Raw genomic sequence first — 72,089 nt, 5'->3', positions numbered from 1 at the left:
CCCACCCTTTAATTTTACTGATCAATCATGCAACAACAAAAAATCCCCCACATACATTGCCCTCTGAATCATTCAATTCTTCCGTACTACTTACCCCCTTTTTAATTTTTTCTTCTTGTGTTTGGGGGTCCATTATTTTCATTGTTACCGTACCTTGTTAATTAATATCATTTACTTTACCTTTCTCTACCATTCTATCTGTTTCATATCATATATTTATATATGAATAAATAAAAATAGAGAAAGTCTAGAAAACCAGTAAATTTTGTGGTTTTTAATCATCAATTAGTTATCAATGATGTTTTTAATGGTGTGAAATTGCATCTAATAGTATAGAATTATTCAATTTCCTTTTAATAATTAAGTGTTGACCAAAATTTAACGAAAGTGCTAGTCCCTAACACTCCTCAAATAAATATATAGAATAGAGCTAGTAGCTAATATATAAGAGTCTCCATCACGCATGCTACCTGGCTTGGCTGCTACTTATCAGTGATCTCTTCTGCGTTATAGTATAGAGACAGTGCTATGTATATGTATTATTCATGCATCCACATATTTATCTATAAAATTGTGTTCCCGTGAGGTTATTTTGGTTAAATTCAAATAAGCTCCAATTACATAATGTGATGTGGTTTTACATCTTTAATCTCTAATCATTATATTGTTTTACAATAAATTGCATTTTGACATTAAACATATTAACGTAATACATCTTAATACTAATATATTTATTTCTCTCTTTTGTTTCTTATTTCTAAAAAGTATAAATTTTAAATAATTATATTTATTAATTTTTAATAATTAATTGTGATAAGATTTATCAACAATCATAATATACTTTATATCATACATTTTTAATAATTATAATAATTCTTTTTTTATATCTCAATGAGTATTATATATAGAATATTTTATTTATTGATAAGAATAGAAGTCTTAGTGTCAAAATTTTTTATTTTGTTTTTGAATTTTTGTTTCTTCTTTAACTATTTTAATAATAATACATTTTTTGTTTAATTGATCATTTTTAAGGTGTAAAATAAAATTTTGTCATTTTTTGTTATAAATATAACCTTACTTTTATTCTTCTAATTATATAATGAGTGTTTTTATTCAATTTTTTTCTTTTGTCATTATAGTAAAATTATCTTTTATTGCAATCATTTACAATGCATCACATTCATCATGTTCCATCCCAAGTTGTTTTTGTCGATTTGGATATTAATTATATGGATGTAAGAATTCAACACAATAAAGACAGTGAACTCCATTTTACTAAAGGATGGTTGGATCTCCTTAATTATATACTATGACCAACTTAATAAAATGTGGATGAAGTTATCTTTGGTAGGGAGCTAAATTTATCACTGAGATAAATGTAGTTATTCTTGCCTTCCTGCCTTACATGAATGATGAGGCTTATTTAACAAGAGAATAATCTAAATTCGTAAGAATTCTACGTATTCAATCTGATCAAACTATTTTCATTAGTTGTCGTTACGAAAATAATTTTAATGTATATGCATCTAAAATCTAGAATTGAACATCTTAAATATTAATTAAATAATTTAATTCTAATATTAGAATTTGATTAATTGAATTTCAAAGAAATTTAGAAGTCGATCTGACTTTATTAGTAAAATCTATTGAATTTAAATATGTAATATTTAATTTTTTTTAATTTTGTTTATTAGTTATAAAATTATTTTATGAGTAATATATCTAAATAATTGAGTAAAAAAATATTGCTAATGTAATAGTATGTCATATAATTTTAATATACTTTCGATCTATCAATAATTAAAAATTAAATTATTTAAAATAATAATATTTCTTTATCAATAATACTAAACGTGTATAAGAAAAAAATGCTTTAAATAAATGTCTTATATAATACTTTATGTATATTTATATATTATATAATATTTAATAAATGTGAATATTAAAATATTATTATGAAAAAGATAATATTTATATATTCATTAAAATTAAAATATGTATATTAATATTTTAAATTTAATATATATGATTATATTATTAGAAGAAAGATAATATTTAATTTAATACTCATTATACTAAATACAAATTATACTACGATTATAAATTGTATTATTTTACAACAGATTGCATTCTAACTTAAAGTATGCTGATGTAATATATTCTGGTATCAATATGTTTGTCTCTCTCTCTTCTATTTTTTATTTATGAAAAGTATTAATTTTAAATAATTATATTTGTTAATATTTAATAATTAATTATGATAAAATTTGTCAATGATTATAATATTTTATATCATATATTTTTAATAATTACAATGATTATTTCTTATATCTCCATAAGTATATAAAGAATATTTCTAAAGTTAAAGTTTTTTGTTTTGTTTTTGAATTTTCTTTTGTTCCTTAATAATTTCATATAATAATAATATATTATTCATTTTTTAATCAAAATTAACCTTTTTAAGGTATAAATTAGAATCTTGTTTTTTTAACTAAATTTAACCTTATTTTTATTCTTTTAATTATATAATATGTGTTTTTACTCGTTTTTTTCATTTGTTCTTGCAGTAGAATTATTTTTTACCATAATTATTTATAATGTATTACATTTCTCATGTGTTTATGAGTTTATTTCGAATTGTTTTCGTTGATTTGGATGCTAATTATATAGATATAATAAGAGTTCAACATAACAAAAATAGTGAATTTCATTTTATCGAAGAATGGTTGAATTTTCTTATATACTATGACCAACTTAATAATAGTTTCATAACATGGTATTATAATTCTATGTCCGAAAGGTCAAGAGTTCGATTCTTGGTGAACTCCAAAGTTAAAAAAAATCGCATAAGGTAAATAAAAGAGAAAAGAAGGCCTATGCAAAATCAAACAAACTCAAAAAGAGGCTCTTGTTTGAGAAGGAGTGTTAAAGATATAACTATTAATGTTGTCTTCTCCCATCAACTTAACCTTTTGGGATGAGTGGTTTCATAACAAATAGAATGTGAGTGAAAATATTTTTTATAAGAATAAACACATTAGTCTATCAAACATAACTAAATATTTATTATAATTACATGGTAAATACATTAGTCTATCAAACATAATTTTTAAAGTGGGAACTTTGAGAATAAAATAATGATTTAATTTTTTTATTGTTAAAAATTTTGTAATTAATTTGTTTTAGGTAGTTATTATTTTGAAATTTTTTTCTGATGTATTAAATATAATTTTATTTTGATATTTATTTTTTTCTAATCTTAAAAACACTATCTTATGCATATTAATATATGATTATAAAAAAAGATAATATTTATATACTAAAGTCAAAATCTGTATATTCATATTTTTAATTCATTAATAGTGGTAATCTATATGGTTATATTATTAGAAAAAAATAGAATATTCTAATTTATTGTTAATTATACTAAATATAAATTATACAAATTATATTATAATTATATAAAAATATTTATTCTTAAATTAGATAATTAAATTATTATATCATTAATTAATAATTTATTTTTAAATTTTAAAATATTATAATTAAATACATAAATTCTAATTAAGAAGTAAATATATTAGTCTATTAAACGTAAATTTTAAATTAAAATTTGAGAATAAAATAATATTTTAAATTTTTTTATGGTTGAAAATTTCATAATTAGTTTGTTTAAGGTAATTATTTAGAAATTTTATTTTAATATTTTTTATTATATCAATAATTAATATTTTTTCTTTAATATTAAAAGCATTATACTAATGAAAAAAACGTGTATATTAATATAAGACTATAAGAAGGAAAATATTTATACATTATTAAAGTTAGATTACGTATAATAATAATCTAAATCAATTAATGATAAAAATGTATATGATTATATTATTAGGAAAAATATAATAGTCTAATTTATTATTAATTACAATAAATGTAAATTATATAAATTATACTACAAATACATAATTATTTGTTATTAAATTAGAGAATTAAATTATTATATTATTAATACTTTTTTTAAACTTAAAAATATTATAATTAATTTTTTATTATAAAACATTCTTTTTAATTATAATTTCTTTTTATAAAATTTAGTATTTAAAATTATGATTTAAAAATTAGAGATCAAGCTTTAAAATTGAAGATAAAACACAATTTTTAAAAATTGCCTGTTAATGACCGAAAAAACTTAATCACTTAACTATATTATTTGCCTGCTTTAACTTATTAGCTTAGTTATATGTTGAAATTATATTACTCCTCCTAAAAATTTAAACAATTTAAACTAATAAAAGAATACAGATATCTCAAATATGTCTTTTCACGCAAAAAATTTTTTTAGAATTTACGTAAATATTTTAATTTGCACAAAATCTTTTCTTTTATTTGTCGTATATTATTATTTTTTTTAGGATAACGAAGATCAAATTTTAAATTTTTTCGTAATAAAAGTTTTAATATTATCTTTTCTAAAAAATTTAACCTAACAATAAAAGACACGTAAATAATTATATCTCTAACAATTAATGTGGGCTCCTTGCACTATGATATAAATGATATGATGATGATGATTACAGGATATGGACTTCATCATAAATTACAGTACCTGCAAAAAACAAAGAAGTTCAACGAAATACGAATTAATTTTTAATATGAAAACTCTTAGGTAACAAACAATGCAATAAGCCAAAAAGTACAGCAAAGTATCCATGTGTATGTTAAAAGAGATAAAGAAGAAAAGTTGTCCTTGTGCTATATATAGCTCTTTTAATTTATTTCAGTTCATCACACTGACAATAATTAATTAGTCAAGGGAATGTGATCATCGACCAACTTTTGGTGATTCAAGATTATGTAGTTTACGCATTTCATTCTGATTTAGGAGGCCCATCCATATATTCATTAGTTCTTTCAAATCACCCAAATATTATTGAAGTTGGATTTTCATTCCCTTAATTATTGCTTTAATTTTGACCTATATATGAACAGCCAAATTAGGAAAGAAAATATCATCATGAATTATGGTAGCCATGAGTGCATGAAGGGGAAGATAAAGTCATAGATATACCAGAACATTAAGGAAGTGAGCACAGCCATTAAGAAAAATAATTAGTTAGTACTAAGAAATTTTATAGAAATTATATGTATTGTATCTCTAGCCCAGGATACTAAGGATTAATCGAAACTCCAATTAAAAATTTGTCATTGATAAATGAGTTGTTACATATAAAATGCAGAATTCGTAGAAATTATATTTATTTAAATCGCTCTTTGATATAATATATATAAGATAATTCTTTTATTTTTATTATTTTATCCGTCACTACTTAGCTTTAATAACGAAAATGAAAAATATAAGTGATGATGTTTATAACAATCTCAAACTTCTAACTTCTGAGCATAGTTTGGATTTGGTCATGAATTCATAATTAAGTTCGCATTCCTATACATTGCATGCATTACCGTAATATATTAAAAAACAAAAAAAATTAAAGAAAGTAAGCGGGGCACATATATATACTTGGACTAATCACAAACAAATAAAAGAGTTTGTTTGTTACAATTTAATGATTTGAAAGACTTTAAGAAAAGAAAAATCTAATTATAAGTACTAGTTTTTTAATCAAATATTTTTTGTCTAGATTTTATATTTTCAATAAATCATCTAAAGATTTTATTTTTGAGAAATGTATAGTTTATAATATATTCACTTGTTCAGTAGCTTAAATAGTCTAATAATATTGGATTGGATATATGCTGATATGATATTATAATTGAAATTAAGTGGACTTATCTCAACTAAAAATTAATTTATAATATAAAAGATGTTTTATATTTATAAATTATTTAAAAATTTTATATTCAAGAGAGGTAAGATTTATAATATAATAATTGAGTAATTTTTTAAAATACATATTTAAAAAAATAAGGAATTGAAAATTAAATAGCATAATATATATTAATTTTTTATTAAAAATATTATGAAATAAACTAATTATTAATATGATATAACATGATGATCCAAGTGAGTTGGATATTAGAATGCGGAGCAAAGAAAATGAGAGAGGGAGGTTGTGAAGAAGGTGCATAGAGTAGCATCTATCAATAATTTATAATATGAAAAGGAGGGTGACGAAGCAAATTAAAGTGAGTTATGTAGAATTTATTACACCAGAGACATGGAAAGGGACTGAAGCTAAGTGGGCAATGAAACAGTATTATTATTGCAGTATTAAAAAATTTTGAAGGCCTAAAACGACAAACAACATATCCTAATTAATATTATGGAAAATCACTCTCTTTTCATCGTGAACATCTTATTTGTCATATGTCTTATAAACTCTTTTGCAATAATAGAATAATTATTTCTGCAATGTAACTGTTTTACTTTATGAAGAATAATGTTAGAGAGTTAATATTTTTGGTTTGTAATAAAAGAATGAAAATTGATTAGTATTAATTTAAATTTAAATGTAAGATAAAATCAAGAGAAAAGTACTTATCACTTAGCATTTCTTCTAAAAAGATTAGTAAAACATTTTTGATACACCAAATTTAAACCCATTTTTTGTTCAATATGCGAAAATGAGTTTAATTTTGACGTACTAAATTATTATTATTTATATAGTTAATATAAAATATAGTTATTTTTTTATAATATCACATTTTATATTTAAATGTATGTATAAAATTATTTTATTATTTTATATTGATAGTATATTAAAATTAAATTTTATAAAAACAGCCAAAAATAATATTTTTATAAAATGAGATGAATAAATTAACAATTTATTAAGAAATTAATTTTTTTCTAATTAATAATCAACCAACTAAATAATAGACAAATAAAATTAAGAGGACGAAAAAGAGAAATTCGTAAAACAAATTAACTTATTCAAAATTGTCATATCAAAGGGGTTTAAAACTTAAATCTAGATCATTATTTTAGCAACCTTCATCAAATATATAACATTATTCAACAACAAAAGACGACTAAAGACGCTTCTAGCTAGCTAGGTCCCGGGTCTATAACAAGAGTTCAAAACTTTTGTTAAAAAAAATATGAAAAAAAAAAAGCAGCAACAGAAGCAAAAAGCAAGATGTATAAATGAAGCATTTTTTATGGTGGTCCTTAGGGTTTTGAGTGTCATATTTATATATATTTGATGTAACTGTTCCAAAGTTTTATGATTGATTTGCTTAGCCCTTGGAAACAAATAAAGCTGCTAGAAAAAAAGTCGTTAAAGGAAACGAAAGACATCCCTCACTTTTTACCACCCAAATTGACAGCAACATTATAGTACAATTATCTAATATGGGATATGAAATTCAAACACCACATACGGTATGCACACACAAACTCTATTATTACGGATAATTTAAGGTTTTAGTAGAACAAAAATGCCTTTTTATTTTTTCTACTTTAATTTCTTTTCATAATTTTAGAAACATGAAGTAACAAAATTATATTATTTTCTTAATAAGTAAGAGAAAATTGTCATTCTTTTATTTTGCTTTATTTACTAATCTATCACATATAGTGTTGTACCTTGTACGTGTAATAAAAATCTATCCTATATAACTACTTCAGAATGGATAATTTGGACATTTTGTGTGATATGATCAAATTAATTGTTAAGAAGCTGAATTTGAAATTCTTGAATTCAAGTCTATCTATTTAGCTTTTTTTTTTTTAAGAAATAAAAGAAAAAAAATAGAAGGTATATAATTAGAGTATAGAAGAAGTGAGACTGTAGTAATAAAATTTCGCCCCCCTCGTCCGCTGTGGACTTTGCAGGTGTGTCTTCTGATCGAGTAGTGCAAGTGGTCACTCTCATATTCCAATCCTCAATCATAATAAATTCCTACTTCATAATATTATTATATATTTAAAAAAACCCCTTTAAATTTATTCATATTTTTACATATTTAATTAAATATTTTAACGTAACACTACACGTATTTAAATCTTCATGTAAAAATATTTTCAAGTGAATAATCATCATCTCAATCTTCACTTTTATTTTAAATATAAGTTTATGTATTATTATTCACGCAAAACTTTTCCTTTTTTTAATAATTTTTTACCGGGCTAATTTTAAAGTGTTTAGAATGGGTCTGATTTTATTTGTCATAAAAAGATTTTTGTTTTAAATTTAAAGGTGGTGTTGTCATTAGACAGACTATGATATATAGAACAATATTTTAGATAATAAAAAATGGACATAAACATAAGTTAAATGTACGAAAAATAAAATGTTAAAAGGGATGAATTGTCAAACTCATATGAACAAAATAATAAACGAAGATATAAGAGAAAAAATTGAAATAGAATTATTGCTAAAAAAATGATAGAATCTTATTTTAGGTGATTTAGATATGTAAAAAGAAGATTGATAGAAAATCTAATAAAAAAAGTAGAATAGATGAAAGATAGATATGTGACGAAAGATAAAAGATAGAAGAAGATAAAAAAATAGCTATACATATACAAGATAGTCATAAAAAAAATCTATTATAAACATGACAAATAATATGGTTTAATAACGTATTAGTTTTATTCGTGTCTTCCATAATTGGATAAAATTTTAAAAAATAATAAAAAATTAAACTTAGTGTATAATAGACATAGATATGTTAAAAAATATTGTTTATATTTTTATTTTTAAATTATTAAACCATATTAGTCTTTTTATTCCAGAAAACAGAAGTTGATTTTTAGAAATATTTCTTAAAATCTCTCTACAGAAATCAGTTAATAATCAATCAACAAAAATTTTTCACATTTCAAAGAAAGTACACATTCTAAAACTAAAAATGACACATCTAAACTCATGTTGACTAAGTTTTATTAGTTTCTTATAGTAGTTAATTATCCTTAATTATAAATACTAAAAAGCATATTACATAAGCACCCCGTTGAATCCAATTCCTAGAATATATATTCTATTAAATATCTTAATTGTTAAGCTGTAATAGTTATAGTTTAGCTTGCAGATGATGTCTTTGTAACTTTAGATTTGGATACACCCTCCAGCTTAATTCAAGGGAAGTTTGAAGAAATAATACTAAGCAAACCCTAAATACACAACTAAGTTTCTCTTTCTATATATTAATTCCTTTTCTTTCTTTTATTTTTCTCTTTGTAACTCTCCCCTAATCTCGAATTTGGATAATTTTACTACTTAATGATGCTAGTTCACCCCCCTTAATGAATACTTATTGGCATAATCAAACCTCTTATCACTCTTGCTGAATTATATATTCCTATTTTTATTTTTTGATAACATTTTTTACAGTATATGATCAAACACATTAAACTAATTACAATTGAATCATATCTAGCTAGTAGTTTTGATTCTTTTTCGAAAAGACTAACTGTACCCTAAAAAAAAAAATAAAATCATAACCACAAAGTTAAAAGCCCAAACAAATCTTTAACCCTTACCTTTATGCAAGTTACACCGCATATATATAGTGACTGAAAAAATAATATTTATATATTAAATATTTTTTATATTTATATAAAAATATAGTTATTATTAATTAATTATGTATTTAAATTATTTTTTAATTAATAATATAAAGATATTTATTTAATTATTTAAAAAGTATTCATATTAAAATAGTATTTATTATAAAAGATGTAGCCTTAACAAAATTAGAGTGAGGATGAATACAATTTATCATTTCATCACAATAGAAGAGTTACTGTTACCAAAGATAGGACCGGAAATTAAACTATTCTAACATATAAATCTTCGACTAGAAATTGAGAATTAATTTTTTAATCAATCACTAATTAATAAAAATATATAAAATTGATTGAATATCAATTAATTTTTTCCTTTTTCTAATAAAAAAAAAAGAAGAAAAGAAAATTATGGCGTGGAGTAGCGTGTATATATATTATCTTTGATTCTGTGTATATATATTTTTTATTTTTTATATTAGAAATAATTAATAAAATATAAGTACAAAAAAAGGTTTTATCTTTTATATTATAAAAAGAAAATATACAAGATAAGTATTTACAAAAAATATTACAAATAATTTTTTTGATATAAATAATTTGGAAGCCCAAAAAAAAAATAGTACATATGTAAATGGAAGAATTATATATTGAGGTATATTTTAAATAAAAATATTATTTACACATTAAATTAATGATCAAAATTAATTACTATATATTTGTATATAAATATATAAATAATTTAATTAATTTTTAATATGTATTTTATATTTTAATATATATATATTTTAGTTAATAATTAATTTTAATATGTATTTAATATTGTTATATATATTTAAAATAATAAAAATATTATTTATATATTAAAATTAACTATTAATATATTTGTATATAAATATATATATAATTTAATTTATTTTTAATTTATATTTATATTTTAATATATATTTTATATTAGTAGTTAATTTTGGGCAAATAATTTTAAAGCGTAGAAATGTAAACTTAAAAGCAGTTTTGTTTTGGTTTAGCGGTCGGCCCCAGCATTCCCTCTCTGCCTTGTGCCCTCTTCCTCTCCATCCAAATTCTTCTCAGAACATCACTTAGTTCTTCTTTCTTTCTTTCTTTCTTTCTAGTATTAATTAATAATATTATTATTCATGTATATATATATCCCCGGTATCTAAGCAAAGAAGGAGAATAAAAAGCCCCTTGCCCTCTTCAACTTTAATTTCCTGTGTGTGAGAGAAAGAGCTTAGCTTGCTTCATCTTCTTCTTATTCTCTTCTTGTTCTTTCCATAGAGAAGCGTAGATCAGAGACACATCATCATCAACATCATCATCATCATCATCATGATGATGTCGAGCTGCAGCATGGATGCTGGACCTGAGCAACTGTGCTACATACCCTGCAACTTTTGCAACATTGTTCTTGCGGTATGTATATATTACTTTTATTTCATCCTCACTCTTTTACTTCATCTTATAGATCTAATTATTTATTTGATCCTCCGATTAATTTGCTTACCTTCTTCATTCATATACATACATACATATTTTCATTCATTATTTCCCTATTTAATTAATTTATTTTTTTCTTGTTCATTTATATACACATACAAGGACTAAAAGGAAATTAAGATCCTTAGCTTTGTAAACCACAAGCTATATATATATATATATATTTCTTTTTTTTTTTTGTGAACCAGTAGTTATTATTATTATTATTGTTTCTGCGCGGGGGGGTTGTTTATGATAGATAGAGTGAGGTCTCCATTTATTGTTATGGACTTTTCCTTTTTTGCAGTCAAAGAAAAGTCATAACCCTCATGAAGAAAATTAAAACCTCCGAATCTTCTTAATCATCATCTTCTTCATTGAATTCAGGTGAGCGTTCCATGCAGCAGCTTGTTCGACATGGTAACGGTTCGATGCGGTCACTGCACCAACCTCTGGTCCGTAAACATGGCTGCGGCCTTTCAATCACTGTCATGGCAAGATCTTCAGGTCTCTATCTATCTCTCTTCATTCAATGAAACCTGCTTTTAATTCAATTTCTCTTGATTTGATTTCAATTCAGGATCCTAATTCCTAGCTACCTAACTTTCTAGGGTTTCTGCGATGTTGTTATTTATTCCTTTTGAGAAAATCGAAGCCCTCTCTCTTTCTCTTTCTCTCAGGTAGATAAGTTTGTCTTTGTGTGTAACAAAATCGAATTGAATTGGTCCTAGCTAGCTTCACTAGTGGTGGAAGCTATTACTATACCTGCAGCCGCCATAACCAAGGAACCTATATACTATGCACACTTTTTCTCTTTTTCTTTTTCACACTTTTTACTATCTACACTCCTCTCCTAAACCCTAACCCTCCATATACTATCACGTATATACAAAAAAGGATCCAAATTTATTATAATAATCTCGTTTCATTTGATTCCAAATTTCGAATCCCTAGCTAGGTTTTTCAATTTTTAATAATATGGTGTAGATCCCTAAATGAGGGGTTTTTGTTTGATGAGTTGTATTTTTTGTCCAACAATGCTCAGTGATTTTAAAGCTGCTTTGTTTTTTTTTTTTTTTTTTCTTTCTGACTATAATCTGTTTTCATTTCTTCACCAATCTCAGCCACAGATACCTATCTACCTATTCTCTACCACACCCTATTTGCAAATTAAAATTGAAGAGGGGGTGATTGCAATAAATAAAAAAATAAAAATAATTTTGTGATGCAGGGCCCTGGGCAGTGCAATCAGGAGTATAGGATTGACACAAATATTAATATGAATAATGGTGGCTCCTCTTCCAAATGCAACAATAGTAGTAGGCTTGCATCAATGCGTGCACCTACCAATCATGTTACTCAGGAAAGGGCTGTCAACCGCCGTGAGTGTATTTACTATTTACCCATTTACTATTTTTGTAAATTTTCGTATTATTATGTATATAATGTCATCTCAGAAAAAATAATTATTTTTTTATATTAATTATATAAATAAATATATAATTATATAAAATATTTTATACTATCAGTATATTAAAATTAAATAATTAATTTGATATTAATTTTTTATGTTATACGGTATATTAAAAATTAATTATCAAATTTTTTATTTATATTAAATATATAATAATTAATTTAATAACGAATTTTTTTGTGTATATGTATTTTTTTTAATAAATTGGGGTCATGATTATGATGAATTGTTATTTTCTTTTTCCAGCACCCGAGAAAAGGCAGCGCGTACCTTCTGCTTATAATCAGTTCATAAAGTAAGTAATGCTTTATTCATTTACAAATAATAATAATAATTTACCGTGATAATATTTCTATTGAATAATAATAATAATATATTTGCAACGTTAACTAAAGCATCTTTGAAATGTCTTTGTTGAAATTCAGGGAAGAGATCCAGAGGATTAAGGCTAATAATCCTGATATCAGTCACAGAGAAGCATTCAGTACTGCAGCAAAGAACGTATGAATAACAAGATTAAATTATTATATAATTATCATCACATATACAATTATTTGTCTAATTATTACATTCATCATACAAAAATGATTACTATTTTAAAAGTTATACGTGTAATTTGATAATTAGATTATTAGATTTTATATAATATAGAACTATATTGGCAATGTATATATAAAAGAATTGCATTAAGATTAATTCTTATATATATGCATAATAATTAACCTGAAAATTATTTCTTTTTACATACAGTGGGCACATTTTCCTCGTATTCATTTTGGGCTAATGTTGGAGAGCAACAATCAAGCTAATAAGATGGATAATGTAAGTACTAAACCAAACTATACATATTATTATTATTATTATTATTATTATTATTATTATTATTATTATTATTATTATTATTATTATTATTATTATTATTATTTCAGGCCTCTGAGAAGCATTTGATGTCAAGGGCTGCACCTGCACTGTTGAATAAATGAATCTACATATATAATATAAGGCTATGATCTTCAATATATATTTATGATGGAGGGTGATGAAGGATTTCAGTTTCATGTGAGTCTGTATGTCAAGTAAGGAAAATATGGTCCTGACTTATTATGATACTTAAGGACAATATTATATTTAATTAACTCGTTGTTGTTTTCTTCTTCTTGTATTAGTAGTGTATGTACTATTTACTCCACTTGTTCAAGATGATTTTACTTAATTTCAAGTATGAATGCTATTTAATTTCCCCTTGTCATCATATATATACTTGACTATATATTACAACTTCAACCTTCTTGCCTTATTTAGCATTAATTAATTATCGCAACAATTAATGAATGCTAAATAAGACAAGTTATGACTGTTTTTGTCTAATTTTCTTTGGTTACCAAACATTTCCGTTCAAATAATTCATTATTTCTTAGAATTTATCTCTATTTCAATAAAAAAAAAAAAAGAGTTTCGATTATAATTATAAGAGTAAACAGATTTCAAACAATATCATTATTATCACGTAAACTTTATAATTATAAAGGAAAATGAGCAATCTTACTGTATATATTATTATCACACTAGCTCATTATTTTTGTCAGAAAATAAATATAACAAACTCTATTTCTCAATTTACTAGAAAATAAAAATTTGCTTGATTATTTGTTAAATCTTTCAATTATAAATGTGCTTCTATGTCAGGAGATGGGAGGATATGAAGAAAAGAGGCTCTTATATTTGTTTGTTAAAACTAAAGCATTATACAATATATACATAAAGATAAAGCAATATTATCAAAAATTATATTCAAAACAATGGTTGCATGATCATAGAAGATTTAGGCAGGTTTATGTTTTTATTTATGTTTTCTTTTTGAATGTTTTTAGGATTTTGTAAAAAAATATAATAATAAAAAAATAAAATTTTGTCTTTTTTTTTATTTATTATTTTCTATTTTCTACAAAATTATATAAAAATATTAAAAGTAAAAACAGAAAATAATGAAATCACAGTCCAAAAGCATCTTAGAGTTTGTTTATTTATTTTCTTATTTTTAAGAGAAAAGCTTTTACAGTTTGATTTTTCATTTAGTTGAAAAATACTGAAATTTGATTTTAATAAAAAACTATCTTTTTTTTTTAATAAAAGAAACTGAAAATATTTTTTGTTATTTATAAATATGCAAAGAAAAGGTTAAATAAAATACCTGGATATGCAAACACACTGTTAATAACTACAATTCGGGAAGGCGTATATATAACTTCAAAATAAAATGGAAGTCCTAAACTTTCATAAGGGTAATCTAATTAATTAATGGAATTTCTTAATGATGGATAAATGAAATGCTTATACGGTTTACTATTAATTTACACAAGCTTGAGATATAATAAATTAAGAATAATATATGTGGAAGCTAAAAGACATGAAACGTTGTTCCATTTTTGGTGAGACAAACATTCTTCGTTTGAATGGATGATAGCTTTAATTTCTAACCAATCGATGTACTATACATACTGTTTTATTGAGTTTGAACATTTTGTCATAAAAGTGTGATTGTTGATCAATTTATTGGAGCAGTTCTCAGTGCATGCGAGGGAGAGGGAATTCTTTATTTTAATTTCTTTGGTATATTCTCTTTATTAATTTATACATATAATTATTATATTTTTCATGAAATCAACTTTTGAAATTAAAGTAAAATATCCAAAGAAAAGATTGGATCCTACTGAGTACAAGTAGATAGACTCCAACTCATAAACTAACGAATGCCTTTTAGAAAAGGAATTCATGGACCACCATTTTGGCATTATGGCATCTTCCATTATATATATTACAACATATGCACAGGAATCTTTGATGAAATAAAGCACTAAAAATGAAGCAGCCACTTTTGCAGATCATTATTATATATATTGTTTGAAAAAATAAATATGCTACATATATATAAAAAATTAGTTATCAAATTAGCTATTTGTATAAAATATATATTAAAATATAAAATATATATTAAAAATAAATTAAACAATATATATTTATATATAAATATATAATAATTAATTTTAAAAAAAATATATATAAATATATATATAATATTTTTATTAAAAAATATTACTATAATAATGGCTTACTATATATACTATTGATTATTGGCCACCATCCTAAATGTGCTGTTGTCCCTTAATCACAGACAACAGATAAAACATATCATCACATAATAAAATTGAATCATAATTAGTATGTGAAAGTTATATTATTGTTCTCACATAAATATATTTTGGGTATGTTTATTTATGACATTAGTTTTTATGGGATATTTTATTTTATTTTTTAAAATATAAAGTCGTCCATTTTACTTTCACATCTTTGATAAACTTTAAAATGACCTAGAATCTCAAGAGAATTGTTTACAACAATTAACAGAAGTTGAGGGGAAAAAGCTTTAGTTCGTTTTCTTTTGTAAAAAGTGCCTAGTTTTTAACTATTTAAAGAATTGTTTAATGTTACCGTAGTGTCTATTGTTTAATCAAATTCACTTTTTTTTAATGGCTATTTAGATATAACATGTTAAAAGCTAGTTGTTATTATTATTATTATTATTATTATTATTATTATTATTATTATTATTATTATTATTATTAAAATGATTAAATTTTCTACAATTTTAAAAATGTAATTAATTAATTTTCAAAACCTTATTTTTTTACTTGATCACATATAATTAAATGATGGTTTTTTAAATAAATAAAATAAATATTAAAATTATACTAATAGACATACTAGAATTTATTTATATTTATACATTTTATTACATATTCTGTCTTGGCATGGATGAATTAGTTATAAAAGTAACTCATTTTTGGCATGAACAGGATAAATAATAAATGATTAATTAGCATTATATCTATTCTGCAGATGACACTGCAATCTTTATGAATGTTTTTCGTTTGTATCAGGAACGAAATATGTTCATAACTAACTCGTTTATGATGAGGATGAGATACATCTTTTATATATGGGATGATAATTTTTAACTATATAAACATACTTAATATAAGCACAATAAAGTCCATTAATACAAATAAGTATGATCTCAAATTATACATTTAATATAAACATAGTCTCAAACTATACATTCAATATAAAGATGTTGTCGATACAGAAATTCCTGAGCTTCGCTGCATGCTCAAATCCGACCTCCTTAAAATACGACGACAACAGAATATCTGGAGGAGTCATGATGTGAGAAATTCACCTAGAATAAAACACCCTCGAGTACAAACATATAAAATAACTAATGATTTTGGTTTCTTTAAAAAATAAAACAAATATGAAAAGAAATACTAAAAACAATAATATAAATCCTAAACTAAACAACAATCAATATTATCTAATCTAAAGTAGTGTAATTAATAAAATCAGTCAAATAACAATAATATTAAAATAATCGACTAATTCGATTACCAACTTTATAGTCGAGTCCTGCAGCAATGTGTGTAGTCGCATTTAACTGATTGATGTCTACGATTTGTGTTTGCTGCGTCATCATTAATAGGCTGAAACTAATAATGAGATATTCTATAGGGGAAAGCATGTAGAGATTTGGTGAAATATGAAAAATGAACTTGTCTACCAATGAGTTCATATATATAGTAGATTTTAAATATGTATCTCGTCCTCAACATAGATGAATTAGTTATGAATGTATTTTATTTTTGACATCGACGAAATACACTGCTAATTTTTTTGTTACTTATCTTGTTTATACTAAAGACGAGATACGTAATTAAATATAAAAATATAAATAAATCATAATAATATATTTATTAGTGTAATTTTAATATTTATTTTATTTATAAAAAAATTTATTAAATGATTAGATTGTAAAATTAAAAAAAAAGTTTAGGATAAAAAGAGAAAGAATAATTTTATTTTATTTTTTAAAAGATGAAGAGAAAAAAAAAGAAGGTATATATTATGGTGAGGAAAAAAAATAATGATGAGAGAATTTTTTTTATAAGTAATTAGATATTTATTTAAGAATATATATATAATATTCATATAATGTTTTAATTTTATGATTTGTAAATTGAAGTTATTAATTAATAATTATTAAATATTTCTGACAATGAGAATCTGAAACGTCAAAATCATGTCTGTTAAGAGCATTGATTTCTTTGTTTGTGAATGTGAATGTGAATGTCATTTCATCTCTCTGACTTTCTACTCAGCTCCCTCACTGTACACACTCAGAACCCACCCCTCTCCCTCTCTCTTAAACAATAATAATAATCCATTTAATTTATTGATAAACATAATCTAATACTTGATTCTTATTATAAATACGTTGAATATGCCAATAATTGAGATCTTAAAATAGATGACATGATTTTTCTTTTACGGTATTTTTTAATTTGATAAATTAAAGATTAATATGTTACGGAACTAAAATTTTTTATTAAAAAGATTTATTATATATACAAAATAAAATTTAAATTTCTATACTTATTTAAATAGATTAGTAATTAGATTAACCTAACTTAATTGGATGATATGATTACCTTGTAACTTGTAATGGTTATGGTTGGATCCATGTGCACGTGATTCCAATGGTTATGGTTATGGTTTTGGTATGTCACTATTCCCTTCCATTCAAACCGCAACTTTGCTTTAATTCCATCCAGGCTTACAATAATTCCTCTCATTTTGTGATTCCCATTTTAAACACGTGGCACTACATTCTTACTCCTCTTTCCACCGCCAAAATATAAATTAGTTTTCAATGAAAATTCAGATGAAATGAATTTTAAGTGAAATTAATAGTTAAAATTTGTTAAATTGATTTGGCTATATTTTTATTTAATAATTTTTAATTATTAATTTTACGTAAAATTGATTGTACCTAAATTTTTATCTTCTAAAAATAATTTTGTCAGATTGGTATATTTTTTTATATGTATTTTTTATATTTCTCTTTTATTATATAAAAAACAAATATTTTATCTTCCTTCTTATCCATTATTTTTACAAAAATATTATGTTACGTAACAAATAATCATCAAATTGATTATCATAATTTGCGTATAAATATATTTATTATTTTTTATATTTTAAAATATATTTTATATTTTAATAACTGATTTATTTACATATAATAATAATAATACTTTTTTAATTTTAATACTAAAAATTAAAAATATACACAAAAATAATGTATATAATATTTTCCATTAATTTTAAATTAAACTTGATATCTCCATATTGAATTTGGTCTTTTTAAATTTATTATTTTCAGATTCTTTGATCTTTAATTAACCAATAAATTATAATTATTTTTATTATATTATATAAAAAATCAATAAAAATACAGTTTAATTGACGCTAATATATATTACAGAATCACCTATTAAATGATTTATTATAAAACTCGAATGTTTATTATAAAATTTAAATTTGTTTAAACTTAATTAAGTTCATTATTTTTAGCTAAACGTAAAATATATCATTTTTTTCTTTTTAACTTATAATATAATTGCATATTTAATTAGGACATATATTCAATCGAAACCAGCTAATAATTACTAAGTGCTAATCATCAATATTAATGTATTATTTTTTTTTTTTTGGTGAACTAGGGGGTCAAGGACCCAAAAGAAAAGGAAACAAACAAGCAAAGCAGATCTAAAGCTCAAGACCCCCTTAACCGGAGGGTCTCGAAACAGTCACAGAGAAGAGCAAAACTAATAAAAGGGGGGCTTGATCAATCATGTGCAAACCCACAGGGAGTTCCTGACCCTTCTTAGCAAAGAGATCAGCCACAGAGTTAGCTTCACGAAGAGAATGTAGCCAGGCAATTTTCTGGATTCTAGCCGTCAAGACACGGATATCTTGAATCAGTGGGGCACAAGGGGGGGTTGGGCGGCATCCGCGGTTGATGAAGTTAATGGCCTCAGCCGAGTCAGATTCCACAATGAGATTCTGGTAGCCATTAGTAGTAGCAATGTTAAGACCATGTATTACTGCCCATAATTCTGCATGCATAATTGAGCAGTTTCCCAGATTACAGGAGAACCCTTTTAAGAATCTCCCATTCGAATCTCTGAATACACCACCACAAGCAGTATTATTAGTATGTCCAAACCATGAACCGTCGACATTGACTTTAACACAGCCTTCCTCAGGCCGAGACCAACTTATAAGAGAGACACCGGCAGCTTTGATATTATGTGGTTTCAGGTTGCTTCCAACAATTCTGAAAAACTCCTCCGATCGCGCTCTAATCTGGTTAACGGCCGTTGTAACATGGACCGATTCTCCATTGAAAACAAGCTTATTTCTGAGGTACCATATAGACGACATCGCAACACCAAAGAGGCAATTCCAACTATTATTGGCCATCAGGTTTTGGAATAACCACTCATTGAGGTCTGTACTGAGAAAAGAATCCATCCCAATAGGGGGGATAAGCCTTTGCCAGATGCTTTTAGCATAGGGGCAGTCCCGAAGCACATGTATAGCTGATTCTTCTTGGCACCGGCACCTTGGGCAAGAATCATCATTGGTCAAGTGTCTTCGTCTTCTCTCTGAGTTTGTAAGAATAGCATTGTGAGTTACCAGCCATAAAAAAGTTCTGACACGTTCAGGGCCCTACCAATTCCACACCAACCGGAAGTTCTTATTTGGAACCTGTTGGTCCTCCATGGTTAGCTGGTATGCTGACTTTGTAATGAAGGATCCGTCAGAAGAAGGCCCCCAGGCTAGGTGGTTAGCTTCCTTCCAAGGGGACGGGGGAGAAATAGCTACGATCTTCTTAGTGATCTCCTCTGGCAGCATCCTTTGTAGTTTGTCCATATCCCACTGCCCTGAGATATCAAAAAAGTCCATCAGCATCTCAGAAAAATTAAGACTATTGCTTACCTGGTTTGTGGATTCACTTAGGCGGCCTACTCCCGGAACCCAGTAGTGATCCCAGAATCGAATTTGGGATCCATCGCCAACTCTCCAAATGCAGTTGCGTTCCACGTTGTCCCAAGAGGCACATATACCCTTCCAGAGGTTGGAATTACTTCGCCTTCTAGCCACTTTGGGCATAGTGTCGTCGCCGCAGCAATATTTTGATCGGAGGACCCTGGCCCAGAGATCATCCTTCCTTGCTACAAGCCCCCATCCAGCCTTCATCATAAAAACTTGGTTCATGTGACCTGCATGTCTAATGCCCAACCCACCAGATTGTTTCGGCTCACATAACTTTTTCCAATTAAGGAGGTGAACCTTTTTATTTTGATCTGTGTCGCCCCAAATAAAATTTCTGCAAATACGATCAATAGAATTACAAGTAGCAGGAGGTAATAAGGCAGATTGTATTATATAAAGGCATAGAAGAAAGGACTGATTTCACCAGAGTTGTTCTTCCGGCCAAAGAGAGAGTGGAGGCTTTCCAAGAGTTCAATCTGGCATGGAGTTTGTTGATAATACCCTTAAAAGTGTGCTTTGTTACTTTAGTGTGAAGAATGGGAACTCCTAAATACTTTCCCAAATCGTCTGTTCTGGCAAATTGCAAGACATTACTAATCTCTGTTCTCACAGTGTGACCCACATTCCCGGAGAAAAAGATTCTAGTTTTATCTTTGCTAACATTTTGGCCGGAGCTTTGACAGAAAGCTTCAAGACATTTATTTATGATGTTGGCCTGGTTGACACTGGCTTCTGCAAAGAGAATAATATCGTCCGCAAAGCACAAGTGAGAGATAGGCGGCCCATCCTTCTTTAGACGAATAGGCTTCCAGACATCTTGCTCCACAGCTGTACTAATGAGTTGGGAAAGTTTTTCAATGCAAAGAACAAAAATATACGGAGAGATGGGATCTCCTTGTCTGATTCCTCTGGTTGGTGAGAATTCCTCCAGTTCCTCCCCATTCCACAACACCCTCATTCTGGCAGTTGAGATACATGAGAGGGTTAGATTAATAAAATTCTGGGGGAACCCAATATCCATAAGGGTCTCCTTAATAAAGCTCCATTTGAGCCTGTCATATGCTTTTTCAAGGTCAATCTTAATGGCCATCCAGCCTTTTCTCCCTTTTTTTTGTCTCATGGAGTGAATGACTTTTTGTGTGATGATGATGTTATCTGAGCTCTGTCTTCCGGGAACAAAGCTGCACTGGTTAGGCATAACCAACTTGTTCATGACACTTCTCAACCTGTTAGCCAGGATTTTTGTAATCACCTTATAAGAAACATTACAGAGGCTGATGGGTCTCAGCTGCTTTAGATGTGTCACAGGTTCTATTTTTGGGATAAGATTAATAAGCGTCTCATTTACCTCTTCAACCTTATCCGGGTGCTGAAAAATGTTTTTAGTCAGATTGCGTACATCACTGCCAATTTTGTTCCACTGACTTTGGTAGAAGATAGCTTGAAGTCCGTCTCTGCCGGGGGCCTTCCAATTACCAATGTTGAACATCGCATCCTTAATCTCCTCATCTGTCACGTTACGGCCTAAGGTGTTGTTGTCGGAGCTATTCATAGTAGGAAACATGTTCGTCAGAATAAAGGGAGTATGGTTTGTGTTGTCTGTGTAGAGATTATAGAAAAAGGAAGTGGCCATGTGTTCAAGCGTAACCTTCTCAGTTATCCAGTCACCGGTGTCATTCTGGAGGGAAACTATTTTGTTTCTGCGTCTTCTAATCATAGTGGAGCCATGGAAGAATTTAGTGTTACGATCCCCAAAATTGATCCACTTGCTTCTAGCTTTTTGGAACCAGAGTAATTCTTATTGAAGGAGAATCTGTTCATACTCCACCCACAGCTCTTTTTGAAGATTATCAAGATAGGAGTTATGAGAGTGCCCCAAACTAGAGTTAATTCCTTGGAGTCTTCTGAGAATTCTATGCTTTCGTCTGAAGATGTCACCAAATACCGACTTGTTCCACTCCTTGATCCTATTCTTAAAGTTTGCTATGCCCTCAGCCCAAGAGCCCTGAATATTCCAAGACGCACCAACAGCATTCCCAAAGTCAGGGTGTGTGATCCATGCCGCAAGGAAGCGGAACGGCCTTCTTCCTCTATTCTGCTCGCTAACGGGAGAAAGTTGCAGGCAAATAGGAGAGTAGTCTGATTTTAACAGGGGCATATGTTTAACAATAGCCTCTGGGAATGCAAGTTGCCATTCCAGATTGCTCAAACCCCGGTCTAACCTCTCAGCAAGATTGCCCCTCTTCCAAGTGTAGGGCCAGCCCGCAAACCCCAAATCAATCAGGCCACACGCTGCAACACACTCCTGAAACTCTTTACAAGCACAATGGTTGTTACTCAGCGCTCCACCTTTTTTACTTTTTTCATGGTTGTGTAGCATAGCATTAAAGTCACCCACCAGACACTAGGGGAGGTTAACGTTAGCAGCATATGATTTAAGAGATTGCCATAGCGTTCTTCTTGTTGCCCGCTGGGGGCTACCATAAACAGCAGTAATAAGCCAAGGATTGGAGTTATTACTAGAGACTTTTAGGTGTACGAATTGTTTATCATGCTCTAGCACATCCACACTCCAAGCAGAAGAATCCCAGAGACACCATATTCCGCCAGCATGACCCACTGCATCCACTACAAAGGACTTGTCAAAGCCAATCTTGCCCCTAATTTGGTTGCCTCGAGCGCCACTCACATGAGTTTCCAAGAGAAAGAACATATTGGCTCCATATTCATATCTCAGATCACGTATAAGATAAGGAAAGGCTTTACTGCCTACTCCCCTGCAGTTCCAGCTAATGATGTTCATCATCAGAATTTAATTAGGAGGAGAAGCCAAAAGGCTAGATTCATTTACGGGTACGGGCCCCCGACATCGGACCCCCCTGTTCCTGAGAGGACGAGGCGTCCAAATTTCCACCCCCACCGGCATCAAACATGGTTACGTCAAGTTGCTTCGCTTGATTTCTCCTGTGTTCTTTATCCCCCATAAGTGCATTTTGAGGTTACTGCTGCTTGTCTGGGTTAAATAGCAAATTTTCTCTTACCCAGTGCCCTTCCAGAGTTGTTCGATTCCCCTTCAAAGCCTCGAAAGCTTCCCATTTGTCAGTCTCCATCCTTTTCATATACTCATTCACAACCATTTCCATACCTTCAAGATCTGGATTTTTCTCCTTCCTTTTCGCTGCTTTCATAGCGATTTCTGATCCCTTAGGGTTAGATGTAGAGAGCCCTGGAGTTCTGGGTTTGATCTTCCCGTTATTCTCTTTCCTACTGGGTTCGATTAATGATTTTGGGGAGGGAGTAGGTTTCTTTTGGGTTTGTGGGTTTTTGCTGGCACCCGGTCTGATGATCTTTTTTGGCATTTGGGTTTTACCCGCAACACCTTGGGAAAAGGTTAGCTGTGGCCCATTCTTACTTATTGTTTCCTGGCCCACTTCCACTTCATTCACATTTCCCTGGGCACTTCCCGGATTCTCTTCCTGCAAAATAGCAAATCTGGATCCCGAATTGGAATTTTGTCCTCTTGGAGAGATTCCTTCGTCAGTATTATAGAAAGTAGTCGCGTCTTGGTTGGCATGGGGATATTTTTGTCCTATTTGGGATTTCTTTCTATTATTGTATTTTTTTACCAACATCCAAGGCCCAAAATCAGGGTTGGATTTCTCGTTGCTGAGATTGCGGTGATGATGTGGGTCAGCGATCCTTCCATTTTCGTCAGCAGCACTGTCAGCTGGCATCTCACCTTGTGGATTGTCGCCGGCACAGTTCGCTTCCCTATGGGCACCGCTATCAGTACCGCTTTCCATGCATTGCTCCGATCTATGCCCATACTTGCCACATGAAAAGCAAATTTGGTACAAACCTTCATATTCAAGGTTCAGCTCACATCCAAGCACAGCTATACGTGGTACTAGTTGTTTAGCCAGATCAATCTCAACACATATCCGGGCAAATTTCTCCCTCGAGTGGATTGAGGTAGTGCGGTCAACCTTGAGCATATGTCCAATGGCTGAGCCAACCCTCCAGAGAAAATTGTGGTTATAAAGTTCAATCGGAAGGTTTGGGATGCGAATCCAGGCGGCGATCTTTTTAACCTCTGTGGATCCAGAGAGGAAGAAAGGCCTCCATCTTTGCACGATGAGGTCATGACCAGCAATCATCCAGGGACCTTCCATAAGGGCATGTGCGTAGTCCTTCTCGTCTGCAAAATGAACCAAAAAATAATCACGATTCATATCGATAACATGAATCTTACCTTTCTTTTCCCAGTCTCTGTGGAGTCGTTGTTCCATAAACGCAAACGTGACACGTTTCCCCAGCACTTTGACCATGAGGGCATTCTTCCATGGCTTGCACCACTCTTCAAATTCCTCTTTAGATACAGGAATTGTGGGACAAGGGTTGAAGGGTTTCTCGTCATTTTCTCGGTCATCATCGTTTCTATACCACTTATCCTCAGGGTTGGGATCATCATCATCCATGTCCAGCGAGGTGGTCTGGTCTTCTTCAAGTCCAAGGCTAGTCAACAAAGTATCCTTGTATGATCCCTTCGCGGGACTGGCCGTATTATCCTCATGTTGGATAATTTCCATGTTCTCTGATGGTTGATTCAGATCCACCTCTCCCCGAGTTTTGACCTTCTTAGTGCTTCTTTGCACTAGGTCGTCCTCCTGTGTGGAAACCCTAGCAGAGCTTTTTTCTGACATTTTTATTAAGTGTCGAAGAATTTGAATATCGTCTTGTGCATAGTATTAATGTATTATGATTAGTGCATGGCGAACAAATTCTTTTTCACGGTTTTTCTTCAACCAATCTACATCGATTAATTAGTAATCGAATTAAAATAGAAAACTTGTAGAACAAAGTATCATATATATTTTAATTTATAAGTCAACAATTTTCTTCTTAAAAAAGCCACTCATACTTAGGGGTATTCGCGGTGCGGTTTAGTTCGGTTTTTTAGAGAAAAATCATCCGATCCGATCGTTTAATTAAATTGCGGTTCGATTTGGTTCAGTTTTTTTACTAAAATCATCTGAATCAAACCAAACTAATTAAAATCGGTTTGGTTCGGTTCGGTTTGTTCGGTTTTTTCAATCATTTGAAAATTGTAAAATTCTATCCCTCCTTACCTAACAAAATTAAGCCATAATACGAACATATGAATTATAGTATGAAAAACTTAAACTGTAAAAAAATTGACTAAATCATAGCAAAATAAGGGTGGTGGAAAGCAACAACTATTATCAATCAATCACTACTTCTATACGATGTATATATATCAGGTGATTTAAAACTCTAGTCTTCCAAAAATTAAAACAACATAAATTAGAACACCAAACCACAAATTCAAATTAGATAATGAACCTGACTCAGAAAAATCAAGAAGCAAAAGGAAAAGCAAAAAGGGACTGAATCAGAAATAGAACCAAAATGAATAAAAAATACAACCAAACTAATTTCAAAAATTTTCATGTGGTGCACCAATTCCACAAATTCTTCCTCTTTCACTTTCTCCTTTCCTGTATTATCATTGAGTAAACAAAAAGTTTAGAATCAATAAGAATGAACCAAAACTAAATAAAATAGAATCAGAACAAAAAAAAAAAAAAAACCTAAGGCTTAGGGAAGAGCTTTCTATGTTAGGGACATCCTTTGAGCTTGAACACTGAACAATACATTGAATAATGAATAGTTAACAACAAAACAACAATCAGAGCAATTTCAGTAAATCAACAACAAATAAATGAACCATAATCAGAAGTAATTTCAGTAAATCAACAAAAATTAAATTAAACAATGAAGAACAATCAGCAACAAATATACACTGAAATTATACATTGATGATTGAACAACAAAACAAAATTAATAGCAATTATAAATACTTTGAAGTTAGAACAGAAATTATTCAAACAAAAGCGTAAATTCAAACAAAATAAAATTATTAACCATTACCAGAAATTCAAACAAAAATACACTGAACATAGAAGTTAGAATAGAAATTATTCAAACAAAACCAGAAATTCAAACAAAATAAAATTATTAACAATTACCAGAAATTCGAACAAAAATACACTGATTATAGAACAGAAATCATTAAAATTAATACCTGAATGTCGCTACTGGGTGCCTGGGAGGGGCTGGGTTCGCAGGTTTGCGCTACTGGGAGGGGTTGAACGTCGCTTCTGGCTGGCTGGTCCGGCGCTGCTGGGAGGCGTTGGGTTTGCTGGTTCGCGCTGCTAGGAGAAGCTGAATGTCGCTGCTGGGTGGCTGGTCCGGCGCCACTGGGAGGTGCTGATGGGAGGAGCTGGGAGGCGCTGATGGGAGGAGATGGGAGGCGCTGGTTCGACGGGATTAGGAGGGGCTGCGAGGCGTTGGGAGGCGGGGTTGGGAGGGGCTGGGGTAATGGGGCTTCTGTGAGAGTGTGGCTGCACTAGGTTAGGAGTTAGGAATGTTAGGGGATTAGGTTATCCGATGAGTGATAGGGGTGGGGTGGAGTAATGGTCTAATAGTTTTTTTGGGTTTTTTATTTGACCAGTTCGGTTCGGTTCGGTTCAGATTTTTAGGTATAAAACCGAAAACCGAATCGAACCGCAACAAAATATAATTTTTTCGGTTTTTTCGATTTTCGATTTATTCAGTTTTCAATTTTTTCGGTTCAGTTAATCGGTTTTGTTCGGTCTGTATCGGTTTTGAACACCCCTACTCATACTCATACATGTCTTATCCCATTCGGATGAAAAACAAAAAATTAGCCATGATCTCTGATTTTTTTTTTTTTTTGGTTCGGATAAAAACAGTAGAGGAAATCACATGCTGAGAATCATAGAATGTACTAATGTGTGTTGGGCCTAAGCCACAAACCAAAAAGGAGGCTTCTAAAACGTTGGACATGGTTGCCGACAGTAACAATATAGGCCCCCCGGGTTGATGGCCTAATATAGCATCCTAATTAATATGAATAACAATAACATGTTAGTAATCAACTTGTATTGGTTGTGTTCAACTTATTTGTTTATTTAACTAGATGTTAGGATTTAAATTTCGCTTTGTCTATAATGCAATTTATTAATCAGTAATAAACTTTATCTAGAACTCAGATTTGTAATATCGTTTAAGTTGAATTAAAAGCTATTTATTTTGTCTTATACATAATATCTTAAATTTTTTTTATGTTATTATTTTCTTATAATTTTACCTAATTGTGAATATCTGAATTTTTTTTAATTTTTTTATCCTGAATTTTGAATATTGTATTTGTTTTTATATTAAATAAAATACTACTATTATCTTTAAAAAAAAATCTCTCAAATTTATAACAAATTAGTCATTAAAATTTGAAAACAGAAACAAAAAAAAAAAAACCAATAACATGTCAATTTAGGTTCTATTGTATTTTTTTGCCATACTAATTAGGTTCCATTGTTATATGAAAATGACAGCAAGATTTTTTTAATTAAAAAATTGACATGAGGAGAGCAAGAGTTAATAAAAGTAAAAAATAATTAGATGATCTACATAATTTTATTTATTTGACTCTCAAATTTAATAATAATTAGATTAAAGGGATATATAAATAAGCTTAGGAACACACAAATTGATAATGTTTGAGGGGATTAACTCCTTGTGATGATTTGAATCAAAGTTGATGACTTTATGTCAACACTCAGCAGCAGCATCATGATTCATGAATTGTGACTAGACCCACCCTTAGCTTGTTTTTTATTTTTCTATCATAAATCATGATATAAAATAGTTTAGCATATCCATGTATGTATGTATGTAGGATTGATAATTTGATATTCATGTTGGTCCCAAAGTGGATTGATGATGTTGTTGGCTTGCACATCACATAAAAAAGTATTTTAAAACAGTGAATAATTGAAGGGTGAATCACAATCACAGTAATATGACTATAGGAAATAGGAAATTTATAAGGTTAATTATTATGTATCTTTTTCTTTATTCGACAATTTTTTGAAGCCCACATGTGTTTGTGTGTGAATATTAGCTGTGTCTTCTGTATTATTATTCTTTTCATTGTGCATCAATAGCAAGGACCATTGCATCCTTTTCCTTTACATGAATTTAGAATCAATCAGCTCATCCAAATTAAGGAATTTTTTAAAATTCAATGAACACTTGTAAGAAACTTTTACAGATTACTTATTAAAAAAGTTGTCATAATAGCAAATGAGATATTGTCTCTTAAAGCAATTTTTTTTTTTTACATGATTTATCCATAATTCTATATATACATTCAGCAGAGGCATTATTTGGTGCATACGCACAAAAGTTATTATTGTATGTAATTCAAAAAATAAAAAAATCAGTGAACTTGTCAATGACTTCAAAAACTCAACAACATTCACACAGGTTTCAATTTTCCAAGCACAAATGCTCTTTATAACTACCATAACGGAAAAACAGAACCAAAAACTAACCCTGGATACTTCAATCAGCAGAACTGAATCAACTCATAACTAACCCTCCCTGTAACTAACTCTGCAACAACTCTAACAAAACTGTTATTCACTGTTCTAAGTTCTAACTAACTACCTGTGCCGATTAATCTAATTTTATTTTAATTTTTTTTATTTATGTTATTGTTAACGTGTGATTAGTAACTAATTACTATTGAAAGAGTTCAGTGCACAAAATCTACAGAGGGAAGTGGAGAATACAACAATATCTTAAGGGTTGATTAAAGCAGTTAACAAATGCCAAAGTTTTCATGCCATGACATCATTATTTCCACTTAAGCACAGAAACATCAAAGGTGGTGTATATATTCATAAAACCCTAAAATAATTAGTGGTCAACTTTCAATTGCACCAATAAGAATGACCATGATGCATAGTAATCTCTCTATTCATACCCAAATTCCATATAGTTTCAGAAAATATCAACTATCAGCATTAATTGATGCACCTACGTGTTAATATGTAGCAGACTCAACTATCAACTATCACAGCAACAGAAGAATTATATATATATATATATGCTACGACTTTAAACCTTAAAGCAGGACTAATTATGACTGCTACATACACCTAAGAATGCATTATAATGTGCATAAGCTTTGTGAAAAGTAGTTGAAACTATAGCTTTGTCAACAATGTATATAAATAAATCAATCAAATAGTTGGTTATGGTCAATTGAGGCGAAGTGGAAGATTTGTTCCTTTCAGTTCTATACTATGCTAAAACAATGCAGATACCTTGAGAAATGAGAAAATAGTATCACTAAGACTAATGGCAATGATAAATAAGACAAATAGGGAATAAAATCTTGGTGGGTGTATGTTTTGTTTCATGTAGGAATTTTAGAACTTGAATCTCTCCATGTTTTTTTTCCCCTAGTAATAGCAATACTATAGTCTATCAAAAATAATTTTTATTAACCTAGTTTGTCTAAATTAAGTCCAAAGATCCTCTCTTTTTTTGACCTTTAAGGTGCACAATATTGTTTAGTACTTATTATTTGAATATTTAGTGATATTGAACATGCCTAATTCCATCCACTAAAATGCTTAGGAAGTAGGAACATACCGGCTGTGTACAAAGCTAAAGTAATCAAAGAAACTAAGAAAATAAATATTGTGTGTAGAGGGAGAGTTGACTGAGAACACTTTGCAATCAGTTGAGTGGAAGCTTTAGAAACATTGGTATGATTAGGGAAGTAGGCATTGAATTTGGCACCCCATGACATCCTACATTCATGAATCAAAATTCATATTTTTTTGTAAAATGTGCCAAGCACTTAACAAGTTTGTTATCATGAGATGCAAGAATTTGATCCTCCATATATATTAAGAAAATGAATATTTTAGCAGCCAAACAAAAATGACATGGCTTTTTCAAATAAACAAAGTGGGTATCCACTATCCACAAAGCCCCTAAGTAAGGCCACAAATCCTAATGATTCTTAAGAAGTGGTTGGCTACCCCTCTCTTTTTGGTAATGTGACTTTTCTTGTTATTATTATTATTACTATTATCTTTTTTTTTTATCAATATTGTTCAAAGTTTGAAGGAGAGTCTTAAAACAATAGTTGAGTTGTCTCTGAGTAATTTTAAGATTATATGTTTAAATCATGGAATCAACCACCGAGATAATTATTAGGGTAGGTTGCCTACATTACACCCTTTGGAGTGTGGCCATTTTCTATATCCTGTGTTAACGCAAGATGCTTGTACATCAAACAACCTTTTAAACTCAAAATCACAAGAATGAAGTCTAATGTGACCTTATACTAACTCTATACAATACTTTTTTACTTCTTTCTTTTGAGGGCAATGGACTTTGCTTACTTCTAACATTGGACATCATTCCAAGGGAACCAATAATGTTGTAGGAAAGAATATTCTATTTCACTGGCCAATGATGTCTTGGCAGAAATGTTTGATACTATGAGTATGAGATAAGAATCCTTGGCATCTAAAAGGACCAAGGGGAAGTTCCTTTTGACAACACAGCTTAGAACAGCAACTTTTCCTTCTACCATTGATGCTGCCTTGTGCAAATGGTTCTAACATATAATCATGAATAGCTTATCCTTAAGTTATGCATAATTGCATATCTTACTATTTTCAGATATTACCATAATCTTGGACTTATTATGTTTATGATAAGGGATTAGAAGCAAACAAAACAAGGCTTATTAGATATTAACATCAGTCAAGTCATAATCAGAATCAGGAACTGATAAACTAGAATCACGGCAACACAAAAACCAAAATCTTAAAGCTCATTTAAGTCTTTTCCTATGTCCTTTCTCAGCTTTTTATAACTTTAAATGGTTGAAGGAAAGAGACATGGTAAAAAAGCTATACCCTATTACCCTCCAAACATAACCTCCAGCCAACCAACTAAAGATAGCAGATCCTCCTTTGGGAGAAAATCTAGTAATTTTTTTTTTTAATATTTACCTATGTATCATTGTCCTTCCTCATTGATTTGAGAATATATTCACAGAACAACTATGAATGACTACCACTCTTGTCATCTTCTCACCCCGGACTATCAATACTAGTTGATGATCTTATTCAAATCAATTATGAAGTTCAACTTTGCTCTTTAAAAAAAACAAAATATCTACATGGCCTCCATTTTAAGGACTTGTGTATGCTTCATAATTATATCTTTCTATCTTACCATTAAGCAAAATACAAATAATTAACTTCATTCCCGAATGATAATTGTTTTTTACTTTTTCTTTATACATCTATAAAGAAAAAAAAGTATTTACATGCATTAATTTATAAATAGACCCAAAAAAAAAAAATCAAAACGACCATCACTAGGAAATTGAGATTGTAATTATTAGAATTTGATATTGATACCAATAAGTGTGGTAGACCCTAGATAATGGCTGTAAACATGGTGGGGAGGCATTCTATTGTAGATAATGTAAATCTTTTACGCCAAAACTCTGTCCCTTTTCTTGTTTCCTCATTCAAGATTTACCAATTATGTCTATTGTTGTGTATTATGTTCTAAGTGACAAAACATGACTGATGAGACTGAGAAGGAAACGCAAGATTTCCATGCTGCTATATCTTATTTTCACTTCATTCTGCAGCTACTATAAATAGCCTATCTGATTTTAATTTTAGAGGAGGGGGCGGGGCAAAGAAAAACAAAATGAATTTAAAATCTTAACTCATGTCAGATAACTGCAACATGTTACTGCTTTTTAAAACCATGATTTCTGTCCATCCACTATGTATTACTTTGGCAGGTTTGAGCCTCATGGCAATCACTGTCACTGGGGGAACTTGTGTGTGTCTCCTCAACTTGACAAGCTGACATACAGAGAAGCTCCATAAAAATGTTATGCCTGCTAGTTTTTAGTGATTTCAGCTTTGCCACTTCATCCCATAAACCTTCTAGTGCTTTAAAGACTTTATGCTTCTAGTGCTTATTGGTGAATATGGACCTTAAAAACCTACCATTATGTGAAGGAAAAAAAAGCCTAGAATAACGGCAACTGATAATCAACATGACATATGTCAAGCCGAGGTACATGATAACCACTACTGTATAAATTCTCTGAAAACAGTATCAAATTCTATCGAGGTACAATGTGAAATTAGTCCAGGTGATACGTTCTTTAGTCTTTTAACCGAAAGTTTCGACTTCTAGTCATAGGAATTGAAAGAAATTCCTCATATGGAGACCACTTAACCATTTATGTGACCACGTTTAAGTCAGGTAAGGTTAACTGGATGTAAATATATATAACAAGAACCTTGATGTCAGTAGTTCAATCGAAAAAAGGTTGGTTTTTCCCAAGGTAAACCGGTAAATGACCAAGGGGGCCTCTTTTCTTGTTTGAAAGGTCATGTTGACAAGCCCATTTGTGTCTGTGCTTCTCTCCATGACTCCATTCACTAGTCTCACTAACACAGCCACTGATTGGTGGCTTGATATTATTATGGATTTACTCTACCTTTTAATTGGTTTTTAAAGACCCTTTTTTGTGACTTGTATACAGATAAACTAATAGGGTTCAAGACAAGACTTATTTATACAGAAAGGATCATTATCATGGATATCTATCTTCCAATTTTGTGTTAATCAATCAAGTACTGGTGAGTGATTGTAAGACAGCATTCGCATGTGTGAACTGTTACTGTATATGACCAAATGGTATATCTAATATCACCCATCCATTGCTGTCCCCACACAGCACAATTTTTCTTCTTCGTACATTAAGCAAATCGATTCCAAGCCCATCAATCACTTATGTGTAAGACTGTGTGTGTGTCTATATATATATTTGAATATGCAAGGTGTCAACTAGTCCCAAAGACCCAAACTAGCACTAGCATATAAGTAAAGCTACTTGTATCAGTCACTTGTTTGACAATGTTAACAACTTCTGCAGGGAACTTTTAAGCTAGAGTTTTTAGCAAAGCGCAAAACATAAAATAAAATGGAAGCAGTCAAGGTCTCAATTGATCAAGATGAGAGAAGAGACACATGCAGAGTTGCTTACATAATCCATTTCTTGCTTGGTGCTGGCAACTTGCTTCCTTGGAATGCTTTAATCACTGCAGTGGATTATTTTGCGTACCTCTATCCAACCAAACACATAGAGAAGGTTTTCTCAGTGGCTTACATGATTTCATCAGTTCTAGTACTTCTCATGATGATGAGCTGGGGAGGTTGGAGCAGAACAACGTTGAGGTTGCGAATGAACGTCGGGTATTCAATGTTTGTTATGTCTCTCATGATACCTCCTGTCATTGACTGGGCCTCCAGCAGCACCAAGTTAGAAGACAGACCAAGCGGCGCCTATGGTTTGACCGTTGCAGCAGTGGTGATTTGTGGTTTAGCAGATGGCTTGGTGGGTGGAAGCTTGATAGGATCGGCCGGCAAGCTCCCAAAACAGTATATGCAAGCTGTTTTCGCCGGAACTGCATCATCAGGTGTTTTTCTATATCTGAATGTTAAGTGATCTAATGAGATTAACAGATCCTCTTGTCTATAAAAATTCTACATAATATGAAGCATAAATGAAGTAAAGCAACTCTGAATAAAACCATAGTGCGTACTTTATTCTTTTAGGGATATACAAGCTTTTGAATTTAAAGGTATTAAAAACTAGTAGATTCCAGAGTCTAGTTTTCTTGGTTTTTAATTGTGCAGTGTGTGTATCCTAGTTATGCGACAACATATTGTTTGTGTGTGTGCATGCATAACACTGCCTAGCATATTCCTTCATATCTAGGTAACCATTTCCTTCTACAAAAAACCATGCTACAACTAAGGACACTCAACCATTTTTCTTATATATATATAGATAGAGCAACAACTAAAGCTGTAGCTAAGGTACAAATGAATCTCAAATATGATATCTATATAGGGAAAATCCAGTTACATAGTTGACGCTTAAACAACTAATCAGAGTCTTTTCTTGGGGGACAGGTATTATAATTTCAGTGTTGAGGATAATAACAAAAGCATCACTTCCACAAACACCAAAGGGACTACAAATAAGTGCTCACTTGTACTTTATGGTTGCTACTGTTTTCCTACTATGCTGCATAATCTTCAGCAATTTGCAGTACAAGTTACCAGTCATGCAGGAGTATTATCAGAGCCTTCAACACGACAACACCTTATGCTCTGGGACAAGATTTTGGGCAGTTGCGGGGAAAATCAAGGGGCCAGCTTTTGCAATTCTCATAATCTACGTAGTGACTCTGTCTATCTTCCCAGGATTCATTGCAGAGGATCTGGAATCCAAGCTTCTAATGGATTGGTATCCTATTTTACTGATAACAGTTTATAATCTTGCTGATCTTATTGGGAAGTCATTAACTGCCTTCTATGTCATACAATCTATCACAAGGGCAATATGGACCTCCATAATAAGGCTACTATTCTATCCACTCTTTATCCTTTGTCTTCATGGACCAAAGTGGCTCAAATCAGAAGTGCCAATGATAGCTCTTACCTTTCTGCTTGGTGTTACTAATGGTTACCTCACCAGTGTCCTTATGATTCAAACACCCAAGTCAGTGCCCTTCTCAGAATCAGAGTTATCTGCTATTGTGATGATAGTGTTCCTTGGATTTGGTTTGGTTGGTGGTTCAGTCCTAGGGTGGTTCTGGATCTTATAAAGGTCTTTGTTCCATTGTGTAATAAAATGATCCTAAAGGTGTGTTTGTGAGTTGTGTCTTGGAAGGAAAGGGAGGGAATGGAGCTCTATGAGTAAATGGACTCTACTTTTCTCATCAAGCCGTTCACATTCCTCCCTTCTATTCCAATATCTCAACTTGCAAATACACCTTAGGGCAATGCACACTGGGCAATAAAGGAATAGCTCTGCAGCATCAAGCATCAAACTTCACCATTCCAGAATATGAGAAACCGTAGAGACCATTAGTAGATATCTAGGCAAGTAATATGTAATATATGGTATCCAGTATCCACAGCCAGTAAATGACATTAAAAATCTGTGTTCGGCTATTTACTAGAGCAAAATGCATCTTAGTCTCTGAAATTATTGGTCGTTAAAAGATTAATCTCTCAGGAAAATCTCATAAGCATTAGTCCCTAAAGTAGCTTTAGATTTTAAAAACCTACTCCGTACTCAAAAGTTTTTTGAATTATTAAGATGTGAACCATTCAGTTATTAAAAGGTCGTTTCACTTCGTATTTGGCTAGTTGCAAACATATCTTTATATACCTACGGATTTTGATTTCTGTTTACAAATAAATGACCGCCAATAGGTGCACGTGTGAATGATATAACTCCAAAAATGTTTTGCTACCATTATTACAATATTTCCACCATACAAGGTTGCTAGAAGAGAGATCTGAAATGCACATGAATCAAATGGGAAAAAGAGATATCCCTCTCTTCTAACTTTCTCTCTCTTGTCTCTCATCTTTCATTCTCCTATACATGAATGTACATTTGAATAATGGCAACTATTTTCATGGACCAAAATTTTACAAGGTAAAAGGTAACATAAGCAAATGTTAGAAACTTGTATGAAAGCCAGCACCAGAACATGAAGCTTAAGCAGCTGTGGCTAGAGGAGAAGGAGGAGCTGGTGGAATACCTCCATGGAAGAAACTAGGAGAATTTTGAGAGGAATCTTCTTCCCCTAGCTCACCCGCTTCCGTGGCATCCCAAAGAAAATGAGCATAGGATGCTAGAACATAACTACAATAACAAGTTAAACAATAATTAGTTTATTATAGTTTCTACAATTACATTTTACAGCAAACAGAATTTCTGATCTAGACCTACCCCATCCCAACTAAAATCTTCTATCTGGCTAAAGCATACCAGCGTGTTCTCGAAATTAAGTTAATTGCAATTTGCACCCTTGAACTTTACAATCAAATGATGTAAGGTTTGATTATTTGAAGAAAGTAAATCAAGATACATACCAGAAGAATCTCAAACAAAATTATAATCCAAGAATAAAATTGTGAATGGTTCTTACCAATCATCTGGAGCAGCTTTAACGGCTTGATCATAGTAACACTCAGCACGAGGAGCATCCTTGTGGCTCTCCCATATCAAATCTGCATACAAGGATAACACCTTCCCATCATTCTGGTCAGCCAAAATTGCTCTTGCACAATACTCTTCTGCTCTAACATAATCTCCACAAACCTGCCATCACCACAAAGTAGATCAATGCACAATCGTAACTGAACATGTTTCAATCTTTTGAGCATAGACTTAAAAGAAAAAAAAAACAAAAAAACAAAATAACATCAATGGAAGAACTTCATTGACGTACCTCTTTCAAGTACCTTGCGTAGTTGCTAAGAAAAAGTGGATTCCCGGGATTAGCTGCGATCATGGCTCGGTAATATTCGTCAGTTGGATCATTGTCGTAATTGGAATCCCAGGATCCCCAACCACCGCGACCGCCACCAATGCCAATACCACCTCCTCCAACACCACCACCACAACCTGCACCGTCGCCTTCTGTCAACTCGGAGAACGAAAACAATGCGGGGCCCAACGACGTCGTTCTGGAAGGAGGACGAACCCACGGCATGTGTACGGAGGAGGAGAGATCAGAATCAGAGAGAACACGCGGCAATGCGACTCCTTTGGGCGAGGACGATGCGGACAATGTGATGGATCGAGTTATTCGTGGAATCTGGTGAATGATTTCGGGTTCGGCAGAAGAGTGATTGGAATGGGGAAGCCATGAATTGAGCGTGGACGAAGATGATGAGCTTCGAAGAAGCATAGTTGTTGTGCTTGTCATGAAAGAAGAACAAGAAAGAACGAAGGGAAGGAAGGAAGAAACGAAGAAAGAAAGAAAGAAAAGTTGGTTGTCTTTTTCTCTCTCTGGAGCCCTAAAAATCGCGGCTTTGTTCGGAGCAGAATGAAAAAAGGCGCGAGTTTGAACCACACTCTTCGGTTCACCTGACTCGGTCACCTTCGCATTTGGTACACCCGTTAATTTGGTTTTTTTGAGTTTTCTTTATTTTTTATTTTTACTTTTAAGAGTTAAATTTTAAATGGTCTCTTAGATTCAAAAATTACACCGATTTGATTCCTAATTTATCAATTATACTGTTTATGTCCAAAGTTTATAAAAACTGCACTAAATTAGTCCCTCACAGTCAATTTATCTGCTCTAATAGTAACATGGTACTGAGATGACAAATTTTGTCCAAAAGTTTTTTAGTTTCTTCCATATCCGCTACTAACGAGAAAATTGCTGAGCTCTCGAGGTTTGACAAGTCCATCTTCGCAGCCTTACCTGCTTGAATTTGGAGAGATGCTGGTTCTTTTAGCTTGCCATTCTCTTTCTCAAGGAGGAGAATCTTAGTGACGGGGTTGCAGAACAAGTAGACAAACTGAATAGAAGGATCGGCGGGATCAGGATAAAATGAATGGAGGGGCATGGAAGAGCCGACAATGGCGACGGAGATGTGAAGATTGTGAGCCTCGTTGATGACGGAGGATTTAGAATCGGTGTCGATGATGAAAATGCCGTCGGGGGCTGAGTGGGGCTGAAGAGCTTCTTGTTGCGAGAGCGGAACTTCTTGGGGCTGTAGTGGTTGGTGAGGAAGCCGCCGGTGTGCCAGAGGGAGTTGGTGGAGGGGGAGTAGGAGCCGACGCGGGTGGTCATAAGGTGGAAGATATCGTCCAAGAGAGGGTTGGTGAAATGCCATTGTTTTAGGGAGGTTTCATTTTAGTGCCAAAAGTGAAACGACAGCGTGGGACTGTCGGCGGTAAATAAATTGGCCAGAGATGTAGTGAGGTACTAATTTGGTGTATTCTTTACAAATTTAAAGACATAAAACAGTGCAATTGATAAGTCAAAAATTAGATAGGTGCAATTCATGAATTTCAAATACTACTTTAAAATTTAACTCTTACTTTTATATCATATCAAATTACCACATTATCCTTTATATTTAATACCACGTTACCTATTATTCGACAATATTTTTTTTAGCAACATTAGGTTAATATTTCTTTAACCATATATATTATATCAAACAAACTAATTCAAATTTTGGGATAGAAAATACAATAATTATACTCAAAATGAATTGTACATAGCATTTCACTATATTAGAGTAATAAAATTGTAATAGACACAGTAATTAAAATGAAAACAACATGTATATTAATTAATTGTTGATCAAATATTGCCAATAAAACATTTTGAAGGTGACTAAATTACTGTGTTTTTTAAAATAGATTTGACCTTTCAGGTTAATGGTGGCGAAGATGAGTTAGATCGAAGTAGTATAGATGAATACTGTGACACATCTTTAAGTGGGGATGATGACCAAAATGTCGTTGGAAATGGTTCCGAGACAGGTGAATTAGGTGACGAAGTCTGCAGAAATAATGTCGGTGGAGATTTTGTTGCGAGTATAGAAAAGTTTGGCAACTGAAATTGATCAACTGATTTTTAATGGTATTCTTATAAGTAGTGAAAAATTTTATAATGGTGGTGTCGGAAGATTCAGCAGTGATATGGGTGTTTTATTTGGGGCATGGTGTTTGAGACCAGAAGACCTTTTTTCCAAAATCAAATGTCTTGCCAGAAAAAAGAGATAATTAAAAAAAATGAGATCAGGCATTTGATTGTAACCAAAGCAGAAAAAGTTGTAAAGAATAGAATGTTCTCAAATTGAAACTTTTTTGCTTTGCTTTATGATGATTTTAAAATTTTTGAAAAACAATTCTCATACTTTTTATATGTTAAGATAATATTTTTTCTATTGATTATTTGAATCACTATTTCATATAAATTATGTGTCTTGTCAATTATATTTTATTTAAAATAATCAATTTATATAAATTATAACACTTTTAAATAAAAATATAAAAAAATTATATCATATATTGATATGTGTATAACTAAATTCTTTAAACAATATAAAAAAATAAAACAAAAAATAGTTTTATATTTCTCACTCAATTAAAAAGTTTATTTTTGTCATAATATTTATGACATAAAAAATAAGTTATTTTTTTGTCTTTCTTATTCTAGAAAATTAACTTTTATTTTTGTTATAATATTGATCTCCTTCTTTTTCTAGTTAAATGCTCACATATATATATATATATATATATATATATATTATACCACATAACTATTAATTGAGAAACAAGATTCTTATCAAAATTCAAAACTTTTAAAAAAATTAATCGAGATAATTCAATTCAATTTAAATGATAACTATTTCAATCATTTTAATATATTATTGATATGTTCAAAATTAATTATATATTAAAATTAATTTATACATATAAATAGTTCAAATGAGTAATAGCTCAAATGGCATAGTCTCCCTATACTCAATTAAGAGGTTGCGGGTTCGAATCTCATATCTTTGGTTAAAAAAAAATAGTATCTAAAATATTTTTATATAAAAAAAATTAAATTTTATTAAATACTTTAATATTTTAAATTATTAATATGATTAATACCTTTAAATATTTAAAGGATCGATTCAAATTTCTATAATTAGTGAAAAAATCCTCAGTCTTGTTTTTTTCTTAGATGTTTCCAAGTCGAATTTTAAATAGATAATGCAAGACTAAGTTGAATTAGGGTGGTTCAATTTATAATGTAGACTCATCTTAGTAAATCAAATTGAGGTAATTCAATTTATTATTATAAATCGAATTGGATTGTTTCGATTTTAATTTCTATGACCAAAATCTTAGATTTTCAAAAACGAAATAATATTTCTTCTACACTACTAAATTAAATTGACTTAATTCGTTTTACATAAATTCAAACTTTTGAGCATAAATAGAATTTGTATGATTCAATTTATGTATATATGTGTAAATTGAGCTTAGCTTATTCAATTTATAAAAAATCAAATAGGGCATTCGTGTAATCAAACTCCAATAAAAAATATGTGTAATTTTATTTGAATTCCAATCATTTGTTAAGAACTAAGATAAATTACCTTTTATATTTCATATGCACGTAACTTTTTTTTAAAACACGTTATCTTTATGATGGATTTAGAATTTTGCTTCAAAGTTATTAAAAAACTCTTAATAAAATTAAAATAAACTTCATAACAAAAAAAAAAATCTTAAAAAAGATACAATACTAAATATATTATTTTATCTTTATCAAGTATCAATGTCTCATTTTATTTCATTATAAAATTAATATCTTAAAAGTTATTAAATTAAAAGACTCATCTCCCGCAACGAAAAGTATATAATTCTATTCTAACTTAATTCAAAAACTAAATTATCCATATTTTTTTTCTTGAAGTATATATAAATTCAATTGTATTACACATATAATAAAATAAAAAAAAATCATATATAAGAGTATATTTAACATTTTTTTTATAAAAAAAATAGATTTTAAAAAATATTTTTGTCCGATACTTGTGTAACTGAAAAAAAGATTAAAAAAACCCATAAAATGAAAATATAACTGAAAAAAAGATTAAAAAAACCCATAAAATGAAAATAAAAAATTACCTTTCTCCAATTTTAACTTAAAATTATAATTCACTTCAATATATTCTAAAAGAGTAAAAATGACGAAATTAACCTAAATATGCTTTTACTACTACAAACCTCTTTTTGTCATTTTTTTGGTGAAAATTCTTCATCTTTAAGATTTTATTTCTCCACCTAGTTCTATTAACAAAGAATTCCTTCATTGCAAGCTCGCATACATAAATACTAAAAAAAAGTCAAATCTCCTAATCTAGTTCGAACCAGTTCCACTTCCTTTAAAAGGAATACATCACTGACATTGCAAAAAGAGAAACCCAACCCAATAGTATTAAGGGACCTATCCGCGTTGACAACAACACAAAAAGAGAAGCCCAACCCAATAGCTTTAAGGGACCTATGCACATGTACCGCGTTGACAACAACACGGCTCAGCTACAAATAAAAGATGATGGCAGCTCAGCTCAAATGGTAAATTATGTGTCTCTTAATACGCTGCATTCGGGGCACGTGTCATCCTCAAAATTATCTCTGTACATTTATACAATGTTGCATCTTTAAAGTAGAATTCACCATATTAATATGACTCAAATCAAATTTTTAAACTAAATTTTTCAAACAAGAATCATTCTAACTTTATGTGAAACTTCAAAATGTTTCTTTTGACATAATATGTGCGGGCTATCAGTTGAATTAATTATTTAAAATGCATCATGTATTTTGAAATAGAAAGCAGTGAGTTGATCATTTAATATGACCAGCAGCAATAATGCAAATATCTCAAAATGCGCAGATAATTTTGTACGAGTTGAAGAGAATATAGACACAACTCAAAGTAAGATCATATTCCTGAAAGACATCAATATTCAATTCATTGTTCATTCATAATCCTATTGAAAATGACCCACAAGAAATGTTACTAAATTAGAGTTGTCCTGTGCTGAAATCTTCCTCCCTTATTAGGTGGCCAAACAAACGCATGGCACATACAATTAGTAATCCCACGGTTCTCCATGGTGAAGACACTCTTCTTATGGACAGTAACTTGTAAGAAATCTCGCTCCATGGGAGGAGCCCCACTGTCAAGTTGCAATACTGCAAAGTCCTTCAATATGGACAGTGTGAAAATGGAAAAGCAGTGCGCGGATGAATCGGGATCGGAACCCAATAACTGCCTAGAGCATATTGCACACAGCTTCCCGTTGCCAAGGTCAACAAAATTGAATCTGCCGGGTCCTTCCATCGGTGGTAGAAGACCCTCAAAACCCACATCAAGGTATTGATATAATGCGACTAGGCCATTCTGGGGGTTAACGAGAATGGCAAGGACCTTGTTCAAAGGTGTATGAGGAGGTTCCTCCACATACTCATGTGTAAGGCAAACGGTGTAGTTGCTGCTTCCAAGACCGGGAAGGGACACATAAATGTGTGGGAAATAAGTAATACGACATTGGTCACTGCCGCTAATGAGTCTACCCGTTCTGAAGTTCGAAAGATTGTTATCAGCGGCAGACATATCCATCCAAGTCTCTTTTATGGGGTCGAAGTGGGCCAAATAGGAGTCTCTCTCCGACTCCCTGGACGATGAAAAAAAGAGGTTGTTGTCGAGGACGAACATGGTATTCTCGACATGTGGCTCGCTAATGATGGCGGGCCCCAGGAGCCATCAAGGGTTTCCAAACTCTAGAACCAGAACAAAGAACGTAAAATCTAGATTCATCTTTGACCCGTCGCCTCACATTTATATAGAAGTAAACATCGCCTGAGCCTGGCGTGTTTGCGATGTATGATTTGTGGAAAGGAAAGGGTGCACCATCCAGCGTTGAGGCAATTCTGCGCTCCTCAAATTTGATTTCGTAGATTGGCCAGGCGACCAGATTCCCCATGGAAACGGATTTGGCTCTGCCAATTTCACGCGGCAGGCTCAACTTGCAGGACGGCGCCATATAGATCTTGGAGTCGAACTCGAAGGGACACATATCATGACCTGGAAGATCCAAAAACATCTCGAACGGTGGTGGAGGTAAACAAGTCCAATCTTTGACATCAACTTCTTCCTTTAAATTGGTCAGTTTGATCACGATCAACTTTCCATACGTCATAAGGCAAAGGCACGCTTCCTTCGCCATTTCAAGTTTTCAACCTGCTCAGTTTTTCGTCTTTTTGACTCAGCAGCATCCAATTCCGCCATCACTCTCTCTGATCGAACGAGATCGGTGGTGCTGCGGCAGCAAAAAGCTAGGATTAGGGTAAAGCACTAGAAAGTTAAGAGTAGGGTGCATGCGGATCGGATCGAATATGATATCGGCCATAATTTAACCTTTTCCTTTTAATTATATTTTTGTGTAAAAAAATTAATAAAAATATTTCTTTCACACTTTTAAATTTATTTATTCCTAAAATATAATTAATCAATTTTTTTTAAATAATAAAAATAAAATAATACAATATATGAATAATAATTACTAACTAAAACATACAAACAAGTAAATATAATACCAAACTATATATATATATATATATATATATATATATATATATTTATTTATTTATTTATTTTTTAATTATTATTGTGTGGATGTGCAGATTCGCGGATGTAGAACAGATATTCGTGATCCAATCCGTAAAGGGTGTCTATCCGATCAAATCAATCTATGGATCGAATCAGATCCGCAATTTTCGAATCGAATGTGAATATTCAAACCCGACTCAATGTCGCTACTTGTGGGATCGTACCAGTATACTTCCCTATATGACTGGTATCCCAAACCCTTGAACAACGTAACAAAGTCCCCAAAGTTCACAAAGTCCAGGTCCATCTCAGGGAACCTCTCTTCCTTCCCATTTTCATAAACCAGGGCTCCATCAATCCCTCTGACAAACTTCCCTCCATGGTGAAAAACCGGCACCACAAAAACGTCAACCATCTGAAATTAACCAATGATCAACAACGTCTCAGTCAATAAACAGTTACCAAAATTTTGAACGAAACCCGTTTGTCCGAACAAGTTCCCCCCTACTGATCATACACACAACGTTTTCAAAAGAAATAAACCACTACATTATACCCCTGTTTCCCACACTCTCAACATGCACACACACTGCATTCACCCTTTCTTCCCACACAATAACTAAAACTTAAACGAAAAGGATCACGATCTTACCTTCTAAGGAAGACAGCAAGTACGCCCTCAACGAAACCCTCTTTGTTGGCCTCCCACAGCAACTCCACGACGAACCGATGGCTCTTCCACGTAGTGCAATTTTTGGAGGGAGAAACAGGGGTGGGGAGAACTTTGATCGTTGCTCTTCTAGGGTTTTCAGTAATTCAGAGGAGAAAGCATGGGTGTTATGGGTATTGCATATGGGAATTAAACTGTGTTTGGAGGGGTGGGAGAGAAACGGCGTCGTTTAAGGGGGCTGGGGACTAATCTGTCTTATTTCCAGAAAGTCATGCCAACGTGTCCCCCCGTTACATCCACGTCAGAGTCACGGCAGCCAACTCAGCACTTTCCGACGGGGCTAACGGGCTGAGATAAATGGGGGGATAGATTTGTCCAAAATTTTGAAGGGTCAGGGACATCATTGTATTTTGCAATCATCAGGGACGAAAATGTCTTCTAAAAAAAGGTCAGGGACGGATTTGTCCTTTTCTCTTATATTTTTGTGTAAAAAATTTAATAAAAATATTTCTTTCACACTTTTAAATTTATTTATTCCTAAAATATTTTTAATCAAATTTTTTTAAATAATAAAAATAAAATAATACAATATATGAATAATAATTACTAACTAAAACATACAAACAAGTAAATATAATACCAAACATATATATATTTATTTATTTTTTAATTATTATTGTGTGGATGTGCGAATTCGCGGATGTAGAACAGATATCCGTGATCCAATCCGTAAAGGGTGTCTATCCGATCAGATCAATCTGCGGATCGAATCAGATCCGCAATTTTCGAATCGAATGTGAAATATTTATCACGGATCTACGGATACGATTCGATCTACGAATACCCCTAGTTAAAAGATGAAAGATGGGGTTGTTGACAAGCGACCAGGTTTGGAATATCAACTTATACTCTCTATATATATATTAGCTTAATTTTTATATTTTTATTTTTAGAATTATAAATTTAATAGAATAATTTAAAATTTTAAAATAAAAATATTTAAAAACATATAAAAATTTTAATATTTATTTAACTTTAGAACGTATAAAATTTATGAATTTAAATTAAATAATATATTAAAAAAATTATGTGTAACAAAATAAAAATAAATATTTATAAACATTAAATACAAATTAATTATTTATAAGCATTATTAAGTTTATTTATTTATTTTTAATAATATTTAATTTAAAACAAAACACAACAAAACACTCGTAATCTTCATGCATAATTTTAATAAATAAAAAATATTTTTTTTAATTTTATATTTAATTTCTTAAATTATCTTTAATTTTATTATTATTTTTAAAATTATTAATTTATATTGTCTTTTTTTACTTTTTCATTTTCTTCTTTCACTTTTTTTTTCATCTGATCATAATTAATTATTATCATTATAGCAACTTTTAATATTTTCTATCACTTTGATTTATGACCTTTCATTCGGTCAATTTTTATGAGTTATTGAAATTTTATTAAAAGAATTTTTTTTTGTGTATTTTGAGACTTTAAATTATTTATACATTTTAGTATGTTATTGAGCGATGTATTGTATGTAATTTTTACATCAATTTTCAATAGAATTAAATTATAAATCAAGTTATTTTGTGTGTATTTTTTAAGGTTCTAAAAATTGGTCTTGATTGACCGATTCAATTGGATCAATCGAAAACTTAAAATACTAAAATTATATGAACTTGAAAAATATTTTTGTACTAATATTTCTCTCCAATTATTCTCCAAAAGATATAACCGGAATTGCTGAAGTAAAAAATAATTTAAAATTCCAATTAATAAACAACAATACTACTATATGTCAAGATAACATTGTTCTTAATTTATTTATTTTTTCTTTTTGATTTACATTTACTTCATATGTTGGATTGATCTAAGTAAAAAATTTTAAGTGACATGGACATTGGACAAGTAACAATTGGTTTGCAGATCTTAAAATTTACCAAAAAGATTTATGTTAGGAAGCTCAACATTCACCTGACATACACTCACTCTGTGACGGTGAGTCTAATAGAATAATTCTTGTTACTTATATTCAAACACCTTCCAACATTTAACAAAAACAAACCGTAATATGTTTGTTCGTTTATTAGTATACAATCATGATTCTATATTTTCAAACATATATTTAAGCATAGTAATTATTAGTCTTTGTTTGCTATATTACTTGACCCAACTCATTTATTCAAGGGAGGTATAATTCCACTTCAATTTTATACAATAAATACGACCAAAAAAATAATTAAAAAATAACATACAATAGAGACATAATCTAAGAAAATACGCATTCTATAAACAATGACATCTCATCTCATGCTAGGTATCACGTGTATCTATCCAATTATGATTTGTGAAACTTACTTGCAAAATTTGATCATGATATAAGAAAAAATTATATTGCGGAAAAAATTAAGTTGAGAAACCATCCAAACTTAAAACACAAGATGAGATCAATCCACTACAACAGTAAAAAAAAATATCTATCACAACTCAATTTTTCTTTGCTCATATTGTATAATTTATTTTTTGTAACTGACTATCAAAAGAGCTGTTTGTAATATTTTAATGTTCATATCCAAATTAATGAACGTGAACATGTTATAAATGACTTCCAATATTGTGCTCTACACAACTTTCTGTAACATAAGAAATATAAAAGTATATATGTATTTGTATATAAAGTTATAAACAAAATCATACTACTTGGTATATTGGCACCCCTTCCCCCTGGGACACTTTTGGAGTAGATCTTATCACCTTAACACAAAATGAAGCCTACAAAATTTGAAGCATTGACAATGTAACCAAAATCAAGTGTATATGAGAATATTATTAACTCAATGGTTCAGTGTACATTATACAAAACTGACTATTAAAATCAACGGAAAATTACAAAAACTTAGATTTAACTACACAAAAACTCTAGTGAAAAATCAGAAACACAATTGCAAACCTTAACAAAATCATTACATACCGAAAATGAAGAACCTAACAGAAAACCGAAAACAATCTCTCTTCATGAAGACGGAATTCAATAAAGAATTAAAATTATTCAAAACTACTGGGAATTACCCACCTCAAAGATACAAATTATGCGAATCTGTGAGAAGAAACCATGGGAAGTCGTTGCCTTTCTTAACATAAATTACCTCATTAGCGCTGGATTTGACCACCAATTCATTACCACCGAAAATCTCTCCCCAACAATGCTCCTTTCCAAGTTCAAACGGAGAGAAGCCAAGAAAGAAAAATGCATTATACACATAAACATAAAGGTATGAAATGGAAACTGAAATGCTTATAAAGTGCATTATCTTCACTAACCGTGTGTTATATTTTTATGTCATGAAAAAATTATAAAATTATAAAATACCGCCTATGTTACACTTGCGGTACAAAGCCGGTCCCAAGTCCAGATAAAGGAGAAGGGTTGTGTTAGGTCTTCGACAACCAATATAAAAATATAGTCGAATACCCATGACATGAATCAAAGACATTATTGCGCTAAAACTAGGTCGTTGCCCGGAAGCAACGCGCTGTATGGCTCGAGTACGGTGTCAAATGAGCAACAGCCGTTGCATCGGTGCCCGGATGAAGTGATAAATGAGCAAGGGTTCTCGCGTTTTCGTGAACGGACGAGGGTAAATAAGCTAGTTCACAAAGTAAAAGGTAAAAGTCAGAGCAATAAAAGGTTGAGATTTGGGACATGGAGCATAGGCACTCTAACAAGAAAGTCCATGGAGATGATGGACACCATGACAAGGAGGAAGATTAACATTATGTGCCTACAAAAAACAAAATGGGTTGGTGCGAAGGCTAGGGAGTTGGATACTTCTGGTTTCAAACTTTGGTATACAGGAAAGGTGAAGAATAGGAATGTGGTTGGAATTATTGTGGATAAGCAGTGGAAGAAGAACGTAGTGGATGTCAAGAGGGTGGGAGTTCAAATCATCTCTATCAAACTTGTGGTGGAGGGAGGTGCTTTCCATGTGATTAGCGCCTATGCACTGCAAGTGGGCTCGGACGAACAACACAAGATAAGATTTTGGGAGGATCTAGAGAGTTTAGTTCAAGACATACCTTTGGGAGATTAGATTTTCTTAGGAGGAGATTTAAATGGCCATGTTGGGAGAGAAGTGACTGGGTATGGGAGTATTTACGGAGGCCATGGTTTCGGGGTCATCAATGCCGAGGGTAAAACTATTTTGGACTTTTCCTCAACCTTTGATCTTTTCATCGCAAATACATGTTTTAAAAAGAGAGACGAACATCTTATAACCTATAAGAGTGGCAGGACAAACTCTCAAATCGACTTCTTCTTGTTGAGGAGAGTCGACCGGAAATTTTACATTAATTATAAAATTATCCCGGGAGAGAGTTTGACAACACAACATAAGATGCTTGTCATGGATTTTCGCGTTGAGCAAAAGTTGAGAAAAAGACATCATACAAAGAACCCAAGGACGAGGTGGTGGCGGATGAAAGGTGAGGAACAAAGAAGCTTTCTAAGACGGGTAAGAGAATAGACAAAATGGGATGAGAATGGAAGCGCGGAAGAGATGTGGAGTGAGATTGCAGAAGTTATTAGAAGAACAGCAAAAGAAAACTTTGGTGAATCTAAAGGAATAGGACCAAGAGACAAGGAGTCCTGGTGGTGGAAATTGGAATTTGAGTGTACAAGAAAAGATAAAGAGAGTGCTTTAAAGAGTGGTCTTTATACCATAACGCAGATAACTGGAAAAATACAAGGCGGCTAAGAAAGAGACAAAAGTAGCTGTAAGTGAACCAAGAACAAGAGCATATGAGGGTCTCTACCAGTCTTTGGACACGAAAGAAGGAGAAAAATGTATATATACAATCGGAAAGAGCCGTGAAAGAAGAACGAGAGATTTGGATCAGGTTAAGTGCATAAAGGATAAGGATGGAGAGGTGTTGGCTCGAGAGGAGATGATTAATGAAAGGTGAAAGAACTACTTCTACGAGTTATTTAATGAGGAACAGAAGACTCTTCCGAGCCTTGGTTGGTTATGCACAAGGGAAGAAGATCAAAACTTTGACTACTATCAAAGGATTTGAGACTTCGAGGTAAAAGAGGCTCTAAAACAGATGAGATTTTAAGGTCAAAGAAGATGCCTGATGAGTGAAGAAAGAACACCTTGGTACCTATCTATAAGAATAAGGAGGATATACAAAGTTGCGAAAATTATAGAGAGATTAAGCTTATGAGTCATACCATGAAGTTATGGGAGGTTGAAAAAGAGACACAAGTAACAGAAAACCAATTTGGATTTATGCCAAGCAGATCTACCACGGAAGCAATATACCTTTTAAAAAGGATGATGGAGAGGTATCGTAGTAATAAAAGGAATCTACATATGGTGTTTATTTATTTGAAAAAAGCGTATGATAGGTACCAAGGGAGGTCTTATGGAAGGTTTTAAAAAAGAAGAGAGTAAGGATCACATATATTCGTGCAATTAAAGACATATATGATAGGGCCACAACTAGTGTGAAGACTCAAGGAGGTGTGACAGAGGAATTTCCTATTGGTATAGGATTACACCAGAGATCATCCTTAAGTCCATACCTTTTCACATTTGTTTAGGAAGTACTCACAGAGCACATTTAAGAGCCTGTGCTATGGTGCATGCTTTTTGCTGATGATATCATCCTTATGGGAGAGTCAAGAGAAGACCTAAATAAGAAGTTGGACTTATGGAGAGAAGCTCTAGAAGTGTATGGTCTACACATAAGTCGTAGCAAGACGGAATATATGAAATGTAAGTTCAGTTTGAGAAGGGAAAACCCTAATATAAAGGTGAAGATTGGAGAAAACATCCTACGAAAAGTTAAAAGTTTTACGTATCTTGGATGCATCATACAGGATAATGGAGAGATTGAACAGGATGTAAATCATAGGATCCAAACAGGTTGGTCAAAATGACGAAGTGCATCTGGTTTTATTTGCGACAAAAAAAGTGCCTTTAAAATTTAAAGGTAAATTCTATTGCACCGCTATAAGACCGGCTATACTTTATGGTACGGAGTGTTGGGCGGCCAAAGAGGAGCACGAACATAAGTTGAGTGTGGCAGAGATGAAGATGTTAAGATGGATGAGTAGTCATACGCGATTGGATAAAATAAGGAACGAAGATATAAGGGAGAGAGTTGGAGTAACAACCATTGTGGAAAAGATGGTTAAATCGCGTCTCAAGTGGTTTGGACATGTGAAAAGAAGACCGATAGAACACCCAATCAGGAGGGTGGATGAGATGGAAGATGGACAAGGGGCGAAAGGCAGAAAAAAATCTAAGAAGACCATCCATGAGGTGGTCAAACGAGATTTACATGTAAACAATCTCTCTGTAGACATAATACATGACAGAGCACAATAACATCGTTTGATTCTTGTAGCCGACCCCACCTAGTGGGACAAGGCTTCTTTGTTGTTTTGTAGAAAACGCATTTATATATTATGAGAATTGATCACCTGATTGGCAGCCTGTGCGGTAAACAGGCTGGTAAATGGCAAAGTACTTGTATCTTCTCTTTGTTTATCCTTTTGTTTTGCCCTTTATATTTTCAGTCTTTCCATTATCATATATGGACATATGCTCTTTGTTCATTTGCAAATGCAAAATAAACATCGACAATGGCTTCAGATAAATTGACTATGAGCAAATTTATAATTTTACATAGGTTGCCTATAATTCCCTTCGGTCTCTCGGAATTTAAGAGAATTAGTAGCATGGGCAATGTGAGCGTATCATTCTTGTCAAATCAAAGTTCTTTTAAGATTCGGTGACGTTGATATGGAGTTGAAATGAATGGGCAAGATATGATACTTAAAGTAAAGTACCAAATACTACAACCTATAAATTTTTCTCTTAAATTTTGGCAAAAATTTTAAAAATATTTTTAAATTTTATTTTGTTTCAATTTTGTTTCTAAAATTTTCAATTTGTATCAAGTATATCTCTAATAAATTTTTGGAAAGTTTAGAACAAATCAGTAATAATGCTTGACAACTATGTCTGATTCTTTTTTTGCGACTCAAGTATGTCTGATTTGCTTATGTTAAAAGTTGTTCTTGTGAAATTATTGCTAAATTAATTTAAAAGTTTTTGAAAAATTAGTCACCACTCACCTAGAGTATATATAATGCAAATTGAAAACTTTTAAAATGGAATTAAAATAAAATAAAACTTAGAGATATTTTTTAAATTTTTAACAAATTTTAAAAACAAAAAATATACTTTATCCTTGTTTAAAATACATTGTATATTTTAAAATAGAAAACATTAAATTGTTCATTTATAAATTAGCATGAATAAAAGTATCAAAATATAAACTTTTATTTTCTTAGTCAATTAATTGAGTTCAAATATTGAATAAAAAAAAAGCTATGATGTGAATTGAACAAAACAAATAGTATCAAAATACAATGATACAGTAGGTAAAAAATAAATTGAATACTAAAGATCATATTGATGGCACCAAAATGACTTAAAATTGACATAAGAAGTTCAATAACATGACGTAATAAAATATTGAATCTTTCTAAAAAAACATTATACATTCAGTGAATTGAATAATTATCTCGTATATAAAACAAAATATAAAAATCTAAAAAAGAACAGTGAAATGTCTTCACTCTAACTCCAAAATTTCTAATTAAATGATATGATAAAACTAAACTTATTTCATGAAGATTTGAGTTCAGATTCACAAATTTTAATAGAAAAGAGAATAAGTGAAAAATTATTATATAATGTAGCTAAATTAAGTAGAACAAGTGCAAAAATTTGAAAGAGAATGAACAACGACATTCACGTATAAAAAGAAGACGACATATCTGATCAAACAACACATAAATTTCTAAAGAACAACAACAAAATGTCTTCACTTTAACACCAACATTTTCAACTTAATGATGTGATGGTACTAAGAATTTATTTCATGAAGAAATGAGTTGCATATTTATAAATTTTAATAGAAAAAAATAAGTGAAAAAATAAGTAGATAAGGCAGCGACATTAAGTTGAACAAGTCAAAAAATTCAAAAGAGAATGAACAATGTTATTTACGTATAAGAAATCAACGATAACGATGACGATGACAATGACGTGACGATGATGGAGGAGAAGGGAAAGTAAAGAAAAGAAGAAATTAAATGAAAAAAGAATACAGAGGAGAAGGAAGAGGAGGTGGTAATGACAACAACAATAAGAAAAGAGAAAGATTAGGAAAAAGGAGGAGGACAAAAAGAAGAAGTAGAAAGAGAGTGTAAGTGAGATGAAGAAGAATCACGATGAAAAAAAGTGCATTCACGGTAAGTGGCGCGTGATGTGAAAAACGATTATAGCAACTTAGTTGAATTTGGGTATAATTCACTTGGAATTGATTGTAGAGCATTATTATTTAGTATATATACTCTTGTGAATTTAATTTTGATGCACTATCATTATAAACCAGTTTTACACGTGCATAATGACGTAATGTCACATCATGAAAAATAATTACTATTTTTATTGATCGCTTGAATGGTCATCCAAAAAAACAGGTGTGATTGCACGACTGTATAAAATATTTTATACTATCAGTGCATCAAAATTAAACACATACTCTTATATTTCTATGTCAAAAGTAAAAATATGGTATAACATTGAGTGTTATCCTGAGCTAAATTAAATAAATTATTGTACGTGTTAAGTTGAGCAAAATTATTTTAATTAACTTAATATTTATAATATCTCAATTAAAAAAATCTAATTTTATGTATATAATATTTTATAATTATATATTTATTACATTTAATATTATATATTTATTTAAACGATAATTAATAAATATAAATAAAAGCCAAAAGAAACAAGTCGTGACTATCTTTAATCCCCAATTTTAGCACTAAATATTTTCGTATATAATAAAAAATGCATAAGATGAATTAGTACAAAGGAAGAAAAATGTAAGATAAGTGAATGATCTCGTAAAAGCATAAAATGAACAAATTTCATTTTGCATCTTTACTAAATTTTTGAATAAGACTTTTGAAGTAAGAACTCTTTCTTAAATGTATTTTATGTAAAAAAAAAGTACAAACTTTTTAAAGACAAATAATATAACAAACATAAAGAAGTTGCACACATTTAAAAAAATGCATAGTTAACAAAGATATTTTTATTAGAATTAACTTAATTATAAAATAGTATGGAACATTACTCTCTTTCTTTTTAATTTAGTTTGAAGAAATTGGTAATTGTATTAGTTCAATGTTTAATATAAAATTTTGGTTTTGTATTAGTTCCAATCGCACCTTCTCAGCATTTCCTTCGACCCTCATTCTCAGCAAAGCAAAATCTTCTTTTCTGCCGTTCTGCTCCTCCAGCCACAGTCGCGGCCCCGCCTTCGTCGCATTTGGTCGAAGCCGCCGTCCCCAATGCGCTCGTCTCGCCTGCCCTGAAATGTAACTGTGATTATTGTTTTAATTCGTTTATGATGGTTAAACTGTTATTATTATTGTTCTTCTTCTTCAATTATTATTGTTATTAACATTGTTTTGAAAATCGGACCGGATCGGCAGATTTAATCGGATTAAACGAGAACCGGACCGATTGATCTTCAAAATCTCTACAAAATACCAGTTGAACCAACGGTTAGCTGGTGAACCGATCGAAACAGACGGGTTTCTAAAGAGACCGATTTTTTAACTTGACCTGAAAACAGCACCGTTTTGGAGCCCGGAAAAAAATCTGAAGTTGAAGGCCGAGATCCCCTTTCCCTTCCCCTATTATAGACCCCACTGACACAGCAGCCGTCCTCCTCAACCCTAATTTCGATCTGTATCCACTCTGCACACCACAACTCTACAAGTGACGCCGGCAGTGACCACCAGCGGCTGCCACTGTCACAAGCGACACCACCAGTGGCTGCCACCGTCGCGGTTCAAAGGTCGTCGATTCGAAGGTCTTGGTTCTAAGGTCGCCGTTCGGAACTTCTGAGCATCTGTTCTGTTCTTTTGTGAGCATCTGTGCTGCCACCTGTCCTCCTCTGCTCTGCTCTCTGAGCCTCTCAGTGAGGCCTCCTCTGTTCCGAGCATCTGTGCTGAACTACTGCCACCTTTGTCCTCTTTTGCTCTGTGCTCTCAGCCTCTTAGTGAGTCCTCCTCTGTTCCAAGCATCAGTTTTTTATTTCAGTTATTTTTTGTGTTTTGTTAAATATATGAATTACCATAGTGTAGTTTGGATTTTGAGTTCTGAGTTATATGAACTATAATGCTGTATTTTGAATTCTGAGTTATATGTATTCTGGATTTTGAATTTCGAGTTATATGAATTATCGTGCTGTATTTTAGGTAATTTTGAGTTATATGAATTCTAGATTTTGAAATTATATATAAATTTTTTAATAATTTTATTAAACAGGTTGAATCCCGGTCGAACCAATAAACCAGTGACCTGGTCGGTTTATTGACTGGTCCGGTTCTCACAACCTTGGTTATTACTGAGGTTTAAAATTTTTGATCATGTTTTTGTTAACTCTGTTATGTTGTTGTCCTTATTTTTTTATCGTGAATGTCTATTCTTGACCTTGTTCCGTTGTTATTTTGCTAAATTGTTGGGTTGCTGTGTCAATTTGCTAATTATTGGGTTGTATTTCAATTTGTTGAATTGAGATTGAAACTGTTTTTATTTTTTGTTATTGGGTTGCTGAATTTTCTATTCAGGTCTTGTTATTGATAATTTGCTGGTTAGAGATTGAGATTGCACATCCCCTGCTATCGGGTTGCTGATTTTCAAGTCTTATTCTTGTTAAATTGCTAATTTGCTAAATTGTTGTTGCGAATCCTTAAGATTGAGAATGTCCCTCTTTCTTGTTATTGAGTTGCCATCACTTAACTGAACGTTGAATTTGTCGCTATCTTGTTCAAATAATTACTTAGTTAAATTCTTTTGTTCGGTTTTTTAATTTGCACTCAAGTTTCCAAAATAACATTTTTTGGGAGTGTTCCTTTTTTTTTGCAACTTTGTGATGAACTTGGAGACCCTTGAGTGTGAATTGGAGACAATGATTTCAGGAAAAAATGGCATTAATGGAATGGTAATGTACATTGAATGTGCTGAGAAGGGGCTCGAGTTTGATCTGTTGTGTGGAGTGTTGTATTCTAAGGTGAGGGAATTAGGTGTGTTCTTGGGGACTGAGATTGTTGAAGCTGAGGAGTTTGTGTCTTCTAACAGTAGCATTTGGAGGAACAAGTTGAAAGCTTTTGAAAGCTTTTGCTTTTGAGGAAGGATTCAAGCAACTTGAAGAGCAGTTCTAAAACTTTCAACTTGTTCCTCCAAATGCTACTGCTCTTCAGCTTCAACAATCTCAGTAGGAAGGGTCCCAAGAACACACCTAATTCTCTCACCTTAGAATACAACCCTCCAAAATGCAAAAAAAAAAGAGCACTCCCAAAAAATGTTCTTTTGAAACTTAAGTGCAAACTAAAAAACCGAACAAAAGAATTTAGTTAAGTAATTATTTGAACAAGACAGCAACAAATTCAACATTCAGTGATGGCAACCCAATAACAAGAAACATGGACATTCTCAATTTCAAGGATTCGCAACAATAATTTAGCAAATTAACAATTTAACAAGAATAAGACTTGAATAGAAGATCAGCAACCCGATATCAAGAGACGAGCAATCTCAATCTCAATCCAGCAAATTATCAAGAAAGGAACCCAACAACAAGAAACAAGAACAATCTCAGTCTCAATCTCAATCCAGCAAATTGAAACACAACCCAACAATTAAGCAAATTAAAACAAAGTAACCCAACAATTTAGCAAAATAACAACGAAACAAGATTAAGACTAGACATTTACGATAAAAAAATAAGGACAACAAAACAACAACAGAGTTAAAAATGATTAAGAATCATAAACCCCATTAATAACCAAGGTTGCGAGAACCGGATCGGTCAATAAACCGGACAGGTCACTAGTTTACAGGTTTATTGGTTCGACCGGAGTTTAACTGGAGTTCAACCAGTTTAATATAATATTAACTAAAGTTATTAAAAAAATTATATATAATTTCAAAATCCAGAATTCATATAACTCAGAATTCAAAATCCAAAATCCAAAATCTAAAATATAGCATGATAATTCATATAACTCAGCATGATAATTCCTATAACTCAGAATTCAAAATCTAAAATCCAAAATATACATTATAGTTCATATAACTCAGAATTCAAAATCCAAAATTCATATAACTCAGAATTCATATAAATCAGAACTCAAAATCCAAAATACACCATGATAATTCATATATTTAACAAAACACAAAAATTAATTGAAATAAAAAACTGATGCTCAGAACAGAGGAAGACTCACTGAGAGGCTAAGAGCAGAGAGCAGAAGAGGACAAAGGTGGCAGTAGTTCAGCACAGATACTCGGAACAGAGGAGGCCTCACTAAGAGGCTCAGAGAGCAGAGCAAAGAAGGACAGAGGTGGCAGCACAGATGCTCGGAAAAGAACAGAACAGATGCTCAGAAGTTCCGAACGGCGACCTTCGAACAGACGACGCAGACGACCTTAGAACCAAGACCTTCGAACAAACAACGCCGACGACCTTTGAACCGCGACAGTGGCAGCCACTGGTGGTGTCGCTTGTGGTAACGACGGTAGAGTTCAGAGTTTCGCACCACGACGGTGGCAGCTGCTGGTGGTCACTACCGCGGTCACTACCGCCATCGCTTGTAGAGTTGTGGTGTGCAGAGTGGATACAGATCGAAATTAGGGTTGAGGAGGGCAGCTGCTGTGTCAATGGGGGTCTATAATAAGGGAGGGGAAAAGGGATCTGGGCTTTCAACTTCGGTTTTTTTTTGGGCTCCAAAACGATGATGTTTTCAGGTTAAGTTAAAAAACCCATCTCTTTAAAAACCCGTCCGGTTCGATCAGTTCACCAGCTAACTGCTTGTTCAACCAGTTTTTCACTGGTTTTTTGCAAAGAGGTTATGAAGATCAACCGAACCTGTTAGATGACCGGTTCCCGGTTAATCCGATTGAACCCGCCAGTCCGGTCTGGCTTTCAGAAAAATGTTAATAACAATAATAATTGAAGAATAGTCACAATAATAACAATTTAACCATCATAAACGAATTAAAACAATAATCACAGTAAAAAGTACCTTTCAGGGCACGCGAAACAAGCACAGACGAGCGCAATGGAGACGGTGTCTTCGACCAGATGCGACGAAGGCAAGGACACGGCGGGGGCGCGACAGTGGCTGGAGGAGTAGAACGGCAGAAAAGAAGATTTTGCTTTACCGAGGGAGTGAGGGTCGAAGGAAATGCTGAGAAGGTGTGACTGTCGAATGAGGATGAAGAGCGGACGACTAAACGACGACTGTGGTGCCCGAGTCCGACGGACGGCGACAGTCCTTGCAGCGGTGTTGGAGAAGCTAGGGTTTTAGGGTTCCTTTCTTTGATTTCTTTAAAGGAATCAGGGTTTCATTCTTTGAATTTGAGTGAACAGCAGGGGAAGGAAGTCACGCGACGCGCGATTCTTTTTTTGTTTCTAGGAAAACCGGCCTGGTTTCGGTTCCGTCCAACTGGCCAAGTTTCGGTTCCGTCCAACCGGCCGAAGAAACAGGTCATGTATGGTTTTTAGAATTGCGATTTTTCCATTTGAGTCGAGCTGCAAATGCGTTCGGTTTGTGGTTGGACCGATCCGACCGGTCAGTTTGGCCCAATTTCTAGAACCATGATATTTTAAGCAACAAATTATTCAAGGTTCAATCAGTAACAAAAATTTGTTAGAACTCACCAAATTGGGGACCGGATTTTGGTTGCGTGAAGGAAGTTGACGTTAAGAGTCGAAGCAAGGAGACGACAACGACGACCAACCCCGAAACCTGCTGCTTCTATCACTAGCGACTATGAGCGAAAGGAGGGGATGCGATTGAGCGAGAGACGATAACAAGAAAGAGCGACAACGACAATCAATCCTAGGACCTGCTGCTTTTGCCACCAGTGATTACAAGCGCAAAAAAGGTGCACATACGTGATTGAATACAAGACGGTGATGACTAACGACAACCTTGAGTGCGAGAGCTAGTAAGCCATAGCGAGAGAAATGAGAGAAATCGAGTTTTAGTGAGATAGTGATGAGAGGAAGTACACGTTTAGGACATAAGGATTTTGATGAAGAAAAACGACGTTTTCGAAATTTAAAAAACAAACATTAAGCATGAGCCGGTCCAAGTTATGTCACTGGTTTTTATAAAAATTGGACGGGTTAAATTTGTTTTTTACCAGATTCGATGTTTAGACGGTTAGGAAGGTGGCTCAACCCAGCCAAGTGACAGGGTGATTGCGTTTTTGGTAGAACTGATTAGGTTGAGTCGAGTCTGATAATTATGTTTTATAGCATCAAAAGAGATTAACAGAGAGAGCTCCCCCAACATCTACCTTATCGCACTAGAGTCGGTCATTCATTAAGATTAGTGTAATGTACATCTAATAATTCAAATAATAAAAATAGTTTGTCATTCTTTGTCCTTACAATTTGTCTTCAACTTATTTATTTATTACATTCACCAATCAATATGAAAAAAGACATGTCCCTTATAAGTATGTGTTTTTTAATTTTCATATTGACTCAACAGTGGTGTTTTTTTATCATTATTAAAATTCTGTGTGTAATTTATGAGTGTGGAAGAAGGGTTAGAGAAGAAATCGGAGATTTAAATTTGAGTTTTTCTATTTTTTTTTAATTCACAACAATATCAGAATTCGAATTCTTCAAACCCAATATCAGAATCTCCTTTTTCTTCCCACCCCAAAAATCAACCCTTTAATTTGCACTTTCAAAAAAATATCCATATCTATAAAAAACACACGCAATCAATCCATAACAATGGATTCCACAATTCTTCAATCCATAACAAAAAAATAGCCATAAGTATGAGCTTTTTAATGTGTTCATAGTATACTATTACTAGGACAGTTGTTTATGTTAATGAGTGCCATAATTTACTTAGAATCACAAATTCAAAAACCAAAATTTTATATTGAACATTGTAACTAATACAATTATCAATTTTTTCAAACTAAATTAAAAAGAAAGAGAGAGTAATGTTCCATAATTTGTTCATTTTATGCTTTTATGAGATCATTCACTTATCTTACATTTTTCTTCCTTTGTACTAGTCCATCCTATGCATTTTTAATTATATACGAAAATATTTAGTGCTAAAATTAGGGATTAAAGATAGTCATGACTTGTTCCCTTTGGCTTTTATTTATATTTATTAATTATCGTTTAAATAAATATATAATATTAAATATAATAAATATATAATTATAAATATTATATACATAAAATTAGATTTTTTTTATTTAGATATTAGAAATATTAAGTTAAATAAAATAATTTTGCTCAACTTAACACGTACAATAATTTAATTGAGCTCTGTATAAATATTTTATTTATCTTTTTTTTGGTTTGGAAAAAGGAGAAGAGGAGGGGGGACCCTCACCTGTTTCTCAAGCTTCCTAGCTCTGGACTCCACTTATTGGCGTTTTTCCTCTGCATCTCTTAACTGTCAATATAATCAAGCAGATATGTTAAATATCACATAATTTGAGTTTAAAACCAACTTTGTTAGGCCAGAAGAGCACCACCTTTTCTAATATAACCTCATTCTCCTCTTGTAGCATATCCAGCTGCAAAATAAAAGATGAATCAGCTTCAAAGCACATACTTTATGAATTACCAAATCAGCACCAGTATAAAGATTATAAGATTCACTTGTAATCCACTTGACAAAAAAAATAAAAAGGAAAAGAATAGCCGACAGTCAACAAAAGATAAGTGAGTTATGGCTTGACCTCTTTTTTATCCCAAGTGTACAAGGAGGCAAAACTAGTAAGAGAATTCTTCATTTCATCCTTGATAAAAATAACCAAGGTTCTGAAAACCGGACCGGACCGTCCGGTCGAACCGGTTTAACCGGGAACCGGCAGTGTGAGCGGTTTGATTCTCTCCTTATAACCGTTCGAACAAAAACCGGTGAAAAACCGGCAAACCGGCCGAGAACCGGTCGGTTGGGCCGGACCGGTAACCGACCGGTTCGGATGAAACGGCGCCGTTTAAAAAAAAAAAACAAACGGATCCACCGATCCAGTGATCCCCGTGAGTCCGTGACCCAACCCCCCTCTTCCCCAATCATTCATTCATCCTGGAGAACTCTGAATGAAAGAAACCCTAGCCGCGTTGCCCTCCGCCTAGCCCTCCATCACTGCCGCTGCGCCCTCGTGTCGCCGTCAGGAAGGGGGAGACGTTGAGCGAGAGGAAGAGCTGTGCGAGGAAGGAGCGCTGCTGTGTCTCCATCGCCGCCATCAGTTCGCATTTTGCTGTCGCCGAGGAAGCCGCTGCCGTCGTCGCCTTCATTGTGAGCGAGTCGTTGCCAGCTTCCACTGCCGTCGCATCTTCCATCACGGACGACGCTGAGGATGCGCAGAAGAGACAAACGCGTGGAGGGAAGAAGACTGAGGAAGAAGGAGGAGGCGCTATTCGCGCTGCTGTGCCCAGTCGCCGTTCGTGGAGTCACCGTCGTCGCCGTTGTTAGGGGTTGCGTCACTGGAGTCCACTGCCAGTAAGGGCGTTCTCCCCTCTGATTTTGATTTCCTTTAATTTCTGGGAATATTATTCATTGATTTCTGTTACAGCCGTGTCAGAAATCCACCAACAGAGCTTCGGGTAGCCGGCATCACTGGAGGTAACTGCCAGAGCTGCCGCCTGATCGGTTGAGAGAAAGTTGGAGTTTCAAACACTTATGGGTTGCCAGAGCTGCCGCCTGATCTGTTGGGTAACTGCCTGATCGTCGCCGCCTAACCCAGCTCCTCTTCGGCTCTTCATCTTCGCTGCCTTCTCGGCACGGACCCAGGTTAGTAGCTTCTCTTCTTCATCCTCACTTTGGTCTTTTTCTTCAATTTTTGTTCCATTTCTGATTTTTCTTCAAGTCTGATTCGGTCTTGGATCATGTCTGCTTCAATTTTTGTTCAACTCTGCTTCAATTTTTGTTCAAGTCTGCTTCGGTCTTGGTTCAAGTCTTCTTCAATTTTTGAAGTTTTGTTCAAATCTGTCTTGTATTTGCCGATGGTTTGAAGTTTTGTTATGAATGTTTGAAGGTTGGTTCTGGATCTGTTGCTGTTGCTGATGGTCTATGAAGTTTGGTTTTGAATGTTTTGTTACTTTGTTTTCTAATCGCTGTGAATGTTTGAAATTTTGTTACTCTGAAAGTTTGGTTCTGGATCTGTTATTCTGATGGTTTGAAGTTTGCTGTGAATGTTTGAAGTTTGTTACTCTGATGGTTCTTTTAATTTTTCTCTGGTTACTGATGGCTCTGTTTAGTTTCTGAATGTTCGGTTCTTCTTCTTACTTTTAATTTCTGAATTTTTTGTTCAAATAATGTTGCTAATGTTCTTCTTCTTCCTTGCTAATGCTCTGTTTAATTTAGTGTCATCACTGTTGAGTCTGTTTCAGTGTTTTGAATGTCTGATACTCTGATTTGTGATTTCTGAATCTGAAATCAATTAAATCATTAATTTTGTGTTGTTGAAATTGTTGATTAAAATGGATTTGTTATGCTGCTGTTGTCGTTTTTTAATTTTTAAGTATGATGTTTCTGAATTTTTGTTGAAATAGTTATTGATTTTAGGGTTTAGAGTGATTATTTGTTGCTGGTATTTAACTTTTGTTGCTGCTTCTTTTTTCTTTCTGGCTCTGTTAAGTTGCTACATTCAAACTTGTGCATTGGCCTGTTCATCTTCAGTTGCAATAACAAAAAGCTTCTCATTTGATTATCCATTAACTACTTCATTTTCTGATACCATTCCTTTTGTTATGGCTTTAGCTGAAGAAATTAGAGGGGCTGGATGAGGAGACATTGATGCCTCAAAAGACACCACCACCATCAATATATCCTTGTTACTTGAAGTTTTTTTTAGCACAATAGTTGAAATCACAATCATAGGGTTTAGAACATCTTGAGGTTTTGATGATTGATAAATTTTTATGTTGACATTTAATATTTGATATTTCTTTATACTATTTAACTTGAGTGTGTATATTAATAAGATTATATGAATTTGATTAATGACATTTAATGTAGTTTTTTAAATTTAAAAACTATTTTAATATTTATATTATACTATAATTATATTTTAGAATGTTTATTTATAATTTATTTATTATTTTATTATAAAACGGTTTTTCCGGTAAAACCACTGGTTAGACCGGTTAGACCAATGAACCAGTGAACCAGTAGCTAGAGCGGTTTAATGACCGGTCCGGTTTTCTGAACCTTGAAAATAACAGAGTCATTATGGATTGGCCTCCTTTGTTTCTCAACAAAAGTTTACAGCCTTAAATGCCATCTTTTCAAAACGATCATAATTTAGTATATATGATTAAGCTTGTCTAATGACATATCTATCATTTATCTATACGCCTAACTAGTTCTTAAGGTAGCTGTATTTTAAATTTTTAACTGATGTTGTTTTAATAACTAGATGCTGCATCTAATTCTATTTTAACACTTCCAAATATTTTATGGATCCATTTTTCAAATTTATCAAAGACTACAAAAGCAATGTCAAACCTAATGAAATGTAATGTATTATTGATAATTCCTTGTCATTAGGAAACCCGAGACACAAAACTCAATTTATAGCACTCTAAATACTGGGCATTTCAGAACAAAATACCTGCAACATCAAACTAGCCCTGCAGCTGCAGCCTCACCCATAGTTACTGAAATCCTGGTCCAGGAACAAAGTATGCAGCTCATTGCATCACACAACATGCTACTTTTTATTAGGGACATAGAACAGTCTGAAACATCAAAAACTACCTACTTGGAAACTATATATATTATCAAAGGAAGTTAGAAACTTCAGAAATTTACTTGCTAGGGAAGTTGGCAGTTGGCACCGTTAAAGTCTGAATAGAAGTGTCACTGAAGTCTTAGAAGAGTCTAAGCCCACTAGTTCTTTAAAATTTATGACGATTCAGCTTTATAGTATTAATTAATGGTCAAACCTGGAAATGCTACAAGCCTACAAGACGTATAAAACCTTGTTTAATTCCAACAGCTGCAAATCATAATTAGTACGGCTGGGGAAAGTAAAGTAATGCTTACAACTTTTTCTATCGGTTCCGATTGGAAGGAGGATCAATTGGAGGAACAGCCATAGGTGTTCGGATTGTGGATTTGCTCAGCGGAGGTACTACTGCTGCCGCAGAGCGAACCGAAACTGCCGGTCTTCCAGCTGAGGTCGACCGCACCGAAAGAGTATGCTCTGCAAAGTTCCGACCTAACTAAACGAAAAGCACCAAAATCTTATTAGAACAAGAAGAACCGGGTGAATAACAATTGAATCAGATCCATAATTTTAACACTTAGATCACACTCAATCACTATCAATGGCGCCAAACCAAGATAGATGTATGGTTGGCTAAGAAAAAAAATAAGAAACTTAAAAACCATCCATCTAATGGAAATTAATTATAACTTAGACTTATAAACAAAATCAATAACAGCAAGCGAATATTCATATATTCATCTAATGGAATCAGAGGATTCGAGTTCCTTCACAGAAAGCTTGCCATCTCTGTCTCTGTAATAAAACCCTAAATTGTTTTGAGAAGATAGAAACTGCAAACAAAAATGATAAACCTAAAATTGGCACAGAAAAATTGAGCCCTAACCAACAGAATCACAAAATCAGAGTATACCTCTTTATAGCCGTGGAGCGTTGCCCGGGGAAGCCTGGTGGTTGCTCCGAGGAGAATCTCACGGATGACGATGTTCCAAATGTGTATAAGGAGGTTCCATCACATACCCATGTGTAAGGCAAACGGTGTAGTTGCTGCTGCCAAGACCGTGAAGGGACACGGAAATGTGTGGGAAATAAGTAATACGACATTGGCCACTGCCGCTAATGAGCCTACCTTTTCTGAAGTTCGAAAGAGTGTTATCGGCGGCAGACTTATCCATCCAAGTCTCTTTTATGGGGTCAAAGCTTGCCAAACAGGAGTCTCTCTCCGTGGATGATAAAAAAAGAGGTTGTTGTCGAGAACGAACATGGTATTCTCGACATCTGGTTCGCTGCTGATGGCCCCAGGAGCCATTTAAGGGTTTCCAAACTCTAGAACCAGAACAAAGAACGTAAAATCTAGATGAATCTTTGACAGGTCGCCTCAGATTTATATAGAAGTAAACATCGCCTGAGCCTGGCGTGTTTGCGATGTATGATTCCTGAAAAGGAAAGGGTGCACCATCCAGTGATCCCGTAGGGGCAATTCTGCCCTCCTCAAATTTGACTTCGTAGATTGGCCAGGGGACCAAATTCCCCATGGAAACGGATTTGCTTCTGCCAATTTCAGGCGGCAGGCTGGTCCGCTCCGACGGCGCCATATAGATCTTGGAGTCGAACTCGAAGGGACACATATCATGATCTGGAAGATCCAAAAACATCTCGAACGGTGGTGGAGGCAAACAAGTCCAATCTTTGACATCAATTTCTTCCTTTAAATTGCTCAGTTTGATCACGATCAACTTTTTATACGTCATAAGGCAAAGGCACGCTTCCTTCGCCATTTCAACCTTCTCAATTTTTCGTCTTTTTGACTCAGCAGCATCCAATTCCTCCATCACTCTCTCCGATCGATCGAGATCGGTGGTGCTGCGGCAGCAAAAAGCTAGGGTTAGGGTAGAGTACTGGAAAGTTAAAAGACGAAAGATGGGGCTGTTGACGAGCGACCAGGGTTTCGAATACCAACTTATTCTCTTTATCTATAACAATATATAATGCCAAAACATAGAGGTTTAGTGTCCAATTTTCTATTTCCTATTTTAACCCTATTAACATAATTCAAAAATATTATACAGTTACTTATTTCACTAACAGTTACGACGTAACTTCTATTCAATTCTTTACTCCCACAATCTCTTTTTTTTTTATTTTGTTCTGATTCTCCTTTATCTTATAAACTCTTTTATGTACCGCACAATTATTTAAATGAGTTTTTTTGACCTCTTAAACTAGGTAAAGACGATGTCAAAAGATTTATTTTCATGGCCATATATGAAATGAAAAAAAAAATTAGAAGCCAACAAGTATTTAACCAGTTGTGATAAATAGTTTTTTTTGTATAGATCTTATTATATTCGGAGGTATTCATTTAAATTATGTTTTGTTTAATTTTATATTGGTCTTTGTTTGTATAATGTTGTTTTAAGTATATCTGTAAGTACTGTACTCTGATGGTCTGTCCAGTAGTTTAACCTCATTCTAATTATTCTATTAGAATTTTTTTTGTAATCATAAAAAATATATCTTTTTTATTTTTTTTTTAAATTTCATCTATTTTACTGGTTCTTTTTTTACCTCTTAATACACGTTGTTATATTTCTCTTGCTGCCATTATTTTTTTACCTTCAACGCTATCGATTTCATCACATCCATCGTTATAAATTTTATTTAGTTTTATTGCAGTTATTACGTTCACGTATAACTTCTACCTATATTTTTTTCTCTTTAATTTACTTATCCAATTAACATTTTCATGGTTCTTTTACTTTTTTTTTAATTTGTTCCCAATATTTTACGTACAAAAGATAGTGTTCTATCTTTTTCTCTTACCAAAGAAGAACTAATTTTTTTCATATTATATGTATTTTTTTTAAATATGTCTGTACTCATCAATGATGAATTGAAAAAGTCTAATATTTTATTAAATTTATTTTTTTCTTTTTAAATTTACTTCATATATGATAATATTATTTTTTTAATTTTTAAATTATTAATTATACAAAGTATTATATTTAAAATTTGAGTACATGAATATTTATTTTTAAATTAAACTAAAATAAATGAATTATATTACAAAAATATAATTTATTTTGACTTCTATAATATTATTTATTTGGCATATGGCACTGGTTATTTGATTAACATATAAAAGATGTAACATATAAATAGTGATAATTAATTACGGTGGGTGAAGAGAATGTGGAAAGAGAAGAAAAAAAACGAGAAAGAATAAAGTAATATAATAACAGCCATTAGACAATGATAGGTATGTGTATAGAGAATAATAATAAGAGAAAGAATAGTGTTTGATATAGTAAGGGGATATAATAAAAATTATAAATTAATAATTTAGAAAAATAATGAAATTAAAAATATTTAAAAAATTAAATATAAAATTAAAAAAGAAAAATAAAATATTTAAAAAATAAAAAAAATTAAAAATTAAATATAAAATTAAATGCTTTATGTCTTACTTTTTTTAGCGAAACTTCAACAACTCATAAAAGTTAACGGAATAGATGGTTATAAATCAAAGTGATAGACAAAATTAAAATTTACGATAATAATACTTGGTGATAATTAATTACAGACGGTCGGGTGAAGAGAAGATGGAAGGAAAAAGAAAAAACGAAAAAGGAGAACAAGGTAATATAATAATAATAACGGCGATGAGACAATGACATACAGGTATGTGTATAGAAAATAATAGCAAGAGAAAGAATAGTGTTTGATATAGTAAGGGATATAATAAAAATATAAATTAATAATTTTAAAAAATAATAAAATTAAAGATAATTAAAAAAATTAAATATAAAATTAAAAAAATAAAATATTTTTAACAATTAAAATTATGCATGAAGATAGAGAGTGTTTTGAATATAAATTTTTATCTCGGTTTCAAATTAAATACGAATTAAAAATAAATAATTAAACTTAATAACGTTTATAAATAGTTAATTTGTAAATAATGTTTCTAAATTTTTATTTTGATTTTATTACACATCATTTTTAATTGAATAATCTTGAAGGGTTTATATATTTATTTTTATGGTCAATAAATCTGACAGTTTTCTAAAGACTAAAAAAGTTATTGATAACAAGATGTATGATGAATTACGAAGGATTTTTTTCAGATACACAATTTTTATAATCTCCTATTTTATTTATTAATTATTCTTATATTTTGATATTTAAAACGAAAAAAATAAGCATTCTTATTTATTTTTTTTCACTATTTATAAAAAAAATAAAGATTCTTCGTATTTAGATTTATATTTTGACCTACTACTTAAAAAGATGAAAACAAATATGAATATCCATGATATTTAAGTAAAAATTATCTTTTGTAAATAATTAACATGTATTTTGATTTATGTATACTTTTTTGAATCAGAATAATGTTATTATCATTATTTTTTGAAAGATATTTTAGTTTATAATAATTTTAATTTTAATAAAATATAATATAAATAAAGTCACATCAACATTAAAATAAAAAAAATACTTATCTAATAAATTTAAAAAATAAATAATATATTAACAAAAAGATAATATTAATTTCTTAAAAACAATAAAAAAGCGGCTGAACAGGCACGTTAGTGCCTGTTGAGCCGCTAGTATATACTAGCGGCTCACCAGTGACTGCTGTGCCGCTTTCTATTTGAGTTTAAGAAATTAATTTTATATTTTTATTTTAAAATTATAAATTTAATAATAATTAAAAAAAATTATAAAAAAATAAAATATCTTAAATTATTTAACATGTAAAATATTAAAAAAATAAATTTAAATTAAAAAGTAAGATTAAAAATATATTAATTTACTATTATGTGTAATAAAATTAATATAAAAATTTATTGATATTATTTAAAGATTAGTTATTTATAAATATTATTAAATTTATTTATTTTTTAATCCTATTTAATTAGAAACAAATTTAAAAATTTATATCCAAAACATTTTTTATCTCCATCCATAATTCTAATAGATAAAAAATATATTTTTTAATTTAATATTAAAATAATAGTACTTTTATCTGACATTTAAGTAAAAATTATCTTTTGTAAATAACTAACATGTATTTTGGTTTATATATACTCTTTTTGAATCAGAATAATGTTATTATCATTATTTTTTGAATTATATTTTGGTTTATAGTAATTTTAATTTTAATAAAATATGATATAAATAAAGTCACATCAACATTAAAATAAAAAATACTTATCTAATAAATTTGAAGAGTGAATGATATATTAACAAAAAAATAAAATTAATTTCTTAAAAACGATAGAAAAGCGGCTGAAAGTGCCTGTTCAGCCGATTTTTTATTGGGTTAAAAAATATTTTTATTTTTTTATTTTTAAAATTATAAATTTGATATCAATAAATAAAAATTAATTATAAAAAAATAAAATATTTTAAATTATTTAAGATATGTAAAAAATATAAAATAATTAAATTTAAATTAAAAAAGGTAAAAAGTTATATTATTATTATGTATACTAAAATTAAGATAAAGATTTACTAACATGGTTTACAAATTAGTTATTTATATATTAAATTTATTTATTTTCTCAATCTTATTTTATTTGAAGCAAATTTAAAAATTTATATTCAAAATACTCTTTATTTTTATGTATAATTCGAATAGATAAAAAATATTTTTTTAATCTTATATTAAACATCTTTAATTATTTTTAATTTTATTATTATTTTAAAATTATTAATTTTTATTTTGATTATATCATCTCATCATATTATACACTATCATTTTTTCTTATCATTCTTTTTACATGGATAACTATTAGTATTATCGTCTCACCGTCACTATTATGTTGTCTTGTTTTATTTTTTTCTTGTTTTCTTCTTCTATTAACCACAACCGCAATCAATTACCATAATACCATTATGGCAGCTCTCATTTTTGTTCATCACTTTGTATGTGAAAGACAAATTAAAAATATATAAGAATGAGTTAACAAAATAATTTATGAGAGTTCTTCAGTTTATTATTAATAGGTATATACATGTCAAAAAAATTAAAAAATAAATATCAGATAAAAAAATAATCATTTTTTAAATTAAATTGATGAGAGAAAATTTTGTATGTGAAAGACAGATTAAAAATATATAAGAATGAATACAGTTTGGTAAGTAAACTGAAGAGAAAGGAAAATGAAGGTGAAAGTTATGCGTGAAATTAATATACACAGTAAAATGGTATAAAATTTGCAATTGTAGTAAATGAAAGTGAGGAAAAAATGGAGACGATACAATCACGATATTCAAGGAAGGAGAATGATAGCAACAGTAATAATATAGAAGAGTGCACCTAATGGTGAGAGGAGAAGCACTAAAAATTGAATAATGAGATCAAACTTGGTATAAAGTACTCGCATAAAGAATATACCAAAAATAAAACGATAAGATCCATAAAAAATTATTTATCACCCATAATTATTTTTTTCCTCCTTTCATACATGGCGTCGAAAATCAACATTTGGCCCAGTCATTATCTAGTTCAGAAAATTACAAAAATTCATCTAAATAATTATTACATACAGAGAAGCACATTCAGACTTGGAAAGAGAAGTAAGAAAAATTGAAAACGGATAAAATTAATTAAATGGATAAATTATTGGAATAAAGAATTGAAAAAGATGTTACGGTTTCTACAACTATTAGTGAAATATAGAATGAAAATAAGATAGAAGAACACGTGTTGCTGTTAACGGTGAAAGTTCTCTTATCTAAAGCAACTGACGCATGTACGGGAGAATCTCTATACGAAAATTCCGTATCCACATTATATATTGTTATAGATTTCTGTTACTTGTGCTTGTTCCATTGTTATGCGCTTCCATTTTCAAAATTAAAATATAATTATTAAAAACTAATTGAATTCATAACAAAGAAAATTTAGTTATCGTATTACCGGTATCAAATTGTTGATGGGTGGTAGCTCTGCTCATTTGTCTAATTGTAGTCAATCGGGCTACTCCTATATTTGTAGTTAATCGAGTACCTCTACCTGCGTTTGGCATTGGAGTTGGAATTGGAGTCAGTTGATATGGGAACTTATTTTTCTTGTGGAATCATCTCCCGATAAGTTGCTGTCTTTGTTCTTCGATCATGTTGTCTTCTTCGCCTAGCATATTCTGTTTAAGTAGGTCGACGTTGACGTGATTGTTGATTTTGTGAAGTTTCCACCTAGCATATTCTGTTCAAGTGGATCGACATTGACGTGATTGTTGATTTTGTGAAGTTTCCATTTCTATTTGTCAGAAAGATAGCAAGATGCAGAGAAGCAAAAGGTTTGCGAGACCAAAATTGAGAGTGAAAAAGTATTTAATTCTGTTGGGGTTTCAGTTTTTAAATTGAGTACATAGTGGGAGCAGTTTTTTATTGGAAGTAAATCAGTTTTAAAATATGTCGTGGATTGAAAATGAATCAGTTTAATACTCTGAGATAAATTCTTTTTTTATAAAAAAATAAAAAATTGACGACGTGGTAACAGTTTGTTATATTGAATTCGAAAAGAATAAAAGAAAATTCAAATCTAAATTTATTTGATATTAAATAAAATAAAATTACATAAAACATTATTATTTACCGTATAAATTAAATAAAAAATTAGCAATATTTTTAAATAAATATTTTATATAACAACTGTCAAGCAGAACTCACTGAATAAAAAAAATTGAACATCAAACTCTCATAATTTTTTTGTATATTGTTATTTTGTTATAGTGTAAATAATAGTTTTGGAATTATCTAAATATTTTAATATAAATTATTTAATATTGTCAAATCAAAGCTAAAAAATTTAAGAGATAAAATTTATATTTCTTCTAATGATTATTTTTAAAATTATAAATACACAATAAAAAAATTAGAGTACATTAAAATAGTACCATAATAAAAAATAATTCAAAAGATAAAATTAACAAACTAATGGAATATATATACACAACTAACCAATGCTATCATCATTCAGAATATTATTTGGACCAATTCTAATACTTGAATATCTAAAAATAGATTTTTAACATATAAATAATATTTTTTGAATTTCATAAATCTTTTAATATAAATGATTTAATATTATATGGACAAAAAAAATTAAAAAATAAGATTAATATTTCTTTTAAGAATGATTTTTATCAAAATTATAAATACATAATAAAAATTTAGAGTACATTAAAATAGTACCATAATAAAAAAAATTCAAATATTAAATTAATAGTGTAAATTTTTTAAGTGAACAATTAACAATCATAATATACTGTATTATAGATATATGTAACATAGTATATTAGAAATAATTAAAAGTTTACTAAGTATGAATTAAAGCTTTTAAAAAATAATAATTTATACCCACTAATATTATTACCGTTCTATCTATTACTTAAATTTGGACCAATTTTATTATTATTATGAATATCTGAATATTTAAAAGCAAATCTATTATTGGCATGAGTCTAAATGAGATGAGAAGAGAAAAATAGGTAAGAAGTGACAGGTGAAAATTTACGTCAAGTGGCCAAGTGGAGTGATGAGAATTTTTCAGAGATAACTGACATTAAGTGGAGAAGTTGATTAGAAAGGGTAATACTGGACAAAAATTTTGGACACCAAACCATGTATTGCCATTATATATTGTTATAGATACTAGCTTAATTTTTATATTTTTATTTTTAAAATTATAAATTTGATGGAATAATTTAAAAATTAAAAATAAAAAATATTTAAAAACATTTAAAAATTTTAATATTTATTTAACTTTAAAACGTATAAAATTTATAAATTTGAGTTAAATAATATATTAAAAAAATTATGTGTAACAAAATAAAAATAAATATTTATAAACGTTAATTATAAATTAATTATCTATAAGCATTATTAAGTTTATTTATTTATTTTTTAATAGTATTTAATTTGAAACAAAACATTCGTTATCTTGATGTATAATTTTAATAGATAAAAAATATTTTATTCTTTTAATTTTATATTTAATTTTTTAAATTATTTTTAATTTTATTATTTTTCTCAAAATTATTAATTTGTATTGTCTTTTTTTGCTTTTTCGTTTTTTCTTTTATTTTTTTATTTGATTATAATTAATTATTATCGTTATAGTAACTTTTAATATTTTCTATTACTTTGA

General features: G+C 31.0%; 4 protein-coding genes and 2 pseudogenes across 5 annotated transcripts; 2 read left to right on the top strand and 4 right to left on the bottom strand.

The window, feature by feature from the left end:
- The first annotated feature begins 10,669 nt into the window (after window positions 1-10,669).
- On the top strand, window positions 10,670-13,679 carry LOC107612309 (axial regulator YABBY 5-like). Of its 2 annotated transcripts, none has more exons than XM_088497053.1 (7): window positions 10,670-10,906; window positions 11,357-11,476; window positions 12,201-12,351; window positions 12,690-12,738; window positions 12,869-12,944; window positions 13,194-13,265; window positions 13,373-13,679. In XM_088497053.1, the coding sequence occupies exons 1-7, from the start codon at window positions 10,823-10,825 to the stop codon at window positions 13,424-13,426; spliced, it is 606 nt and encodes a 201-aa protein (XP_088353179.1). In that variant the 5' UTR covers window positions 10,670-10,822; the 3' UTR covers window positions 13,427-13,679. The 2 variants fall into 2 exon arrangements, with proteins under 2 accessions (XP_088353179.1, XP_088353178.1); XM_088497052.1 differs by having other exon boundaries at window positions 12,201-12,357.
- Window positions 13,680-22,197: 8,518 nt separating this feature from the next.
- Window positions 22,198-22,779, bottom strand: LOC107610882 (uncharacterized). Its single transcript, XM_016312866.1, has one exon. It carries the CDS (start codon window positions 22,777-22,779, stop codon window positions 22,198-22,200), a length of 582 nt encoding a protein of 193 aa, XP_016168352.1.
- A 10,180-nt stretch (window positions 22,780-32,959) lies between these two features.
- Window positions 32,960-35,428, top strand: LOC107640125 (equilibrative nucleotide transporter 8-like). The gene is made up of 2 exons (XM_021105677.2): window positions 32,960-33,832; window positions 34,332-35,428. The coding sequence occupies exons 1-2, from the start codon at window positions 33,337-33,339 to the stop codon at window positions 35,027-35,029; spliced, it is 1,194 nt and encodes a 397-aa protein (XP_020961336.1). The 5' UTR covers window positions 32,960-33,336; the 3' UTR covers window positions 35,030-35,428.
- Window positions 35,429-35,792: 364 nt separating this feature from the next.
- LOC148547669 (uncharacterized) lies at window positions 35,793-37,222 on the bottom strand. The gene is made up of 3 exons (XM_088497661.1): window positions 36,671-37,222; window positions 36,368-36,540; window positions 35,793-36,081 (listed from the first exon to the last, which is right to left on the bottom strand). The coding sequence occupies exons 1-3, from the start codon at window positions 37,148-37,150 to the stop codon at window positions 35,934-35,936; spliced, it is 801 nt and encodes a 266-aa protein (XP_088353787.1). The 5' UTR covers window positions 37,151-37,222; the 3' UTR covers window positions 35,793-35,933.
- Window positions 37,223-41,767: 4,545 nt separating this feature from the next.
- Window positions 41,768-47,356, bottom strand: LOC148547668 (uncharacterized; annotated as a pseudogene).
- Window positions 47,357-63,900: 16,544 nt separating this feature from the next.
- On the bottom strand, window positions 63,901-64,833 carry LOC107611808 (uncharacterized; annotated as a pseudogene).
- Window positions 64,834-72,089: the final 7,256 nt, after the last annotated feature.

The sequence above is a fragment of the Arachis ipaensis genome, chromosome B8 (assembly GCF_059453495.1).
Source record: "Arachis ipaensis isolate K30076 ecotype BB chromosome B8, ASM5945349v1, whole genome shotgun sequence".
NCBI classification, from domain to species: Eukaryota; Viridiplantae; Streptophyta; class Magnoliopsida; order Fabales; family Fabaceae; genus Arachis; species Arachis ipaensis.
Note: the sequence above shows the minus strand (reverse complement) of the source record. Positions and strands in the feature narration are given on the sequence as shown.

What these genes read in the sequence shown, in the direction of transcription:
- LOC107640125 (XM_021105677.2), top strand. Translation starts at nt 33,337, where the DNA reads ATGGAAGCAGTCAAGGTCTCAATTGATCAAGATGAGAGAAGAGACACA. An exon ending in CGCCGGAACTGCATCATCAG is followed by an intron (nt 33,833 to 34,331) that starts GTGTTTTTCTAT and finishes CTTGGGGGACAG; the next exon opens with GTATTATAATTTCAGTGTTG.
- LOC148547669 (XM_088497661.1), bottom strand. Translation starts at nt 37,150, where the DNA reads ATGACAAGCACAACAACTATGCTTCTTCGAAGCTCATCATCTTCGTCC. An exon ending in ACGCAAGGTACTTGAAAGAG is followed by an intron (nt 36,541 to 36,670) that starts GTACGTCAATGA and finishes TGGTGATGGCAG; the next exon opens with GTTTGTGGAGATTATGTTAG. An exon ending in AAAGCTGCTCCAGATGATTG is followed by an intron (nt 36,082 to 36,367) that starts GTAAGAACCATT and finishes TTGTTATTGTAG; the next exon opens with TTATGTTCTAGCATCCTATG.
- LOC107612309 (XM_088497052.1), top strand. Translation starts at nt 10,823, where the DNA reads ATGATGATGTCGAGCTGCAGCATGGATGCTGGACCTGAGCAACTGTGC. An exon ending in TGTCATGGCAAGATCTTCAG is followed by an intron (nt 11,477 to 12,200) that starts GTCTCTATCTAT and finishes TTTGTGATGCAG; the next exon opens with GGCCCTGGGCAGTGCAATCA. An exon ending in GCTTATAATCAGTTCATAAA is followed by an intron (nt 12,739 to 12,868) that starts GTAAGTAATGCT and finishes GTTGAAATTCAG; the next exon opens with GGAAGAGATCCAGAGGATTA.
- LOC107610882 (XM_016312866.1), bottom strand. Translation starts at nt 22,779, where the DNA reads ATGCTACACAACCATGAAAAAAGTAAAAAAGGTGGAGCGCTGAGTAAC.